We start from the raw sequence: 69452 nt of genomic DNA, 5'->3' as shown, positions 1-69452 counted from the left end.
TTGAGGGAGCTACAGTAGGGATCGCTGTGCCGTCCCCTAAGCTGGGCGAGGAAGCAGCGTCGGCGGGCAGGCACACGTTCAGCGTGGGGACTTCTGGGTCCTGGTATCCACTGGACACGGACGCGAAGAGGCCCCATGACAGACTGGTCTGTGAGTGTCGGGTCAGTGGGATCTGGACCCGAGACGGGTTCCGGGTCAGTGACCCAAGGATGGTGTTTGCAGCCCCAGGACAAAGAGAGGGCACCAGGGACGCCTCTGTGGCGGCTGGGATGGATGCAGCCGCTGAGGTGGCCGAACCTGAGAGGGTGGGAGGAGGGGTGCGGTCACACCACGCCAGAGACGAGCCCGTGGGCGGTGGCCACACAAGAACAGTCCCGGTTATGCAGTGGGGGTGGCTTCCCGGGAGGTTGGAGCAGAGCAGTGGGAGTGCAGAGCCCATAGCCAGGGCCTTGCCGCGGCGGGGAGAGGGGCAGGGGCAGGGAGCGGTGAGATGAGCGGCTGTGCTCCAGGGTGGGGGACACGGCGCGTCTGTCTGCCCTGGACGCGGTCTAGCGTCTCCGGCTCCTCTCCCCATGGCTGGGGATGGTTCCATGAGGATGTAAGCACGCGTGCCCTCGCGGTACTCAACACACACCCACAGGAACGGGGCCCAGCCAGGGCTCCCGGTACGCTCCGTGAACAGAACAGGCATCGTCAACAAGGCCACAGCGTGCTGTCCAGGGGTGACCTTGGCCTGCAAGGTGGCCCTCACCCGTCTACACCCGGGATCTGGGTGACCAGGAGAATGCAGCAGAAGCGTGGCAGGTCTCTTCCAAGGTTAGCCCACGGCACAGTACAGGTGCTGTGCCAGGATAACCCAACACTTCAGAGGGCCTCAGGTTCCCTCTGAAGTCACCCCCGACACGGCGCCTCCCAGCGCCACCACCAGGAAAGGCTTCCAAGAGTCGGGAGAGCCCCGCCGGCTGGGGCGAGGGGCAGCAGAGACCCAGTCCTGGGCAGGGCTCCAGGCCTGCTGGCGGCGCGTCCTGAGAAGAGGGGAGGGAGGAAGAGCAGTCGGCCCTTCCCACGCCCCGCTTGCCCCTCACATCCCGGCGTGACCCCTCTCCCCGGGCTCCTGCAGTGTGGAAGCTGCGTAAACGGATCACCCTGCCCCGGGTGGGTGGGCGGTGTCATCACGGCGCGGAATGCGCCAGCGTGCAGAGCGCCGGCCTCGCGCCCTCCGCTTGGATTTCATTCCTATTTTTTCAAGGAGAAAGTAAAGCCCTCACATGCTAAGCTCTCATACTGTAATTCCTGGAAATCATTCCGGAGTCAAAGCTTTTGTCTGTGAAGGAAATAAAACAAACATTCGGAGATTTCCTGCCGCTCCGGGAGCGGCGCCAGCCGACGGGGGTTTCAGCCTCCGGCTGCCAGCTCTTCTGAGCAACGTGGCAGCGCGGGAGCCCAGGCATCCACCGAGAGGCACGCAGGCGGCGGTGCCCCGTCACCCTCCCGGGGCCTCCGCAGAGCGGGGGAGCACAGGCAGCAGCCGCATGTGCGGAACCAAACACGCCCGACGCAGGGCAGGGGCAGCCAGCGGGGCAGTGCACAGGCAGGAGGCGGCTTTGCAATGCCCGGTGCCCCCCGCCCTCAGCGACGGCTCTGCCGCAGGGCGGCCCGGAGCTGCTGTGGCCACACCGGGGAAGGAGAGCGCCCCGCAGCGCGTGAGGTTACGGTGTGGTGAGGATTCTGGTCCACAGGCCAGAGCCCGCTGGGCTTCTTGATTTCTGTAGGCTGCACCTGAAAGGGCTTCCGAGGCCCCAGAAGCTGTTGGTGCCCCCCCATCCCTGCCAGGTGAGCGGTCAGGGCTTGCGGCGGCCCTGAGTCTGTTCAATCTGCAGGTGACACGGGCGCTGCCCAGCTCGGGCGGGGCAGGTCCCAGGAAATGCACAGGAGATGGCCCTCAGCCAGGAGCTTGGCAGCTCGGCCACGCAGCGAACTGCCCAGCCAGGTCACCCCCACCCCACCCCCCGGCCGCAGGCTCCCGGGGGCTGCGGGTCGCCAGCTCCAGACTCACAGTCGTCAGCATGGTTTTCACGGAACCCACGTCACCTTCACGGTGCCACGGAGTCGGGACTGAGCACCGTCTGGACAGGACAGGTACAGCGCCAAAGACGGGCGTCTCCGACCCCCGATGCTGGTCCTGGAGATAAGCGGATGGGCCCGTGACCGAGTCTGCAGGTTGTTTAGTTAGCATCTGCTTTCTCTTCAAACCATCCCAGCAGGTCAGCGTTACAGACGCCCACGGGTCTCCCGCGGTCCCCAGTGGAACAAAGCACTAGGAGCCAGATGTCAGAAACGCCTTTTCCTTCGGGGATTCTCCACCACTGCTTGATGCTAGGGGTCTCCCGGCAGCACTGTTGCCAAGGAGGTGTTTGTAAGATCACAACCAGGAGCCAGCGCCAGGGCACAGTGAGCTCAGCCTCCACCTGCGGCCCCAGTGTCCCCTGTGGGTGCTGGCTTGTGTCCTGGCTGCTCCAGCTCTCTGCTATGGCCTGGGAAAGCAGTAGAGGATGGCCCAAGTCCTTGGGCCCCTGCACCCACGTGGGAGACCCAGAAGAAGCTCCTGGCTCCTGGCTTTAGATTGGCCCTGCTCAGGCCATTGCAGCCACTTAGGGAGTAAGCAAGAGATGGAAGACTCTCTCTCTGTATCTCTCCCTCTCTCTGTAACTCTACCTCTCAAATAAATAAATAAAATCTTTAAAAAATACCAAGGTCTGAAGCAGTAGACAGCATCCAAGCACTGTCCGTGGGGGACGTGTCCTCTCCCAGCGAGCGTGTGCGAACCACGGATCTGTGCTTCTGGACGTCTCCCAGCTTGTCACTTTATATGATAATAACACACAGGCCTCTCTCTTCAGGCCCAGAAGAGAGGATCTGTGATGTTTTCACCACTCAGAAATGTTCGGCGTTTAAGGAAATAGACATAGTTGCCCTGGTTGGACATTCCCCAGTGTACACACGCATCAAAACACCACCCAGTGCCCCACAACTTTTATTGTCCACTTAAAAATAAGCAAGCAGTGTAAGAAACGCGCTGTGAACCACTCACCAAGTGTCCATGACAAGACGCGCACCCCCAGGCGGTCACGGCCCTGTCCTGTCCGCTCGTCTCCTGGTTTCCAGCAGGGCCGGAGCCCCCATCACAGCCCTGCACTCTCCTGAAAGAGGACGCCTTGAGCAGCCGGGATGAGGCAGCCACGTGGACGTCAGGGAAACGCGAGGCCACACCGCTGTAAGTCACAAATGAGCTGAGCAGAGGCACTGCGGCCACTCAGTCCTCCTGGGCTGCAGCTGGGACAGGGAGCTGGAAGACGCTGCGACCACCTGCGGGCTGCACCTGCCGGTATCGCCGACATCTTTGGGGCCAACGATATGCAAGAAAACAAGCCATCGCTTGGCAGTGCTGTTGGAACCTTTGTCACCCCGCTGGAGCCCAGGAGAAACTGGGGCCTGAAACGTTGCGGGCCCATTGCAACAAGAGTGCCCCTCCCACCCTGCCCCACAGACTAATGAAGCAAGCCAGGCTACGTTCCCAACTCCACGTGGAGAAAGGGAAGCCATGTTTGCCTAAGTCTCAGCAGAGAAATGGAAGGAGCTACAGCTCCAGCCCTGGGGCCTGCAGCGTGACCCCTGGGCAGCACTGGGGACCAAGCCCGCCTGAGTCGGCAGGGAGAGGCTGAGCGGGGGCCTGGTGGAGCCCACAGCACTTCCGAGTGAGGTCTGAGGTTTCCCTCTGTCCAGACCCAAGGCCATCTGGACAGTGTGGTCCGAATCTCAGGCGTGGGTGAGGGCTGTGAGTTACCCCGGAGGGCGTGGCAGAAGCCAGGTGTCTGTAAGAGCGGCGTGGGATGACAGAGCTTCTTTCCATGTCTGGAGGCTGGAGTCCGCCAGGTGGCAGCAGGACAGTCCCGGGCGAGCCCCTCCCCGACAAGGCCTTGACTCTGGTCAGGTTCCCTACTCTGTGTCTTCCTCTCCTATTGAATCGCCAGTCCTATCAGACTGCGACCTTGTCCGAGCTTAGCCAGCTCCAAGTGCACAGCCACCGTGGGGGTCAGGGCTCCAACACAGGACGTGGGAGAGGTCGCTCGGTCACTGCAGGGGTCAGTCCTGCCCATCTCCCCCGTGGGACCCCCAGGACTCGGTATGAGGAACAGGGAGTTCAGTTTCTGCTGCATCCACAGACTGTGCAGAGCAGCCCAGAACCCGCATGACCACCTACAAGGGACACGTGTGATTTGCGGCAGGTTCACCGCCCACAGGCCTCACCCTTGCAACGGTCTGGCTTTCGGCTCCTGGGACTCGCATGTGGTCCTCCGGCCGCCTCCGTGCTGTGCCGCGTGGGCCCGGCCTTGCCATCCTGCACCGCCCATCTCTAACCCTGCTTTCTTGCCGGTTCCATGACCAGTTCCGTCTGTCGCCCCGGGTCACTCCCTCTGGTATTTGGGCTCCAGTGATCCTTTGACCTGAGGGGGGCGGCTACACCCCACCGACCATCACCTTTCCAGAGTCATCCCCGGGGGCCCAATCTGTTTACGTTCAAAGCCTGCAAACCCCACTCTGCCGCCCTAGGCTCCTAGTGCAAGGTTTGGAGCTGACGGAAAGTCGCCCTTAGCGACAGAGACAACTGCTCTTGTTCCAGTCAACCCCTGCGGCTCACGTGGCTCTGAGCCGTGTGCCGGATGCATCGAGGTGCATGGTGTCGGGTTCTGCTTTTCCTTTGCTTACTGAACTTGCTCTCTGCCCACGGCTGTGGTGGGGGAGGTGTCGGCTATGCGCTTTCCACGCTGAGGTGCCCAAGTGGGGTACCACTGCCACCCAGAAGCCTCCTACCACTGCTCACGGTGCCGGGACCGGCAGGATCGCCGCGCAGGACGAGCGAGAGCACTGAAGGTGGGAGAACCTTGGTGGCATATTTCAGTCTAGAACTTGTCCCGGATGAGATGCTGGCGAACCGGACAGCACTAGTACAAGGCACGCGGGACAGAATGGACCCACGCCGGCTCTCCGGGAGGCCGGTCACAGGCTGCAGGGGAAGGAGCCCTGGTGTGGGTAAGTCAGCACAGAGCGGGGAGCACTCGGGCCCCATGCTTGTGCCTCTGCCTCCCAGGGACCCCCCCAGTCCCGCTACGGAAGTGGGAGGAAGCTGGGTTCCCGTTGCAAGTGATTTAAGAGCAGGCAAATCCCCAGCGATTGTCTGGCCAAAGTATACTTGCAGGCTCCTGCCTATACTTTATGCTTTAAAATCTCAGATGATTCTATAATCTCTTGAAAACGCCCCATCTTGCCATTTCTCACAGTATTTGAAACCATTCCCCTCTTCGGTAGATAAAGAAGTAAGGGCTACTTGGTTCTGACTGACTCCCGGGTCGTTCCCCGCGCCCTGTGCAGAAGGGTCTCTGGGTGACAGCACGTGTTTGCGCAGGGCCCGGTGCGGCCAACAGACCGCACAGGCCGCCTCCCGCCGCAGCCCGAGGCCACTTCCTGGGAGAGGAAAGCCAGCCTTGGGAGCTCAGCAAGCCGCTGGGGACCCCGTTCCCGAGCCTGCGGTCACCGCGAGGGGAGAGCGGGGCCCTGTCCCTGGCCGAGGCCCCGTGCTGAGGAAGAGCTGCCCCGGGCTGGGAGCCGGGAGCTTTCTCAGCAAGCCTGGCTGCAGTCCACCGGACTTCGTGCAGAAATGAAGACTCGCACATCGCGGAATCTTTAACAATCATGCTGTGGCCAAAAGACTTATCTCGCAGGAGATGACTTCCAACTGGGCCAAAGGCGGCGAATGCAGCAGATCCAGAGAGAACTTGCCGCGTGGAGCCAGGGCCCTCGCAGGACGCACCCCTCTTCAGCGTGGAGCGAGGCGCCCTGGGGTGGTCGGGAGGCACCCACACCTGCCGCAGCAGGATCACCTGTCCCCAGCGAGCCTCACGCCGGGCGAGTCCTGGGACTTCCTGTCCGCAGGTGGAGGCCCCCTGTGCTGCTGGACACGCACGCTTGCTGTTGACGTCACCAGTAAGGGGCGGACAGGGTGTCCACGGTGTGAACGCATCTGTAACCAGGACAAAGCAAACGCGCTGTGAACACGGAATTTCTAGAAGGCCTGTGCTGCCATGACACAGTAAAGGGACTCCAACTACAGAGCCACACTCCACCGTCCACGCACTCAGCATCGCACGAGCCCGTCTGTGGAGGAAGTAGTCAGAGCTCCTGCCTTCAAGCAAAGCAAGACGAAGGGAACACAGGGCGTGACTGGGACGTCAGCAGCGACAGCAGAGCGGTGGCTCCCAGCAGGACTAAGTCCCCGCGACCCTTCTCCATGCTGACCCTGAAGTGGGGACCGCGGAGGTGTGCAGTTCTTGCCTCACAAACAGGGAGCGCTGAGCGGGGTCCTCAGCCGTGGGAGAAGGCTCGCCACTGCACGGCCTCTGCTGATGACCAGACCGGGCAGAAGAGCCGGAAGCCCTAGGCTGCAGACGCTGGCTGCAGGGAGGCCTGTGCTGCGCGCTCGGCTGGCGGGGACGCGGCCGCTTCCCCAGTCCGTTCCCCGGGTCGCTAGCACCCACCCCCACCTGGCCGCCCCAGGAGCGTCCCTGAAGTGGGGGCCACGTTGCTCGCCACCCTTGCAGCTGCCTCAGCAGCCAAGGGGCCCGGCGGTGCCCACAGCAGCTCGGGGTGCAGCCAGCTCACAGGCGCCAGCTCCGGAGGGGAGCCTTGGGCAGGCTGCCGGTGAGAGAGCGCGGCCCCCTCCCCCGTGTCAGGCCCAGCAAGCAGGATGCCTCAGGGAGCCCTTCCCAGCCCAGAGAAAAGCAGCCCGTTCTTTCCCTACTGCCAGAGACTTTAAAGCTCTTCTGGGTCGGTGTGTGTAAGCGGCTGTGCATCAGCGAAGCAGTGCACTGACTACTTGGAAGAGACCGGCAGTGACTGCTAGTGCGTTCTGTTTTCTAGGATTTAGTTATTGATTTTAAAGGCAGAGTTACAGACAGAGAGAGAGAGAGAGAGAGAGAGAGAGAGAGAGACGAAGAGAAAGAGGGAGGTCTTCCATCCGCTGGTTCACTTCTCAAATGGCCACAACGGCCAGAGCTGAGCTGATCCAAAGCCGGGAGCCAGGAGCTTCTCCTGGGTCTCCCACATGGATGTAGAGACCATCTTCTACACGTGGGCCATCTTCTCCTGCTTTCCCAGGCCACAGCAGAGAGCTGGATCGGAAGTGGAGCAGCCAGAACTCGAACCTGTGCTGGCACCGTAGGCGACGGCTTCACTCACTACACCACAGCCGGCCCACTGGTGGTCTTGAACTTGTGCATGCAAAGCCAGGAAGTCCTCCTTTACAGCAGTGGGTGTGGAGGAGCAGGGGTACCCCGCTGTGCCCCCTCTACCTGGCCTCCATGGCTGGGGAGTCTGAATGTCCTGAGGCTGACCTATGTGTCCCCCAGGGCCGATGACAATGATCCACGCTGGTGTTTCTCATTAACCGAGCCTCAGAGTTTGCACATCTTGTGCTGAGCGGCCCAGGGAGCTGCTGGGAGCAGAGGCTGTGACGCAGAAGGAGGGTTCCGGCCTCACACCCAGCCGCCCCCTGTGCCGGGCACCTGGCGTGAGTGGGGCCGGTCCTGAGCCATCTGTGAGTGTCCGCCGCGGGTCCCAAGCAGACGTCACTGGGTGGTAGGACTGGGAGAACGGCACCGCTGCTCTGACCAGAGGCAGTGCTGTGTGTCAGAGTCCCAGGCTGCTCCCATGGGGTGGTCCTGACCTTGACCTAGAACACACTGTTCCTGCCCACGGCCCTGTGAGAACGTCTTCAACCCCACAACGCAGCCCAACCACGGAGGGCACGTGGGAAACAGCCACTCTCGTGGGGAGATCTGGTGCGATGGTGACAGCCATCTTTGCTGTGTGCAGACGAGGAGACAGCTTTGTGACACCTGACATGGCTGAATTATGTCACCTGCTGTCCCACGGAAGGGAAGTCACAGTGTGCACAGCAGGGGTCAGCCACCACAAGTCCCCGCAGCAGGACCACGCGGGCAGCTGGGAAGAACCCCTGTGAGAGCCCGGGGTGGCACTTGCTCTCCTTAAGCCCACCTTTAACCCCTTCTCAGGCGAAGCCTGCTGCACGCCGGCCCGTGGCGACCTGTTTGGAATCTGCGAGCTGTTCAGGTCTCTGCTCCACCTTCAGTGAAGCCCCGGGCAGCTGTGAAGCCTGGAAGATCCGCTCAGGCCACCACGCCGCCCCCCCGCCCCCGTGCACCCTCCGCGGCGTTCCCAGGACATGCCGGGCAGCGAGCGGCTCTCCTGCCTCGCCAGTGTTGGTTTCTGCAGCCGTCCTATGTGGGCATTTTCTGCATCATGTTATGTCCCAGGAAAGTTTCAGGGGGCATTGAGGAGGAGGTGAAATGCCCCTGGGTTGCACCTGCTCCCCGTCCCCTCCCCCAAGCTGAGCCAGGGCGGCCGGAAAGCAAGGCCCCTGTGGAGTGGGTGTGAGTGCCATGCCCCCTGTTCTCCTAAGTGGTTTCCAAGTCCCGGAGGTCAGGGTTCAGGGACATCACTCTCTGGAGACGGTTCCTAAAGGAGGGTGTGCACAGGGTGCTCTGGCCAGTGCCTGGCGCCCACGAGCGAAGCCCGTCCTGCTGTGTCGGGGGACACGGGGGTGGGAGATCCAGCTGGAACACCTGTTCCGACCATCGCTGAACAGCGAGGCGCTGTTGTTTTTCCCTTCCTCCCGTTGTCAAGTCCTAGGGCCCAGCATTCTTCTAGCATGCCAACATCTCCTCCCGTAGTGCCTTCTGCTCGCTCGGCCTCGCTCTGCAGCCAGAAGGCACAGCCCCGCCCTGGCAGACGGGCCTCCCACCTGTCACTCCGCCCCCCAGAGCTGCCATCCAGAGCAGAGAAACTCCTCCTCCTACAGTCGTTTTCCAAAACGCTGACCTCGGGCCCTGTCTGGTTGGCTGTCCCCGTGGGGTGGCGCTGAGGGGCTCCTGCATGTGCTGTGGCCAAGGCCCACGTTCAGGGAGACCTCAGCAGTACAAGGGCCCCCAGTCCGGCAGCTTCTGCTCCCCGCTGTGGGTGCTGCCTGGGAGGTTGGGAGGGTCCCTCTGAGACGAGTGAGGTCTGGAGGGCCAGCTGCTGTGGCTCCCTGGACACACGACCACTCCCAGCTGTGTGGCGTGGCCACATCTGGACTGGCTTCTCGGGCCCCCACAGCAGGGCCAGTGCAGTGACTGTGAGAGCCCCACTCCTAGCCCCCACCTCACCCAGAACGGTTCTTACTGTGCGAGTTCTGTGTCACTGGAGCCAGCCGGAGCCCTCGGAGGCCAGCCGTAAGCAGCTCTGGAGGGAGAGGTGGGGCGGAGGGTAGGAAGAGGCGGGGCATCCATTCCTGTGTGCAGGTGCACCCCGACAGCTGCAGCCTTGGTGCCCCAGCAGCCCCAGGGTGGGTGTGGGTGGTGGGACCAGCCCAACAAAGCCATCTGAGCTCAGCGGGCTCCCTCCTGAGTGAGCATTCCTGGTGCTGGGCATTCCTGGTGGCCCAGAGAGGAGAAGCCCGAGGGCGGCCCCTCTGCAGTGATGAGGTCGGACAGGCGGTGCTGGGAAGCTGGGAGAGGAGGGGCAGCTGGGGACCCTGCTGAGCTGCCATCCCCCTTCCTATTGCCAGCACCAACAAGTGCCAGAACCATGTAAAGCAGTCTGGCTCAGACACAGCCCTCTGCCACATGACTTGACTTCTGTGGTTACCACCGTGCCATGTCCACCCTGCACCCACCCCGCCTGCCTCCCCCGGGGAGCTGACACCACCCAGAGCCCAGCACACAGGGGTCGTCTGTCTCGTTGGCATCGCAGGTGTGTGGACTGCCAGGTGGATTCCAAGGCGTCAGCGTCCTCCGTGTGCCTGCCAGGTCTGGTGAGAACTGAAAACAGCGGTGCCTGCTCCATGAACAGTCGCATTCGTAACGGTGCAGTCAGTCAGTTCCGTGCTGTTTTTCTTGGTGCCCATCTATACACTGATGCATGATCAGAACAAGAGATGTGATACCACTGCCAGATGGCTTCTTAGTGAGAAATCTGAATTTAGGAAAACAATTCTAAAAGCAAGTCAAAGAGGCCGGTGACCACAGGGTGAGAACCTAGGAGGACAAGGGCAGGAGAGCGACAGCTGAACGGTGCGGCGAGGTGGGCAAAAGCTAGGCCACGCCCAGAGGGGGTGGAGCCAGTGGCCGCGGCCCCGCCCGAGTCCCTGCAGCTTGTGTCCCTTTGTGGTCTGCTGCCTGTGTGCTGTTCCTGCTCGCTCGTGTGTTTTGCCAGGGGTTGGCAGCTGGACTGGGGTGGGTGTGGATTTAGGGGGGAGGCTGAATTCCTTATCTGAGCAGGAACAGGGCAGGAGAAGGGGAGAGCACCCTGACACAAACACTGGACCAATTCAGCCAAAGACGCGCGTCAGGAGGGCTCAGGAGACTGAGTGTCCCGCGTACATGGTGTGTGGCGTGGAACCGACAGTCTGCAACAGACACACAGAACAGTCTGCCATCTGCCTGTCCATCGCTCTCCGCACGATCCGTGTCTGTCATCCGTCTGTCCGTCTTTCTGCCTCTGAGTCTGCTTCTCACTGCTTGAGCTGGAAGTCCTGGGAGGAGCTGCTCTGGGAAGGAAATGTTGGTTTCAGCTCGCAGTTTGGAGACTACAAGACAGCGTGGCTGCTGGCGGCAGTGCCGAGACGCCGTCACATGACAGGGCAGGAAGCAGAGAGCACACGCAGGCAGAACTTGAACTCAGATAATCAACTCTCTCGTGAGAGTCACCCTCTGAGGACACGCCCCATGGCCCCACCATGAGCCTCGTGAGACCACCGTGGACAGTACCACAGAGTTAAAGCGGCCGCATGTGCTCTAGGGAGCCAAAGCTGGTTCCACCAATAGCCAGCTCCCACCCGTCCGTCCCTCCACCCGCCCACTTCCTGTCTGTACATCATCCCTCCCCCTCCCACCTGTCAGCTGTCAATCACACATGCCACCGCTTTCTGAAAGTAATGTCACTGAGAGCAAGGACATCAGAGGCGGAGCCCCTCCAGGGGAGGTGGAGCCCCTCCAGGAGGAGGGCGGCCCCTCGGGTCGGGCCCAGCCCGGCAGGGCCGGTGCCGACTGGGCACGAAGCGGACAGACGTCACTAAGGGCTTGACAGCACGCTAGGTGCTGCGAGTTCACTAAGGAGCACGCAAGTGCTTTGCTAAGTGGTTACTGAGTTAAACCTCAACCACAGAAGATGAAGGAAAACCGCACAGATAGGAGCCCTGCAGCAGGGCCAACCTGGAGGTGCGGAGACCTGGGCTGACGGCGGTGCCGGTGCCACAGCTCCGAGGCCTCGGGAGTCCAGCTCCCTCCCGGTCCCGTCACAGGCGGGGTAGGCCATCTGCAGCCACGGGGGTTTCTTCTTCCTCTCCCGGTGTGGATCCAGAGCCAGTGCTCTGTGCGGCCAGTGTGGACGAGAAGCAGACGGGAGTTCTTCCAAGGGAGGATGCGTGGGCCTGTGCCCCTCCCAGCCCCCACGTGCACATCCTGTGGACTTGGCCCCAGCACAGCCCTCACCGCACGTCCAGGAAGACCCTGGCCCACCCCACAGCCTCCTTATGGCTGCCTACCCAGAACTGGACTGGTGAAGGAGTGGAGAGCCCAGGGACTCAGAGCAGAAAGAAGCCTGTGTGGCCAGGCTGCGGTGAGCAAGAGCCAGGGAGGCCCACGTGGCCAGCGCTAGTCGGGGGCCACCGGTGCTCTCTGTCACTGGCGGGCGTAGAGGGAGTAAGAAGTGTCCTGAGGTTTGTCCCAGAGCCTCACTCTGGCCAGCAGGGAGACTGCGGGGACAGACAGCAGGGCAGCAGTGGGTCCTGGGAAGAGAAGATGCCAGTGCTGGGGGTGGAGAGAGACTCGGACCCCAGGCGCCCCAGGAGGCCAGAAGGCACAGACCTGCCCACTGGGGAAGCTGGGCAGGTTCTGTCCTGGGGGCTCCGTGGATATTGGACCTGTGGGCAGAAAGCACTGGGTGATGAGCAGGTTTGTGGGTGGCCCCTCAGTGCTGCCTGCAAGGGTCCTCGATGACGTCACAGCGTGTCACTGGCTGTGGTGTGGTTCCCAGGAGCGTGGCCGGGTGTCGCGGGGGGTCTCAGAGGAAGCCAGCACTTGGTCCCGAGCGCCGGCCCGCAGGCCCTGTCGCTGGAGCTCGGCCCACAGGGAGCCGCCATGAATCACACATGGTCGAGGGCGGAGTGTTTGCCGTTCCCTGTGATTTTTTTGCCATCAGAAATGTGACACCAGACACACATCACCACAATTAGGCCAGAAATAGCTCTGCAGGCTCCTGGAGCCCTGAGCCTGTTTCCACCCCAGATGAGCAGAAATAGACGTTTATGGGTTTTGTGGGTTTGCCTTTTCCAGGTCTCACATTTGTGTCTTAGCATGGCTCGTACGTAAAGGCAGACGCTGTTTTTATCATCAAGGATGGAGCCTGATGGCACGTGGTGAACCAGGCTGGACGTGCCGAGCGGAGGCCGTGGGCTCCAGCTGAGCGGCGTGGCGTGTCTGTGGCTTGTCAGCACGCCCACTGCTTTATTGCTCTGGTTCTGGATTCTCGCAGTCAGCGGAGTGTGTGCTACGTGGCCCTCTGCAGTGGGCTTGGGCTTGTGGCCGTGCCAGGGGCCGAAAGTGGCCGGGGGTCTGGGCTGCGCCGTGCCGATTAGGTGGCGCCCGGTGCCCTGTGTGCCGTGCTCCTCTGGGCTCCACCGGCTTGCATGGCTCCCAGACGTGGAAGAGGAGCCCAGACAGGCTCTCGGCTCCCACTGGAAACAGATCCACGGAGCTCTCGCTTCACCCGCCGTGTGGCTGCGGTGGAGTCTCCCGCCACTGTCATGGGTGCAGTGGACAACCACGTGGTTTCTCTCTGGGGCAGCGATTCCGTCACAGCTGGGTCGTCGTGTCCTGTTTGGGTGTCCGCGTGGCACAGGCTGAGCACACCTGCCCGGGCCACGCTGACACTGGAGAGGCCACACCCTCGCCTGCCCTTGTAGCCTCCTGGGGGAGCTCCCTGACCCCCAGTCCTGTGCCCCCTCATGCTGCCTGCCAGTGGCAGCAGAGCTGGCGGGTGGAGCACCCCTCCTCCACGCTCAGGTCCACCTGTGGATCTCACAACCCAGAACGCGCCGTGGCACACAGAGCCGGCACCTCCCGCAGCCCACCATCTGAGTCCAGCACCCCGCTCTAGGAAACGCTGGTGCACGCGGTGCCGTGGCCGCCTCCAGAGCCTCTGTGGGAGCCCCCTCGGCTCCAGGAACCTGGAGTGCATGCACAGTGGGGGCGGGAGTCAGAGCCCCTGGGCCCCTTCAGGACCTCGCACCCAGCGGCCAATGCATCCTCACTCCCACCCCGTCCCTGAAGCAGCTGGGGTGGTGTCCGCTCCTGACGACTGGGCACCAGGACGGGAGACACCGGCCCCCGCGGCCCTGGACACGGCCCGCGCAGGTAGGAGATGGGGAGTTTGTGAGAGAGGCCAAGGAGCCTGACATTCGAGACAAGTTCTTCTTGCAGAAAAGGAAGCTGGAAGACGTGCGCCGGCTCAGCGGGCCAGGGCTGACGGGACCTGCTGAGTGCATCGCAGACGTACGGCCGTAATGCTACGAGCGGAGGCCTGGGATAGTGGTGCTTCCGCTTTCTACAAATGGAAGCCGTCGCACACCCGTGCAGTAGGCGGCCATAGGCACGTCTGCATTGCGTGGTTACCGCCTTGGTGCAATCCCCAGCTCTGTCCCACATTCCTTGACCTGTGTCTGGCATTTTGTGCAATTTCCTATGTGAAAAAGAGGAAATGGGAAGAGATTTTTGAATATTCCCAAATCTGCATCTGAGCGGCCACGGATATGAAGCACAAGCAGCCGGGGATCACAGAGTGCGGCCAGTGCTCGGAGCGGCAGCCGCCACGGGGTCCCGCAGAAAGCCCACGCCCAGCGGCGCCCACGCCAGCCCCCCTGAGGTGCAGGGACGTGTTGCAGGGCCTTGCTCGGGTTTGCAAAAGCTCCCGCAGACAGGCTGTGGCGTTCGCTGGCTTTTACCTGGCAGCCAGTTAGTAGAGCCCAGTGCCACGTGTTGGCCACATCTCTGCACCACTGGGAGGACATGTTAGTGTGGCCGGCACGCTCGGCCCTCTTAGAAACCTGCATGAATCATTCCACAGCTTTCCCCTAACGGGTGTGTGTGTGTGTGCATGTGTGTGCGTGTGTGTGTGGTGTGAGAACACAATCTGTGTAAACACACATTGTTCCCTAACCCGGAAAATACGCGGGTCTATAAATACATGAAAATCGCACTGTGTTTCAGAGTATAGCATTTCTGAGGGAAGAGAGAATTTAAGGGGCGGCGTTGAGCTTAGTGGTTAAGTTGCCTACAGCAAGGTACTGGGTTCGAGTCCCGTCTCAGGCTCCGGACTCCAGCATCCTGCCAGCTCAGACCCTCGAAGGCAGCAGGGTCGGGTTCCTGCCGTCCATGGGGGAGGCCTGGATTGAGCTTCTAACTCCCAGCTCTGGTCCAGAAGGTGTTGGAATTTGGGGAGTGAACCAGCACATTGGGAGCGTTCTCTCTCTCCCTCTCTCTCTCTCCCTCTCTCTCTCTCGCTTGTGTGTCTCTCTCCACCTCTCAAATGAACAAAATGTTTCAAAAGAAGGAAAATTTAAGTCTCAAAGGACTCGTAAAACATCTGTAAAGACACGGATATAGTTACGTATAGAAAGCAGAGTGTTCTGAATCCAGAAGACTTTATTTTCAGGAACGTCGTTATGAGGACATTCTAACGTAAGGAAGGAAATGTGCGCCTGCCTGGATGAGGCCCCACGTGGACACAAAGGCGTGGTGGTTCCGACGCGGAGAAAGGGGTTCCGAGTCCAGCTGCACACTGCTCTGCGCGCTCGGCACCGGAGCCTGGGCCTCTGGCGGGGGGCAGCTGCAGGTGTGACGGAGGGGAGCACGCGGTTCCAGCGCCCCTGGGAGAACCCTGGTCCTGGGACGGAGGAGCCCCTGGCACAGGAGGCGCCGAGGCCCCACCCTCCCTACAGCCAGAGGGTGAGAAGAGGTGGCCGGGACCTCCCTGAGGGCAGCTCGCCCTGGAGCCGCCGCACCCCTCTTCCCGTGTGAGCTTCCACTCTGCACGCAAACAAACCTCGTGCTCTTCTGATTTTGCCTTCGTCTCCTCGGATTCTCTCTCGCTTTGGAGATGAGAGCTTGGACCCAGCCACCGTACAACACCCCCCAGGGTGACATCAAGCCGACAGACCCAGCCGTGTGCCGCGGCTGTGCTGCCTGCCGGTGCACGGGGCTCCGGGCAGCAGGTGTTGGCGTCCCACTGGGGCAGCCTGGAGGAGGCGGAAGGACCTGGGCCCAGGAACGAGGCCACCCACGCCCATGCAGAGCACCAGCCCCTCGTGGGAAGGCTGTGGGTCCAGTCCTGTTCTCAGTAGAGACTGACGTGTTGGCCAGCAGGAAACCCCACTGGTTATGGCACCTGTGGGCAGAGGGGGACTTTGCCTCTGGACCCTGGAGTGCCCACCAGACACAGGTGTGGGCTCCCCTCAGAGGGCCTGGATCTGCCTAAGGGTCAACCCACGGGAGCCCTGTCTCTGCAGGGCCAGGCTGGGCCCAGCGGGAGGTGAGAGCCGCAGGTGCATTTTATAAGGTAGAATCCATTCCTGTGCGTTCAGATCCACATTACACCCAGGAGGACGAAGGCGTGTGTGTGTGTGTGTGTGTGTGTGTGCCACGTCAGGCACACAGATGTGACAGCCAGCACGTCAGGCACACAGATGTGACAGCCAGACGTCAGGCACACAGATGTGACAGCCATGTCAGGCACACAGATGCCCGGATGAGTTCACTGGGGAAAGCACAACCTCCCAGAACGCAGGCAAAGGCCGACAGCCATCCCAGGTCACCGCGGGCTTTCTTGTAGTCAGCAAACAGCATACGGACACTGGGATGTATGTGTGTGGGAAATACCAGGTCCTGGCCTCTGCTCTCCCCCTCCTCCCACACCTGGGGCTGTCAGGTGCACAGGGCAGGGACTTTGCCGGGGGCCAGTGCAGTGCCCCACCGCCCAGAGGTTTCCTGATGCCAGGAGGCACTGGCTTCCCTCACTGCTGACACGGCTGAACGAAGGTTTGCATCTCGGCCACATGCATTCTGGGACAGCGTGGCGGCTCCTCCACTGTGGCTCAGGGCCTTCCTGCTGCTTCTGCCCCCTGCTCTCACACATGAGGCTTCCTCAGGGCAGGTCGGCTCCAACCCCTGGCTTCTCACCCCAGTGTCACAAGCCGCGAGCCCAGAAGAAGGCATTTTTGGGGAGCTCGGCCATGCCTGGCCCTGGCCGTCTCCTCAGCCCCTGGCTGACCCCATCCCTGACCGCAGCCCCTGGCCGGCCCCTTGCACAGCCCGAGCATTGGCCAGGCTGCATCGGCAGATGCTAGCAGAAGCTCCGCGGTGGCCAGCGGCAGCCCAGCCCTCGGGGCCGGTTCCCCGTGTGGCCACCTCTAGTGCCTGTCTGGGAAACTTGGGATCGCGGCATCTGGTGAGATTCGTGGCACTTGTTTGAGGAAGATGTTGCAACTTTCCACGTCGTAGTCAAGCAGAACTTAGATGTTTTCTCTCTAGCCATGTGGAGAACCAAGAGTGATCTGATGACTGGTTTTTCAAGAATGTACTTGAAAGTCCTCCTCTGGGGAGAAATGCCGCAGCCCTTTCTGTGTCTGGAGCTCTGCTGGACCACGAATTCTGGGTTTGAAATGATGAACGGCTTCCGCTTTGAAGACAGAAAATTCTCAGAGCATCATGCAAGGATCCACAGCGTGGAACTCAGGTGATGGGACTGTGGCGTGGGGTCTCATCGGGAGAGGGTCCACAGCGTGGAACTCAGGTGATGGGAAGGTGGCGTGGGGTCTCATCGGGAGAGGGTCCACAGCGTGGAACTCAGGTGATGGGACTGTGGCGTGGGGTCTCATCGGGAGAGGGTCCACAGCGTGGAACTCAGGTGATGGGAAGGTGGCGTGGGGTCTCATCGGGAGAGGGTACACAGCCGTGGAACTCAGGTGATGGGAAGGTGGTGTGGGGTCTCATCGGGAGAGGGTCCACAGCGTGGAACTCAGGTGATGGGACTGTGGCGTGGGGTCTCATCGGGAGAGGGTCCACAGCGTGGAACTCAGGTGATGGGACTGTGGCGTGGGGTCTCATCGGGAGAGGGTCCACAGCATGGAACTCAGGTGATAGGAAGGTGGCGTGGGGTCTCATCGGGAGAGGGTCCACAGCGTGGAACTCAGGTGATGCAGCCCAGGAGCGAGACTGCTGAGCAGGTGCCCAGGACCCTGGGCAGAGGAGGCTCCCACGGCCCAGGCTGAGGCCACCTCCGTCACGGACCCCCGCCTCTCGCACTCTGTCCCAGCTCCTCAGTCCACCCGCCTTCGAGCTTCAAATCAGAGAGCCACGCCCACACCCAGGCCCTACCTCAGGGACACCAGACTGAAGCAAAGTTGCTCACACAGCCCCACGATGACAGAATCCACACAAAAGGCTGAAGCCACCTCTCTCCAGCCAACACAGGGCCAGGGCTTCAGTCCCCAGCCAGCCCTGACTCTCCTGGCTCTGAGCAAGGCCCGCTGCCACCTCCCTCCCGGACTCGCTCATGCTCCATGGAGGAACCCACCTCCACACCACACTCCTCTGTGCTCCCTGGAAGACCCCACCCACATCCACACTTGGACTCTCCCTGCTCCATGGATGAGCCCCTCCCATATCTCCACACTTGGACTCTCCTGTGCTTCATGGAGGAGCCCCCCATACCTCCACACTTGGACTCTCCCATGATCCACGGAGGAGCCCCCCCATACCTCCACACTTGGACTCTCCCCAGCTCCATGGAGGAGCCCCCAGTACCTCCACACTTGGACTCTCCCTGGCTCTAAGGAGGAGCCCCCCATACCTCCACACTTGGACTCTCCCTGGCTCCACAGAGGACCCCGCCCACCTCCACACTTGGACTCTCCCTGGATCTATGGAGGAGCCCCCCACCCCACACTTGGACTCTCCCTGGATCTATGGAGGAGCCCCTCCCATACCTCCACACTTGGACTCTCCCTGCTCTATGGAGGAGCCCCCACCCCACACTTGGACTCTCCCTGCTCCCCCCACCCCCGACCTCCACACTTGGACTCTCCCGTGCTCCCCCCACCCCCGACCTCCACACTTGGACTCTCCTGTGCTCCCCCAGCCCCGACCTCCACACTTGGACTCTCCCGTGCTCCATGGAGGAGCCCCCCCAAACCTCCACACTTGGACTCTCCCGTGCTCCATGGAGGAGCCCCTCCCATACCTCCACACTTGGACTCTCCCTGCTCCATGGAGGAGCCCCCCACCCCACACTCTCCCCAGCTCTATGGAGGAGCCCCCCACCTCACACTTGGACTCTCCTTGCTCTATGGAGGAGCCCCCCACCCCACACTTGGACTCTCCCTGGCTTCATGGAGGAGCCCCCCACCCCACACCTGGACTCTCCCATGTTCCCCCCACCCCCGACCTCCACACTTGGACTCTCCGTGCTCCCCCACCCCCGACATCCACACTTGGACTCTCCCATGCTCCATGGAGGAGCCCCCCTAACTCCACACTTGGACTCCCCTTTGAGGGCTCCGTCTCAGCGCCTCTTCTGCGTGCAGGCCAGTGCAAGCCGGCACACCTTCGGTTCCAGGGAAGCCTCAGGTGGAACCCGCCTAGCACTTCCGACAGAGGCCTCGTGCTGGGAATGCCGAAGCCCACGTGCAAGCTCATCAGGTCATTGCAGAACAAGGTGAGCAGTCAGCCCCTGGCCACCCCAGCCTGCTTCACCCACTCTAGATGCCCCGTGATGGGGACCCTCACGGTGACTGATGCGTCCAGCTTCTCTCACTGAGCACAGCCACACTGGGACGCATCCCTCAGCGGGTCCTCAGTGACATCTCGCTTTGCCAGCCTGTGGTAGAATGAGAAGGCCATGCCAAGATGGCCGCTGGCAACAGAAACTGCCTGGCAACAGGCTGTGATTGGATGGTTTCGGAAAACCACATGACAACGGAGCCTGCCTGGCAACAGGCTGTGATTGGTTAGGGCATAGACCGCCCCTTGACCAGATTGGCTGGTCTTGGCTATATAGGCTGCTGTAGCAACTGAAATAAACGAGTCTGTGGGCTGCTAGCCTCAGGCCCACTTTCACCCACCTCCCGGGGTCTGTGTGGTGACTCCACGCCTCTTGCCCCCCAGCATGCTCCTCCTCTCAGAACAAATCAACTTCAACATCTGGTGCCCAACGTGACTGAGAGAGAGACAGCGTGTCAGACTCGGCGAGGTCCCCCCTGGATTTCGGCAAGAAGGCCCCTCGGTGTTTTGTGTGCTGTTCAGTTCTGTGAGGGTGAGCACAGAACCCCCTCCTACGCCCCTTTCCTTGTCCTTGTCCTCGGTCTAAGTGACCCCAGGTTAGGCACACACCGCCCTGAGGCGTACGCCGCTTCTCGGCTCCTCCTTTTACTTTCGGTTCGCCTGGCGAATTCACATAAGGGACTGATCATCCCAGAATTCAGAACCAAGTCATCTTCCTTCACTGAGAGAGGGGACGCTCCGGAGACACAGTGTGGGCATACGGCCTTGATCTAACAAGTCAAGGAAGTCCCCCACTAAGCACAGGACATACGTACAACCTGACACACCACTGTCTGTTCTTCTAACGGAGGGAACTCCTGCAGAATGCCATCAGCCGCTCAGGTGCTAGGGATTTGCTTTGTTATGGCAGCAGTGCTGTGCGTGTCTTTCCTTTGGCTAGAATTGGTGTGGTGCGCCGTTCTTAAATGCTCAGACTTGGGAAAGATACCCCCCAATCCTGCACAGATCACCAAACATAGTGAATCTGTGAGTGATCAGAGACTGACACTCCGGGTCCCTGTCTCACAGACAACAGTTGATGATGACTTAGGGAGAGAGAACACTAAAGGTGAAAATGACAATGTAGCAAACAATGTAGCAAACAAGGTAGCAAAGAAGGTAGCAAACAAAGTAGCAATGCCTAGTCAGCCACATACCCATGGGATGAACTTAGAGGACCTGGAGACAATAACCCACGCGAGGTCATCCCATCCGCACCCAGTGAGGATCCCCACATTTGTGGCCGTCCCCAGGCACCCCAGGCTCTCAGGGCAGCTGCTAGACCCCATTCTGCCCGCGTGTTTGCCATAAATGTAGGAGCGGACGCAGAATTCAGGCCCTGGATTCCAACGCCTGTAACAAGGTGTCTGCTAACCAAGGGCCGAGGATACGCTTGTGTCTTTCCAGAGAATGTGGGACAGCCCATTTGGGTACCAGCCAGAAGCATCAAGCCTGTGACTGACAGCCAACCAGAACCAGCTGAACAAGACTGAGAGTCCATCTTGTTAGCGGATGCACCTGCCCTATCATCCTACCCTGAGAATTCGCCCATAGCCACATCTGCTACTGCTTTATACCCCACTAGCTCTGGTCAGCCACTCAGATGGCCCACAGCCTGTGTGTGCTCACGCCATTCCTGATAACCATTGTTCCTCATTCCTACCCCCATCTGAGCAAGCACTCCTGTGGTCTCCCATTTGGAGCGCTGGTTAGTCAAAGACGGGTAAGATCCCCGGGGGGACAACCTAAGACAGGCACAGCGTGTATGGAGACCACACGGAAATGAGGTCAACAATGGTATGGCCAAGAATCATGCCTCCCATTGCTCAAAAATAAACGAAAAGGGGGAAATGTGGTGGAATGAGAAGGCCATGCCAAGATGGCCACTGGCAACAGAAACTGCCTGGCAACAGGCTGTGATTGGATGGTTTCGGAAAACCACACGACAACAGAGCCGGACTGACAACAGGCTGTGATTGGATGACTTCAGAACTGCCTGGCAACAAGCTGTGATTGGATGGTTTCAGAAACCACATGACAATGGAGCCTGCCTGGCAACAGGCTGTGATTGGATGGCTTCAGATACTGCCTGGCAACAGGCTGTGATTGGTTAGGGCATAGACTGCCCCTTGACTGGATGGGCTGTCTTGGCTATATAAGCTGCTGTAGCAACTGAAATAAACGAGTCTGCTGGCTGCTCGCCTCTGGCCTGCTTTCACCCGACTCCCGGTGTCTGTGTGGTGACTCCGCGCCTCTTGCCCCCACCACGCTCCTCCTCTCGGAACAAATCCACAGCAACACCCGCCTTCCGTCCCCTTACAGGTGTTTGGGCTGCCCACGTCTCGGCTATCATGAGCAGTGCTGGTGTGGGCATTCAGGGCAGAACCACACCCGTGCCTACATTTGCAATTCCTGCAGCCGCGTGCCCAGCGCAGACATTTCTGGCTGGACAGGAAGTCTCTGTTGCACCGTGGGGAGCTGTCACCTGTCACCCCCGGGGTCATCAATCCTCGTGACCTTACTCCGAGGACACAGCACATTCGCCATGACCGTGGTTTGTGTTCCCTGAAGACCCATGCTGCGTCTCCTCTCACCTGCCCATCATTCCTCCCTCTTCATTGTCTTCTTAATGTCTTCTTAATGTTGGCTGTTTTTAATTCCCCATCTTTCTGTTGTTGAATCACAGGAGTTCTTTATATAGTCCAGAAAAATCCTTACCAGATCCACGATCCGCAAACAGCTGCCCCATCGCATCTCTTGACTTTCTGTTTTCCTAGTCACAGCCTGCAGCACTCCAAAGCTTGTCACGTGGCCAGGGGCCACTCCTGGGACGTTGCTGCTGCTGACACTATGGTGCCAGATTGAAGGACTCGTCACCAAAGCCACGGCCTCCCACATCCCAACTCGCTGGTCCAACAGCTCTGCGGTCAGGGTCGCTACATCAGGCCGCCGGCAGGCTGTCAGTGGATGTCTGTGTGCGAGCTGCGGGCTGTGCCCACCCCTCCCTCAGGGAGGCCTCACCAGAGCCCTGTGCAGGGAGGGGCAGCAAGGGCAGACCGCCCCCCCCCCCACTCCAGGCTGGGCCAGCGAAGGTTCAGACACACGAGGCGGCTCTCGGCCGACTTCCCGCAGGGCCCCAAGGCTCTCAGCCTGCTGGACTCGGCCGGCAGCTCCACCCCACCGTGGGCTGCACCTGACCGCGGTCGGTTCCGCTCCTCCATCGGCACCTGTGGCAGCTCAGGATGGGTCTACGTAAGAGGGCGGGGGAAGGGACCAGTCCCGGATGCCTTCACAGACTTCAGCATCTCTAGCCCCCATGGCCTCCGTGGCCCCCGTGGCTCTCAGACCCCGGGGCTGGATCTGGTGGGTGCCGGGCCTGGACCCTCCACCCGCCTCCCTCACCGAGTCTCGGAGCAGCTGCCGAAGCCGCCCGAGGTATCAGACCTGCAGGTGCCCGGGAGATGCCACCGGTTCCCATGGGTTCTGGAACCTTCTCGCTCCAGTAGCTCGTAACGGGGTCCTGTGCTGTGGTCACCGCAAGGCCAAGCTCCACGGGCACCAGGATGGGGTGAACGGCCTGCAACCGTGCAGCCCCCACCTCCGTCCCCTGGAGCTGTGCGGCTGCTCCGTGGGCGGCAGCTGGGGGAGGAGCGGGCGAGGTGGGACTGCTCCTTCACCTCACTCCCGGTCAGGCCCTGAGTGCGTCCTCAGAGACGCGGCTTCCAATCCGACCGTGGTGTCAGCAGCCTCCAGTCTTCAGTAGCGGAGACCACCGGGGCCTGTGCGGAGTGCGCTGGCTTCCGGGGTGGGCCCGTGTGCACCCGTGTCGGGAGTAGGACACGTCCAGCTCCCCACAGAGGCTGTCCCGGCCCAGCAAGGCCACGCCCCCGGGGCTTCAGATGCCTCCTCTGCACAGGCACGGGTGCCTCTCCTCCGCTGCCGCGAGACAAAGTCAAGGCCACGGCCTCGGTTCACCCCCGGCCCCAGACGGCCGTGTGCCTCCATCGCTTCACTGCCTGCCTCACTCCAGCTTCTCAGCTGCAGACACTGGTGTTCCCTCTCCTCTCTCGCCTCCGTCTCCGGTCTTTCTCATCTCCCCTGTCTGAGCCCAGCGCTGCGGGGAAATCGGAGCAGCTGGGAGCTGCGCGAGCCACCCTGGGGCCGCCTCCCTCCACCGCGGGTGGGGCCTGGGCGCTCCTTCCGCTCACTCCCCTCTGCCAGGACAAGTCCAGGGCCCCGCAGGCCTCGCCCTGGCCTTGCATCCTTCCCTGGGGCTGTGCCAAAGCTCCCTGCAGCACAGGAGTGGCGGCGGGGAGGGGCGCCGGAGCACCTGCCTCCCTGCCTGGGAGTGGCCCGGGAGGCGGCCAGGCCACGGGAGCGCAAGGCCACACAGTGGGAACTCTGCTAACTTTTTATTTTTTTAAAAAAAGGGAGAGCAATTCATTTATAGAAAACCTTTTTACAATTTATTTCCGGTTATTAATCTTTAAAGTATAAAAATGAGGCTCTAGCTAAATGCAGGGTTTCAGTGGTGAAATTCTGACCATGTGAACAAATAAATAAATATTTACAGTCTTTGGCAAAACAAAGTTTCATCAACCTATATGAGAAGTTTGTTTTAAAAAACACAAATAATTTACAAGCAATATGGTACATTCTAAATATTCACATCATCATCCCAGGCCAGGGCACTTTGGAGCAAACAACACCGAAAGAGAAACCCGCACACTCTTCACAATTCTCACATTTAATGAAGTCTCCCAACCTCGTTGTCTTGGGAATACATTTTCTACCAAAAAGTAAAAAGTGCAGCGAAACAAAGCAAAAAAGAGTAATCAACCTCAAAGTAAACGACAAAGATTATTTTATCAAAACGAAATGTGTAAATTGAGGCAAAAGATCGGTCCTTTCACTTGGATCTGGAGGCGGGACCGTGACAGAGAGCCCTGGGCCTGTCACAGGAGACCTGCTTCCTCACGGGGATGAGCTCACGCGTGTCACCTGCAGGCCCATCACGGGTGACCTCAGCACTCACATCTCTAAAAACCCTATGTACAGCAGAAAGCTAACAGCAAAACAGTCTTGGATTACCATCAACAGCAACAATATATATATTAAGGTTCCACTGTCAATTCTTCCTATTTGTCCTATGCGTTCTACACCATGCTGTATCCTGACAACGCAACAGTATTTGCCTTGCGTTCCGACAGGCAGCTAACACTTGCAGTATCATGCCTCTGTGTGCTACGTGGCATATTGAAAATAAGTTATGGGTAAATGGAGCTGTGTCTATGTTCATTTAATAAATATTGAGAGAACATTTATAACCGGAACCTTAATGAAATGCATCATTAAGTTAGGTAAAAGCGACTTTTCCATTATTCCGGGATCTAGCACGGGGGTGGGGCCCAGGTGGCTTTGCTGATTTGCTTTCTGCTTCTCCCGTCTCAGTGGCAGAGCCCAGAGTCGGAGCCAAAACCAGTAGGCAGCTGGCCCAGTGCGCTCTCGGTGCTGCGCAGCACGGGGGCTCGAACGGGGCCCTCGGCTCTGTGAGCCCAGCACGGACTCGAGGCTTCGCAGGAGCAAGCCAGACCCCTGTGCGAGGACATTCCTTCCACGACAAAACGACAGCTCTGCGGAGCGTCAGGGCTCCGCTGGACAGGAGTGGGGAGACGGGTGCCCATCACGTTCCATGTTCCAGCTGGTCAGCCGACCCCGGCTGCCGCCTGAGATGCGCCCACGGTCTCAGAGGACCGTGGGCCTCAGCCTCTGTATCCCGCGTCACTGCTGTGAGACTGACACTTCCGCCCTGCGTGACTGACCCAGCGGGACCTGAGTGTCACTGGAGCAACCCTCACCCAGGAGCACTGAGAGGAGCTGAGCGATATTTTTCATGCTTAATTTATGATAATGTCATCTGCACAGAATTCCCTCAACTCCATATACACATAAATAGAAGTAATTACATTGTATATGTAAACGTCATTCTTTCCAAACAAACGAGAAAAAGCAGTGTGCTGTGAGGCCAGTCATACGCCACGTAAAGTCTCGTGTACTTCGGATGGTTTCCGTGCGGCTGGGCCTCCTCTTTGGGCTCCATCGGTATTTCCCAGGAGGCACTGGGGTTCAAGGCTGATGATGCAGGCGAAGAACTCGGAGTCAGGTCAAGGGCAGAAGGTACCGCTGGAGAGACAGAAGCTGTGAGCGCCACGAGGGCCCGAGCAGCTCAGGCAACACGGCAGGCACAGCACCACGCCAGCACCACGCACGTCCCGCTTAGACGTCTATTGAAAAACAGCAGCAAACAGAATTAGGACCACTGGACCTTCAGCTTTGTATTACTGTTTCACCTGTAGCTTAAACAGCATTATTGTACTAAAGCAATTCATGTAGACTGCGGGGGAGGGGAGGGGGGAGGGAGGGAGGGAGGAGGGAGGGAGGGAGGACAGGTGGATAAAGGGATGGATGAATAGATAAGGAAACGAGTGTATGAGTTTGTGGATGGGATGGATGGATGAGACACGTGTAAGGATGCAATGGGTGGATGGGTGGACGGATGGGTGGGTGGATGACAGTCGGGTAAGTGAGTGGACGAATGGGAAGACAGATGAATGGAGGAACAGATGGGTGAATATGTAAATGGGTGGTGGAAAGGATGGCTGGATGAGAAACATGGGAGGGTGGCACAGATGAACAGATGGACGGTGTGAACTAGGATGGATGGAGGATGGGTGGATGATGGATGGATGATGGATGGATGATGGACGGTGGGTGGATGGACATGTGGCCCAGTGGATGAATGGATGGGTCAATGAGTGGTTGATGGATGAAAGGAATGAATGATATGGATGGAACATGAAACAAAAGGCAAGCGGATCTACAGAAGAGAGAACTTCACAAAGCAAGTAGAGGACTTATGTTTTCTCTTCCCTTCCTTTCTTCATTTCACACGTAAATTTCAAAGTGAGACTTGCGAGGCAGCCCCGACCCTGGCGCCCTGGCGGCCTCGACTGTATGGGAGCTGCGGCCTTAGATCTGCCGAGGCAGCTCTGCTCCTGATCTGACCCGTCCATGCACGCCTGGAGAGACAGCCGAAGGAGGCCCTCCCCTCCTCCTCCCTTCACCCCGCTTCCTCTCTCACTCCTCCCTCCCTCCATCCGTAATGAGGGCGGCCACCTGAATACTTCAGGGTTCCCAAAATGCAGAAGATGCAGGGGCTGCAGCATAAAGGACAGCGAGATGAGGGGGCTGTGCCTAGCCAGGGGTATCTGTCCCACAGGCATTCAAATTCAATTTGACCAAAAGGATGAAAGTAAAACACGGTCTGGATTCTCCAAACAGAGCACCTGCTGGGCCCACGCAGGGGCGCTCACGTATACCCCTGTGCACTGCTGTACTGCCCTACCCTGTCTTTACTCTGTAAAAGGAGCGGTGGGCTGCATGACCCAGCCTATGCCACCAGCCCCCGCCCACAGCACACCCACACTCACCTCTGCACTCGTACTTGAGGTCCGAGAAGTAGACCATTTCTTGAGAGAAGACAAACAGACCGAGCCGCCCACCAGAGTAGGTGTGGTCGTAGATGGGGCCTGAGTCAGCCATGACCTGCTTTCCCTCGTGCACGAGGACTCTGGGAACAGGTGCAGGGGGAGAAGGAGAACGTGAGCTCCAAGGAACGCACTCCGCAGGGCCCAGGGTGGCTCCGACACCAGCTGCGGGCAGAGCGGGATCTGACCCCGTGCTCGGGTTTCCGCACAGTCTCCGACGGGATTCGCTTTGTTCATATCAGCACTGGCCTCTGGGGACTTGGCACTGACCAGACACACACCTTCTTTCCCGCATCTCCTGCCACTGCACGGCTAAGGGCAGCACCACAAACACCCAGCCAGGTGTTTGTGAGGCAGCGCTGGCCCGCAGAGGCTGAGCACCATGTGGCAAATACAGAGAATTTCCTGGAGGCCTCTGGGGAAGTCCACGGCCCTTCCGCTTCTGAGTGCCTGCGCCAGCCTCCTCAGGCTGTTGTCACTAGGGTGGCCTGCTCAGCTCCCCACAGGGCTGAGCCGGCACCCAGGCCCTGAGCCGCTGACCTGCAGAGCTCGCTGAAGGGGGGTGCACAGCCTGAGCGAGCAGGCACACCCAGCTGTGGCCAGCCGGCATTCACCTGCACACATCTGCTTCCTGTCACCGGGGACTTCCTGTCATCAACTGGCTCCTGGGTCTTACTTACCTTGCAAAGAAAAACAAACAGAAACCCCAAAGCCTCCATGCTGACTGCCCATATGGTTAACACTCCTGGACTAGCTGTGACAGTTTGGCCCTACTGTGTGCCACAGTCAGCTGTCCACACATCGTTTGGTCCTACTGTGTGCCACAGTCAGCTGTCCACACATCGTTTGGTCCTACTATGTGCCACAGTCAGCTCTCCACACGTGGGAAACAGAGGCCACCGCATTCACCAATGAAACACGCTTGCTTAGCACAGAGGCGGTGACGTCACTGTCCTCCACCGTCAGGGAGACGCTCGCCGCCCTTGGGTGCACTTGCTTATCCCACCCTTTAACCAATGCATTTATTTCATTGAGACGTCCCGCCTGTTGGTTCATTCCCCCAGTGCTGTAGCGGCCAGAGCTGGGCTGGGGCTGGCACTGCACCCAGGCCTCCCAGGGTGCACGTGAGCAGGAAGCAGACCCGGAGCGGAGCAGGAAGTGCAGCACAGGAGCCCTGACACGGGAGGCTGGCGTGGACCTGGGGTCTGCACTTCTGGGCTGAACACCGGGCCCTCCCTCCAGGGCAGTTTAGGAACAAAACCGTCACTTCCTCCTCTTGTTTCCCCCCTCGTTTTCAAAGTGAGAAAGGCTGCGGCTCAGATGCAGCAGGAGGGGCGGGCGCCTGCAGCCCAGTGGAGCCGCGTGCAGCAGGAGGGGCGGGCGCCTGCAGCCCAGCAGAGCAGGTGGCTCCGCAGCGCGCCGTCTGGCTGCTTGGAAAACCCACTCACGCCCGAGGCACTGAGCTCGCTCACCTGATGTAGCCCGTCTTGGGCCTGTGGGTCAGGTGCCACCTGTAGGCCGTGTAGTCCTTCCAGCCGATGTTCTTGGGGTCATGCCACAGCGTGCGCACCTGGGGAGACGCACAGCCCGTGAGCAGTGGGCTTCAGGGTCCTCCCCAGCTGCGTCCCATCACGCGGGGACCCCACCAACGACCCCTAGGGCCCTCGCCCACTGTGAGGACACACCCTGCACACCTGTGTGCGACACCCACAGGTGAGCCACGCCCTGGTGCGGACCGTGCCTGAGCCCGACCGTCAGGCCTCCGCTTCCGGGCTTTCTGCTTGCTCGAGGGGTCTCGGGCAGGAAACCGAAACCCTGCGCACCCCCACTCCGCAGCCCCAGATGGACGTTCACGCCGCGCAGGAGCGCTCAGGCCGCAGCGGGTCTCACCTGCCCCTGGGTGTTCCCCGTGTGCCACAGCGCATTCCTCAGGTGCTCGCCCGCACCTGTGGTGGAGTTCACCACCTTGAGCGACACCCCGGAGTAGCCGTAGGCCCGGCTGGGCTGGTCCTCCCAGTAGGTCTGGGTGACCTGCTTCCACATCACCACGTAGAAGCGGCTGCTCGACTGGTAGCCAAAGACGAAGCCAGCGTAGTCGTCGTCCCGGTCAGTGTTGACGTAAAACGTGCCGCTGAAGTCCACGGACCCAAACTCGTCGAACCCTGGGAGCAGAGGGAGACGCGGCTGCCCTGAGTCGCAGCTCCTTCGAGGCCTGGGGGCCCCATCACAGAAAGGCCCATGGAGGAGGCTGGGTGGGGTCTCGTTCCCCCCAACCCAGGCCCTCTGCCCCGAGATTAATGGAAGGGAAGCGACTCTCCAGGCTCAAACCACACAGCTACGACGTAGACTTCACGTCCTGATGCAACGTTTTGGACAGAGCCCATGGAACAGAGCCCGAGTGGGGATTCCAGAGACCGGACAGGCAAATGCGTGCCTCCCAGAGCCTCCCGCCCAGTCAGCGCCACACAGGAGGACCCGACCCCCGCACGCCAGCCGCCGGCGCTCCGTGGCGCTGGGACGGTGTCTTCCAGGAATCCCAGGCTCACCTACAGCGATGCCGGGGTCCGAGTTTGCCGTCTGAACCAGCTCCTTGCCCTGGTGACGAATGACCCAGTTGGGATCAATCTGGGTGGTTCCCTTGGGGTCCAGCGGTACCATCTGGAAGTTCCTGAAGTCCGTCTCGCTGATGGCGTTGTTCTCGGGACACACGTCGTCAATGTCTGGGACGCTGTCGTTGTCAAAGTCGTCTTTGCATATGTCGCCCCGCCCATCACCTGTGCACAGCACAGAGACAAGGAAGCAGAGTGGGCGTGCGGCCAGTGCCGCGCCTGCGCCCTGGGCCTGAGCACGCCCAGCTCAGGTGCTGTGAGGGGCCCAAGATTCTTCCTTGGCCCTTGTCTTCACTGCCCATGTGGCCTCCCATGCAGCGTCTCTTCCCAGGGACACACGGACCACGTCCCTTTGGAGACCTCTGGTCCAGACCAGCGAGTGACCCGTGGCTCCTTCGCAGCCCCAGTCTTCGGTGGTGCCCAGGGTTCCACGGCAGAGCAAGAAGCGGGCCCTTGTGGGACCTCCCCGTCTCCCAGGCTCAGCAGCCCCTCCTCCAGCCCAGCCCTGCCCGGGGGACCCCGTGGGGCAGCAACGGCAGAGACCAGACTCCCCTGCCTCCTGCCTGGATGGCACTTTGGGTTCCCCGCACCGCTCAGGGCAGAGCTGGGGGCCCTCAGATCCCCTCGTCCCCTCTCTGAGGCCCTCGTCCCCAGCTGCAGAGGCCCTGCCCCCAGCCACTTCCTCCCAAGCCACGGGGTGCACAGCTGTCCATGGGCTCTGGTGGGAAAGACCTCAGGATCACTGCATTGAAGGACCATGTCCCACGGTGGCTACTGAGCCACGGTGCCCCACATGCAGTGGCTGCTGGGTACTGTGCTCCACATGTGTGGCTGCTGGGCCATGGTCCCCCCACATGTGTGGCTGCTGGGCCATCACCCCCCACATGAGGTGGCTGCTGGGCCACTGTCCCCCCACATGTGTGGCTGCTGGGCACTGTGCCCCACAGGAGGCGCTGAGCCCTGCTTCATCAGGGCTGAGGCTGGCCCTCTGGCTAGGAGGCTGTGGGCAGTTCTAAAGACCACACGGCTGCAGGGAGCCCCCCCACGCCAGCATCACAGACACACGTGAACACCTGTCACTCAGACGCACGCAGCAAGAAGCCAGACAGGCAGAAGAGAGCGCACCCGAGCTGCGGGGTTGCAGGAGCGACTGCATCTCCCCACGGGGGCCTGGGGGCTCCTGGCGTGGGGTCTGCCCTTGTGGGACCCACGCAGACCGCGGCAGCGCCTACCGTCCGAGTCCTCTTGGTCCGGGTTGAACAGCAGCCTACAGTTGTCCCTGTCGTCGGGGATCCCGTCGTTGTCGTCATCGGGGTCGCAGGCGTCACCCTTGCCGTCGTTGTCGTGGTCGGCCTGGTTGGCGTTGGCGACGTAGGGGCAGTTGTCCTGGTTGTTCTGGTGCCCGTCATCGTCTATGTCCTCGTTGTTGTCACACTGGTCTCCCACGAGGTCGTTGTCCACATCGGTCTGGGGGACAGAGCCGAGGGAAGCAGCGCCTGAGCACCGCCCTGGAGCCCGAGAGGCTCAGGGGACGCCTGGTCGCGGTCGTCCCCCATCTACACTGAGGAGCCGGGTGCACGGGGGCAGGGGCTCGCCGGGCCACTCCGCTCTCCACGCCAGCACTGGGAACCTGCGTGCAGAACCTGCGTCCCAGGCTGCCTGTGGGCGGCCTGACTGTGCTGAAGAAGCCGTGGGACAGTTGGCTGCCACGCACCACGGCTGTGCCACGCCGTGGGCTGCAACACAGGCGACTGCTCCCTTACTGGCGATGAAGCCAGTCCCTGGGGCTGTGTCAGATGGCGAGAACGACAGAGACAGTCTCACTGCAGCGGGAAGACGGCCCCCGCAGTTGGCCCTGCGGCACCAGGAGTCAAGAACTGTGCCCAGACTGGGTTCCGTGGCCTCTGCCAGTGAGGTCCCTGCACGCTCCGGTCGTCGTGGTCTGGAAGAGCACGTGGAACACTCCAGAAGCCATCGCTGTGCCTTGCCCAGGGCCTGGCGTCCCCTCCCCCTGGAGACACAGCGGGTACCTGGTCGGGGTTGTGCATCAGAGGGCAGTTGTCACAGTGGTCACCCACACCGTCGCCATCGGTGTCTCGCTGGTCGGTGTTGTAGACATAGGGACAGTTGTCACGCTCGTTGAAGACGTCTGAGGGTGCGCAAAGAAAGAAGCCAGATGAACGCTGGTTGCAGAGAGGCTCACTGCTTTTTCTGTCCTGACCAGTGACACAGCCAAACTCCCCCACAGTAACCAAAACCCAAGGAGCCAGTCAGATGGAAAAGTCATCAGACCACAGACAAGCACGACGCGTTCCCCATTAAAACTCAAATCCCGGGGCGGGCCTGCGGCACAGTCGGCGAAGCTGCCGCACGCAGCGCTGCCAGCCCGTGCAGCAGAGCTGGTTCAGGTCCCTGCTGCTCTGCTTCCGGTCTGACTCCCCAGCAATGCACACGGGAAGGCATCAGAGGGGGTCCCAGTGCTTGGGCCCCCGCCACCCATGTGGGAGACCCAGATGGAATTCTGGGCTCTTGGCTTCAGGCTGGACCAGCCCTGGCCATTGTGGCCATCTGGAGTGTGAACCAGAGGATGAAAAATCTCTCTCCCACCCTGCCCCCTCTGCGGTGGTCTGCCTTGTAAAACAAATTGTTAGAAAGTTTGACTCCCTTACGCTAAAGCGGAAACAAGCCTGGGGGCTCTCTGGGTTACGCTGCAGAGTGAGAACAGGGGCTGCTCTCAAGGGTGTGCGACTCTACACGCTGCTCGGATGGATGCCTGGACATCCACTGTACCCTGAGCTCCTGGGAGCTGTGTTAGACACCATGGACGTCGGAGGGAGACAGTAATGGTGGAGACAGATGGGGTTTCAGATCCAGTAACTCAAGAAATTTGAAAAGCAGGAATCCCACTAACACTGGGGTCTCAACACAAAGTCCCAGTGAGCAGTGCACTCGCGCTGTCAGGGACAAGGAGGAGGCAAACACGAGAGCGGAGGGCTGAGGGCAGGGGGGCGGGCCCCAGGCTGGGACGCTCGTCCCACCCCAGGCAGGCCGCACAGGAGGGGCAGGGTGGGGAGGGCAAGGACCCTTAACACCTAAGGGCACCCAGACTTGAGAGCAGGCTCCGCCATCAGCAATGCCAGCCCCAGTCAGGACGGAGCTGCCTCCCGGATGCTGGAGGCCCTAAGAGGTGCCTGGTCCACAGCCGGACAGAGACCGCTACAGTGAGACAGTGCGCACTGAGACAAAGCAGCCCCACGGAGAGGGCTCGCCCGGCCCCCGACAGCCTGTGGGAGGGGCTCTCAGTGAGGATGAGTGAGAGAGGCAGGAGGAGCGACAAAGACCCTCGCCAGCCCCTTCTCAGACACAGGGTGGGATGAGTAGCAGGGCGGGGTTCTCGGAGCGTGCACGTCACTGAAGGCAGCATGAGGGCACACAGGCACTCAGACCACGAGGCTGGGGCCGGAGGAAGACGGCAGGGAGCTGGACAGCTCTCCCAGGGCAGTCCAAGGCTCCCGGGACAGCGCAGGGGCAGACAGCACATTCTGGGGGGCAGCTCACTCTCCCATTCGCAGACGGGCACTGCTGAGCCCATCCCACACACCTGCAGGCACTTCCAGCTGCGCCCCCCCACTCCCCCCCCCCTGGCACCGGCACAGCGACCGACCGTCTCCGTCGATGTCCACGGAGCAGGCGTCGCCCTCGCCGTTGTTGTCCGTGTCGATCTGCGCAGGGTTGTGCACGTACGGGCAGTTGTCACAGCGGTCCCCGACCTCGTCCTTGTCATAGTCAAACTGGCGGGGGTTGAACAAGAGCTGGCAGTTGTCCTAGAGAAACCGTGGGGACGAATTTCAGATCAAGACTTACAGGTTTGCCGGGCCGCTCAGAACGAGGCCTGGCGCTCACCACGAATGCTCCGAGCATGCAGAATAACCAAGGCAGACCTCGGGAGGGCAGCGGCCTGCAGCCCTGGCCACAGGCACTCTAAGCACCAAGCGCTCTGTCCTCACAGCCCCGAGGCTCCAGCAGCACCGCAGACAGGCGCACCGGGCAGGCCGCGGGGAGGGCAGAGCCGTGGGTGAGTGGGCGACCGAGCGCCTCCATCCAAGTCCCGCAAAGTGCACGCTGGGCCTCTCGTGCGCTCTTGTGGAATCTGGGCTTGCGCAGCGTTCAAGGGCGAGGGGGTCACCACGGAGGTGGGAGAGGAGGGACAGTGAATTCCCAGTGACGAGACACTGAACACACGTGTGGCAGAGCACCCTGGGGCCCACGCTCGATCAGCCCGCCTCTCTGGGTGACGTGTGCAGGCCCTGTCCCAGGGCCCCCAGCACAGAGCGCGGCTGCCCCTTGGCCCTGGCCCGGGCATCGCGAGCTCACAGGACACTGGCCTCGCCCACCTTCTCGTCGCTCACTCCGTCATTGTCATCGTCGTCGTCACAGGCATCGCCCACTCCGTCCTTGTCAAAGTCCTCCTGCCCAGAATTGGGCAGGTGTGGGCAGTTGTCCTGCGAGAGAGGGAGAGGGTCACTGTGACGGCAGAAGGAACCCACTCTGAAGAGCACCTGCCCCAAGGAGCACAGGCAGAGCCACTCTGGCCCAGGGCTGGGCACACACGTCAGACACGTGTCCCCAAGGGGAGGCAGACCCTGAGAGGCTGAGCACACACACGTCAGACACGTGTCCCCAAGGGGAGGCAGACCTGAGAGGCTGAGCACACGCACATCAGACACGTGTCCCCAAGGGGAGGCAGACCCTGAGAGGCTGAGCACACACATGTCAGACACGTGTCCCCAAGGGGAGGCAGAACCATGAGAGGCTGAGCACACACGTCAGACATGTGTCCCCAAGGGGAGGCAGACCTGAGAGACTGAGCACACACACGTCAGACACGTGTCCCTGACGGAGGGCAGACCCTGAGAGGCTGAGCACCGCATGTCAGACACGTGTCCCTGATGGAGGGCAGAAGCACGAGAGGCCATGACTGCTCAGCCAGAGGCGTGCACTTTCCCCTCAGTCCTGGCCCAGATTAGGTCCTGCTGCTCTTGAGCCAGGAGCAAGGAAGCTGCTGGACCCGGATCCTGGGAAGCTGGCGCAGTGGGGCCGTGCGGGACAGTGAGAGCAGACCGGGAGCCTCCGGGCGCTGCCTCTCCCAGGCCTCAGCAGAGGCAGCCAGAGGCCCAGAGGGCAGCCTGAACCTGGCCCCAGGAGGGTTGTGAGGCCTGTCAAGGCAGGGGGCCTGCCATCTGCCAGGAACCTAAGGGCTGGAATCTCTGGGTCTCGCTGGAAGGAAGTCCCGCCCAGGACTGGGAAAGTCCCGCCCAGGACTGGGGAAGTCGCCGTGCTGCCATCCAGACACGCCGACTCTCCTGGGCAGAGCCGACCCAACAGCCCCAGGGAGCTGGGCACAGAGCACACGCGTTACGGAGTCCCCAGCGCGGCTCCTCCTGAGCCCCCCCGCCCCGAATCAGAATCACAGTGCCAGGGGGTGGACAAGCTGGTGCAGAAGGCTGCAGAGAGAGCAGAGGCAGGGGAGAGGGGGACAGGAGGGCAGGGGGACAGGGGGACAGGGGGAGAGGGGGACGGGGGACAGGAGGACAGGGCACAGGGGGAGAGAGGGACAGGAGGGTGGGGGACAGGGGACGGAAGGACAAGCAACAGGACAGGGGACAGGGGGAGAGGGGGACAGGAGGGCAGGAGGACAGGGGGACAGGGGGATGGGGGACAGGGGGAGGGGGGACAGGAGGACAGGAGGACAGGGCACAGGGGGAGAGGGGGACAGGAGGGCAGGAGGACGGGGACAGGGGGACACGGGGAGAGGGGGAGAGAAGGAGAGAGGGAAAGGGGACACGGGGAGAGGGGGACGGGGGACAGGAGGACAGGGGACATGGGACAAGAGGACAGGAAGATGGGGGAGGGGATGGGGGACAGGGGGACGGGGGACAGGAGGATGGGGGAGGGGACAGGGAGACAGGGGACGGGGGACAGGGGACAGGGGATGGGGGATAGGGGACAGGGGGACAGGAGGGCATGGGCTGCCTGGGACTTGCCTGCACCCAGGGGGGACAGGAGTGAGTGGGGGAGGGGCCCCTGTCCATCTCACTTCTAACCCTTTAAATCCTCTGTGTGCACAGGGACTGCAAAAGCATCATGGAAACAGGTGTTATGAGAAAACCATGCATGCGCTTCAAACGTTTTTTGCACCAAAACATTTTTTTATTCAATTTTTCCATGAGTGCTTTGAAGTCGCCTTGTGTACAGAGATGAAATCAGGGGATGACGATGTGGCATTTTTGAAGTTATTAAGTTCCTATCTGAAATCCCATGAAAATGAAAACGGAAATTGGGACACAGCAGCGCTGACTCACCCGCGAGCGGGGCGGGCCGGTGGCCGGGGAGGCCGTGGGCTGGAACCTCCGCCTCGCTTACTTGAATGCATGCTAATTTTCCTCACAGACAACATGTGCTGTCTTCAGTCAAGAGGCATTGAAAGCAGAAATTAACATTAACCCCGGGGGCCGGCGCTGCGGCGACCCCGCATCCGACAGGAGCAGCAGCTCCGGGCCTGGCTGCTCCACTTCCGATCCAGCTCCCTGCCAGCGCCCCCAGGAACGCCGCAGAAGCACACAGGAGACTCGGCTGGAACGCCAGGCCCCTGGCCCACCCCTGGCCCAGCCATTGCAGCCGTTCAGGGAGTGAACCAGCAGGTGGAAACTCGCTCGCTTGCTCACTCTCCCTCTCTCTCTCTCTCTCTCTGTCACTTTGCCTTTCAAATACCTCAGTCCTTTTTAAAACTAAACCTTTGGTAGTCAGAATTCGCAAGGATGAGTAAGAATGAAACAGGTGAAGTTACTAAGACACAGACCCGCACTGAACCTTCAGGTGGCTCCCGTGCAGCGGCTGAGTGACGGTGCCCAGATCATGTTCACACCCTGGCCAGACTGGCCGAGTGCAGGGTGTTCAAGGGAGGCCTCTCCCACAACCACAGGGGCCGTGTGCGAGGGCAGAGGGTGTGTGGAGACAGAACCCCACTGGGGGGATGGGGCGGAGGGAGGCAGATTGGAGGGACGCAGCCCGGGGGCAGGAGCCCAGCACCCCTGGAGCCCTGAGGAGGGGAAGAGGCTCCGGGGCATTCAGCCCTGCGGGTGCCCTGACCGTGCGCATCTGTCCCCGGGGACTCCGGGGGGACACGGCCCTGTTGTCCCCGTCCCTGGGCCACTGTTCACAGCTGCACAGCTGCAGGAAGCAGTTCCAAGGCCACTGTGGCAGACGCAGGCGCCGCCTAGGGCTTCCACACCCCGTAGGGACGGCCTGGGTGAGCGCCCCAGCCCCTGTGGCACACACGCTCCGGGGCAGGGGGCCGTGGCTCCAGCACGTGGGAGACCCGATGGAGTTCGTTATGGCCACGTAGGGAGTGACCTACCAGATACAGGGTCTCTCTGTCTACTCTCTCTCTTTCGAATAACGTGTTGAAGTCCATAGGAAAGTGGAACTAGAAGGTAAGCTTCTATTCGTGCGAGAAGCGATCACCGCGTAGCCTTCTCAGAACACACGTCTCTAGCACATTTTGAAGACCCTTCGTCTGTGTGAGTCAAGAAAGCTTTGCACCGGAAGTGACTTATTTTCACCTCCGTTTCTCGGGAGCCTTTGGAGGTCTCCGTGGACCCTGTGGCTCGCTGGATGCCTGACCCTGCCACACGGCTGGGCCCAGGGAGAAGGAATCAGCTAGGTGTTCGGAAGCCACCACGGACCGACCCAAGCCGCCTGTGACATCCCAGCCCCTGCACACCTGGGAGCCAAGGGTACAGCTGCCTCGAGCCACCGCCCGGCCTCCCCCCACCCATGCCAGGCCTCTCTGTGCCCCGTCAGTCACGGTGTATGGCTGCCTCCCAGCTCCCAGGAGCGAGCACACGGGAGGGCAGCTACTCTCTGACGAGGATCCCTGGGACTGAAGGAAGACCAGGGAGCAGTGCTCAGGCTGTGCGCAGCCCTGAGCCGCCTCACGCTCCTCCAGCCCCACGCATGCAGGCCAACCGTGTGGCTGCAGCATGTGACTCTCTCAAAACAGAAAACCCACGTGGCGCGCGGGAGGAGCGGCACTACCAGTCTTTTCTCACTACGTAGAGCAGCACGCCACGCCCCAGCTAGGCTGGCCACCCGTGGGCAAAGCCCCCAGCCACACCCCGCAGCCAGCGGGACCCCTCACCTTGAGGCAGTGGTAGGTGGCATTGGTGGCACAGACCAGGTTGCTGTTGGGCCAGCCGTCCAGGTCCGAGTCCTCGCCGCAGATGAGCCCGTCGCCGGCGTAGCCCGTCTGGCACTCACACTTGTACATGGGGTCACTGAAGTGGCCCAGGTAGATGCACTCCGCCTGCTTGTGGCAGCTGTGGGTCTTGTCCTTGCACGGGTTTTCTGGCTCGCATACCTAGGGGCCGAAGGGCCGTGCGGTCACCAACACAGGGAGCCCAGGAAGGAGGCGCTGACAGCAGGCACCCCAGCGGCCCGGGGCTGCACACATCCTGCCCTGAGAGAGGCAGGGGTGACGGCAGCCACAGGCAAGAGCCAGGAAACGGGGCCGGCGCTGGGGCCTGATGGGTAAAGCAGCCGCCCACGGTGCCAGCTCCTGGCTGCTCCACTTCCCACCCAGCTCCTTGCCAACGGCCTCGGAAAGCCCTGGAAGATGGCCAAGTGCTTGGGTCCTGCACCCACCCCTCCAGCAGTGCTCAGGGGAGGGCGGCCCTGGCTACCTGCTTCTCGGCCCTGGCTGCCTCCAGGCCCACCCCGGAGGGCTGGCTCCCCTTGTAGCGCGGCGGGCAGGGCAGGCAGTGGAAGCCGGGCTGTGTGTTGATGCAGCGGGCCGTCTTGCTGGTCGAGAAGCAGACGTCTGTGACCACGGCACACTGCAGGGCAAGCAGAGGACACGGACGCGTGAACCCCGCTCCACTGGCTCCGGGGCGGCCCTGGCCGGGGGCTGGGGGAAACGCACCTCGTCCAGGTCCTCGCAGTAGGTGCCGTTGCCCAGGTAGCCCACGGGGCAGGCGCCGCAGGACCAGGACCCGTCAGGGAAGCTGCTACACTCGGCTCCGGGGAAGCAGGGGTTGGACAGACAGCCGTCTGCGGAGCAGAGCAAGCCCGGTGAGGCCGGCCTGAGCGACGCCCTGCCGCTCGCCGTCACTGGGGCACCTCGGGGACACCGCAGGGCACGCTCCGCTCACGGCACCCACACTGTGCCGTGTCTTTTCTGGAGGTCACGCACAGGTCCTCTGCCTTGCACACAGACCTGCTTTTCCCTGTCTTAGCTGTCCGTGCAGCGTCGCCCCTGCGCACCCCACGCCCCCGCGGACCCACCTACGGGGCAGCTCCTCTTGTTGCACATCTGGCGCTCCTTCACGTCCCCCACGCACGCCTTCCCGCCGTGCTGGGGCTCTGGGCTGTTGCAGACCCGTGTGCGCTCCCGGATTCCCCCGGCACAGGTGACGGTGCAGGCCGACCACGGGGACCAGGGACTCCAGCGGCCGTCGACTGCAGGCAGAGCCAGAGAGTGGGGCTCAGGGGTGGGTCTGGGCTCGAACCCCTCTGCACCGATGCTCACAGGGACGTGCAAGGTGAGGGAGACTCGGTTCCCCCACTCTGACGCAGCCAAGGAGACGAGGGTGCGGCCGGGCTGCTGAGCTCCTAGGAGCACAGAGTGGCGCCGACGTGCCCTGAGCATTCCTGAGCGCTCGTGTGTCCCGGTGACCTTGGACCCCAGAGGCCCAGAGCTGTACACGGGGCTGCCTGCGGGGACAGCCTCTCTCTGAATTGTATGGGAAAGTGACCTTCGCAGTGTGGGGTCAGTGCACTCGGGGCCAGGGAAGGCAGCTCAGCAGCGATGTCTGTGCCCCTGGGGAGCCAGAATCATGGCCGAGGGAGGTCCTAGCCCTCGGCTCCCCGCTGTGCTGCACAGACCCTGCGTTGAGGGGCCCGGAGCCAGCCCAGCTGCCACCCCCATGCTGTCTGTGCCCCAGGACCCGGTGTCACCCACTCACTCGGGCATGGGGCGCCCTCGCAGGCCTTGGTCTCGCGGCCGCTCCCTTTGCAGCTCTTGCCCCCCATCTGGGGCACCGGGGAGTTACAGAGACGGATGCGTGTGATGTTGCCGACTCCACAGGTCACGGAGCAAGAAGACCAGGGCGACCAGTGGCTCCAGCCGCCGTCCTGCCGGACTACAGCAGAAGCACAGAGATCAGAGTCCGCAGCTGTGCGGCCGGGGGACACACATCCTCGCACAGGGCCGCGGCCGCCGTCCCACACCCAGCGGCCCCAGCAATGCCTGGCCACCCCCCCACACGCATGCACACAAATGCACACACACACGAACACACATGCACGCATGAACACACATGCACACATGAACACACGCAATATGAACTGTGAACACACATGTACACACATGACCACAAGCACACACATGCACAAACACATGCGCATACACACACACATGCAGGCACCGCGCGGCCGGCACTCACCGCGGGCGTCACACTTGCTCAGGCTGCAGGCCCGCGTCTGGATGGACGGCCCCAAGCAGGTGTTGCTGGTGACGTCGCACGAGCGGCCCCTCTGCTGGGTCCCGGAGCCACAAGTGACCGAGCACTCCGTCCACTCTGCCCACGGGGACCAGCCCTCCTCGCCGTCTGCTGCTGGCAAAGGAGGCACACGTGATGGCATCAGGCACCCCCACCCACGGGTGCTTCAGAACACACCCGGGCCGCGTGGCAGGACCGCAACCACTCAGGAGCCTGGGCCGCCCCGGCGAGGAGCGGGACAACATGGCGGTCCCGGGTCCCGCAGGCCCGGCTCAGCGCTCTTCTGCTCTCAACATGGCCACACAACCCCCTTAGGTTACCACACGAGGGGCTCCCAAACCACACCCAATACATCGCATGAGAAAACCCATGTGGATTTCAAAACTTCCTTGCACCAAATAAACTTTGATTCCACTTTTCCCTGTGTGGCGTCTGTGCTGGGTGCTGGCATGCCCTGCGCACACCTGTGAGGCCCAGCCACACAGAGGGCACCGTGTCCCCCCATCAGGACTGACTCCGTGTGGGAGGGGCGCTCTTTCTGCATCTCACAGACACTGAACCTGAAACTCCGAACACTCACGTCTCGCTCAGAACCATGGAGGGGGCCGGGCCAGGGCTCCTGCCCAGCCCATTCTCTGTCCACACCCAGGGGCCAGGGCACAAGGAAGGCGCCCCCGGCCCAGGCCACCCTGCCAGGCCCAGCAAAGTCCGGGCCAGGCTGGAAATGGGAGGAGGAGGCTGAGAACACAGCTGACAGCGGCACAGGAGTGGCGGCCAGCCGTGGCACCAGCAGCTGCAAGGCTCCTACACCGGGGTGAGAGACGGGCAGTGTGGGAGCGAAGCCGGGCACCCAGCCCTGCTGGGACTGCGGGGTGGGGGGGAGCGGATGGCGCAGGGGTGGCCAGACTGCGTGGCTAGACGACGGTGACTTTGGAAGCTCCCAGCACAGAGGCCACATCAGCCCCATGTCACTGGCATGAGGGGAACCGCTGCAGCGGGGTCGGATGGGCTGGGCCAAGGCAGCAGAACGGAGGCCCACAAGGAAGCAGAGACCCCGAGGAAGGCCTGGGTGCCCGCTGCGCCATCTGCAGGACCCTAGGGATGCACCCTGTGACCCTGTGGGTCACAGCCCCCGAGACGTGCTTCCTGCCACCCCTGTGCACCCCTGTTTCCCAGAGTGGCCACTGGCCAGCTGCTGTGCTGTCCACTTTCTTGTCCAGGGGTACAAGTGACGCTCCCACAGGGACCCTGCTTGTCTGCCCACGGACTCAGGCCCAAGGTCTGCCCTGACTCAGGCCCGGGCTCACCCAGGGCCTCGCTCTGGGCTGGAGACGCGGGCTCTCCCCTCCCGAGGTGACCACTGGCCCAGCTTCCGCATCTGAGCCCAGACAGGGAAGGACCTGCAGCTCCCTCCCGCTCGCGGGTCTGCGGGCGATGACCAGGGTCCCGAGGCCCTGTCTCCTGTCTTCCTCCCAGCCTCAGCCTCATCCTTCTCTGCTGCAAGTGCACTAGTGAGTCCACCAACAGGTGAAGTCCGCGCGACCCAGGGCCGGCGGGCGGCACTCACCGTGGGAGCAGGAAGGGCAGCACTCGCCTTCCACAATGGACGGGTTGGCGCACGTGGCAGGTGAACAGGTGATCTGGTGGCAAACGGTTTTAAATTTCTGCAGGGGAAGAAAAGCACCCATGTAGCACCCAGTCATGCAGCAGGGACAGGCGCTGGCGCAATGACTCCGCACTGAGGGAACAGGGACAGCAGAAAGGCTACAGCCAGACCCAGACGCCTGAGCGTAGTCACTGCTCGCTCTCCCTGGTCTCAGAGCTGAGCACGAACAGGGCTCCAGGGTGCAGCTGGAATCCTGAGGTTGGACAGGAGAAACGACCGGAGGTGGACATCCGACACCGTCCCAGACACTGAGTCCCAGCCAGCAAGAGGGAGCTAGAGGTGCCACGTGTTTCCCTGTGTCCCTGCCAGGTCTCAAGGCTCCGTCTAAATGGAGCTCAGCCACACCTGAGCAAAACCTCCAGCTCCACCCAGCTGCCTCTGCCCACCCGGCCACGGCGGCCCCATCACTGACCACCTCCAGCCACACCTGTGGCTGCTGCGCTGCCGTGGCCCTGGCTCTCACACCTCCCATTGCCCACAAACACTGCCATGCTGGGCACCTGCGTGCTGCCACCTGGGCCTCACCTTGCAGGTGCAGGTGGTGCAGCTGTCCACCACCCAGGTTTCGTTCTCGGCAAACATCCGGTCCTCCTGCCAGCAACCGGACACATTCCTCGTCTTCGGGGGAACCCCGATGAGCTCCAGCAGAAACTGGTTATCGCTGGACTGGAAAATCAAGCAGCCCCGTAAGTACGGGAGAGGGTTCAGCACTTGCAGTGCTCACTCCCCCGACCAACGAGGGGCCGAATCGGACAGCAGAGACCCCTGTGTGCCCTTCCTCTCTGCTTCGGGATGGTGGAGAACCGCTGGGTGTGTGTGCAGCTCGATCCACGGCCACAGTCCACACACTGACCACGAGTCTCTGCTCGCTCGCCAGCTGCTGGTGACGCAGACCCTAAGCGCCTGTGCCACAGCCCAACCCTGAGGCCACTGGGCCCCCAGGACGAAGTCGAGGCCGCTTGTGCTGGACAGTGGTGGGAAGGCGGGTGTGGGTGGCAGGCCACCGTCTACGGCAGCCAAGAACAAAGGGCAACGCGTGAACTCATCACCCACTCACTGCCTGTGACAGGCACTGGTCCGAGCATCCAACGGCCACGACAAAGGCAGGCACAATTATTGCTGTCTGGGGGTTGTACGTTGGAGGAAAAAGACACAAAGGTTTAACAAAAAGACATAAATAAAAAGTGCACCCAATGTCCTGCGTGTGTGCGTGTGTGCGTGTGTGTGTGTGTTGCCTGCCCTGTTCTATGATCTTCCCGGAGTGGCCTTCTCCCCAGGGGCTACTGCTAACTAGGACCTCTTAGGCACCTGCCAGACAAGGCTGACCCCCTGGTGCACAGAGCGAAGCACACAGCCCGATGCTTGCGCGCCAGCCCATGTCCTGCGCTTGGACTCCACGCTGCCTGGCCCCGTCTGAGAGCTGCGCTCAGGGTAGGAACCGTCCAGTTGTACCTGAGCTCCTCCCGAGCCGCCCAGGCCGAGGCTCCGCATCTCCTGACAGGTGGGACCAGCCCTGGCCTGCCCGGGGGAGACAGCTCACAGGGGAGAGTCTGTCCCAAAAGTGGCTCACCCAGGAGTGCGGCGACAGACCCCAGTGTGGGTGGCTCCTCCCCAAGGTGCCCTACAGGAAGTCAGAGGACAGCAGCCTGGCTTCCATCCATGCCATCGAGGGGGAGCAGCCCACTACCCCATCCGTGAGTGTCTGGAGACAGCGCCATGGGGTAGCGGGCACCTGGGGGCCTGCCCCCTCTACCTCCAAAGGGAAGGAGACTGTATCACCCCCCTCACATCTGGACCAGGATCAGATGAGGCTGAGGGCCCCCTTCAACGTGGCCACGGAAGCAGGGGCCCCCACCCTCCCAGCACCCCTCTCTCTCTAACAACGGCTCTCTCTGCAGCAGCCTGCAGGAAGCGGACCACGGAGTCTGAACCTTCGCCCCGCCCTCCCCCGCCTGGCACCCTCCAGGCACGAGGTCCACTCACTTCTCACCGTGCCTCAGCTCAGCCAGTGGACGCGGCGGGCAGCCCGGGAGAGACCCTCCTCCCTCGCGGTTCCCTTCGCTAAGCTTTAAGGGCGGCTCCAAGGCGCCTTAGCACCTCTGAGCCTGCTGAGAAGACGTGAACCCCCGATCCCTCGTCTTCGAAGACCGGCTGTTCTCCACCTGTGCGGCACTCGGCCCCAGAAGCACCTCCCTCTGGGGTCTGTCGCCGGCACTCCTGGGTGAGCCACTTTTGGGACAGACTCTCCCCTGTGAGCTGTCTCTCCCTCTGCAGGTACTGCAGTTCCCTGGGGAGACAACGCGCCCAAAACTAGGGGTGCATTTGGCAGAACGCAAACCCCATGACTGTCTTTACGCAAAATACGCCCCGATGTCCATCCAGCCTCCCTCCAACAAAACTACACATCAGTCAAACGTCCGGGGGGAGCCTGCCACCGACTCCGCCTGCTACCGCTGGATTTAAGTGGAGTTCACGTATTCCCACCAGTGTCCGGGCGTCCAAAGGCCCAGCCCCCGGCGGGGAGGAGGCCACCTCCACCCCCGGCACCCACCACTCTCCTCAGGTTCTCGCTGAGCTGGTCCACGAGGAGGTGCAGCCCGGAGAGCTCGCTGATCATGTTGCCCAGCTCGGCGCAGGAGTGCTCGCACACCTCCGGCTGCGGCTGCAGGCTCTGGCCCGTGTGCTCCGCGCTGAGGTGAGGGCTCAGGTGCAGCGTCTCCGTGTACTCGCTGATGGCATTGATTTCAGCTGAAGGGAGGCACAGTGGGCACGGTGAGGGCGAGGCTGCCGTGCCATCGGGACCACGCCCCAGTGAGCCGTGAGCCGGGCCTGGGCGTGAGGCTGGAGCCCCGGGGGGCCGCAGGGGCTTGGTGTAGTTACAGCGGGGACGGCAGAGCTGGCGACAGCCGCCGCCAACTAGCAGCCCCCCTGAAATGCAGATGCCACTTCGCTCCACAGCTAAGTCTTCAGCATCCGCAAACAGCCCACGGGCAGGCCAGGGGGTTACCTTGGCGACAAAACCAAAGCCAAGTGCGCGGAGACCTGGGCCCTCGCGGCGCTGCAGCCGGGCCTCTCCTCTTGCCTCGGACTCGGACTGCACGGCGGCAAGAACCCCCGCAGTCCTGGCCCTGCCCGACCTCAGCCTCCCCCCGAGCCCACCCTGCAACCACGCAGCCCTATCTATGCTGCTGGCTCTTCACGTATCCCTTTCTTGGACTCATAAGCACCGTCTTTTGTGGCTTCTTGTTCTGGATTACAGCAGCTGGCCTTGTGCCTAAAGTAACAAATAATTCCCGAGAGAGGCCACAGCCCTGCCTGGTGTTGGCCTCTGAGGGCCTCAGCCTTCTACTGGCCTGCAAATGCTGGAGACTGCCGAAGCCCGGGCTCACAGGCCGTGGTGCACAACGCAGTGGGTGTGGCAAGGACCCGCACATGGATCTGGGGCAGAGGTCGGTCTCAGAGCCCGGCCTCCCCGACACAGTGCGTGCCAAGAGCTGCAGACCACACATCCAGGTCCCAGGTTCCCTGAGGGAAATCGTGGTCCACAGAGACCCCGCAGTCCCCTGTGCTCCAAACGGCCAACCCCTAGCTGACCCTCTGTGTAGAGAAACGCATGTAAATCCACCCCACCCATGCAGGGAGAACAGACTTCCACACCTGCTGGTGAGCCCCCGTGCGTACACACCTGTATGTAAATCCACCACTACTTGCTATCTTGACAGAACACACTCAGATTTCTATGGAAGTCGGTTTCTTAAGTGATTTTTTCTAAGAAGGACTAAGAGCTTCCAAGAATTTTTCAATGTTTGGGTCTAATGGCTCCAGAGTTTATTACCTGCACCATTTCCTGGGAGAAGCCGCACTTGCTGGGACGGTTGCGCCTTGGGTTTGCCCCGCCCACCTGTGTGGCACACAGCAGGCAGGAGGGGCTCTGATCTGAGCCGTAGCCACTGTGGCCCAGAGGAGTTGAGAACTGAGGGTGTGCGTGATATGAGACATGAAAATGTCTCTCCGTGCTCCACGGCCCACCCCAAACCATGGTTCTCATTCCCTGTCCTGCTCTGTGCTTCAGTGGGCCCACAGCAGGATGGTGGGCCCCGCAGTCCAGAGCCTCCTGCCAGAGTCAGGGTCAGGGCGGCAAGAACACTACTCAGCTTCCCGCTCACAGGGTGCTGGGACTGGGGGCTGCGGGCCAGGCAGCTGGGTGCCAGGACCGGGGGCCGCGGGCCAGGCCGCTGGGTGCTGGACTGGGGGCTGCGGGCCAGGCCGCTGGGTGCTGGGACCGGGGGCTGCGGGCCAGGCCGCTGGGTGCCGAGACTGGGAGCTGCGGGCCAGGCCGCTGGGCGCTGGGACTGGTGGCTGCAGGCCAGGCCACTGGGTGCTGGACTGGGGGCTGCGGGCCAGGCTGCTGGGCGCTGGACTGGGGGCTGCGGGCCAGGTTACAGAGCCCAGGTCAGGGGCAGAGCAGCTGGCCTCCCTGCAGCAGACAGCAAGTCTTGCACGTTCCCAGCACGTTGATACATAAAGAGCTTGTTTGTCATGATTTAGAACTGAAGTGAGGACTTGGCCTTAGTGGAAGAAAAACCAGTCACATGTGAGCCACGCGGCAGGTCAAGACCGTGCCTTAGAGACACTCAGACCAGGCTGCGTGGCCTGCGTGTGCTCCCCGGGGGACGAACGTCCGCCCCTCAGCCTCAGACGCCTGATAGAGGGCGGTGCCCATCGAACCTTCAGTGAAATCTGCATCCGAGGGCCTGGCAGGGTGACCTTCACAAATCAGTGTTTGAGATAACGCTGGCAAACTTGGGTGAAAGTAGCAGCAGTTCAACTTCTAACCAACAGTGTCAACTGTACAGTGGTGGGTTTTATATCACGACTTTGTCAACAACTGGGCATAGTGTAAACACCTGCGGTGACCTCCCATGAACACCCAGGATATTACCACCCACGGACAGTCTTCACGCACCCCTGTACTAAAATAATAGTAAAATGCCAGCCACTTAAGCTGGTGGTTTGGGAAATGGATTTTGTGATTATTAAAATCTATTCAAGATCAATCCTTCCTTCAATAATTATTCATTTTTAGGTGTTAACATGGCTACGTTGACCAGTTAACTCTCCAAGACAATACTGAGACTTCATTCAAATATTTTACTTAAATCCCCACTAGCACACACACACACAGATACACACACCCACACACACAGGCTTGCCGCCATGAGTGCGCACTCCCCCAGCACACACCCCCAGTGCACGCACATGGCAGTGGGCACCCATCCAGCCAGAGGACGGAAGGCTCGGCCAGGCACCTACCTCCGCGGCCGTGCTGGCAGCCCTTCTTGCTCAGAACATCTTCCACAGAATTCTCAAAAACCAAGTGCATGTTCTGAAGCAGGCCCTGTGAACACAGACAACGAGAGAAATGAGGCAGCAGGCAGACGGCACACGCTTGCGGTAAGCTGAGCGACAGCTGGACAACAGGACATAGACTCTTCAAGTGGCCACCGCTTTCCTCCGATGCGCAGCTGGCAGGGTCTTCATGAGGAGTTTTCCAGGCCACACGGCTGCTAAGGCCTTGCTTTCGGGCCTGTCTTGAGAACGGGGTTTAACACGAGAAGTCCACCAGTAGGAGCAGACAGTGCTACGTGGAGAGGGTGAGCGTGGCCCCAGGAGCCAGGTGGTGCGTTCTGTCTTCTGAGGCACTCCTGCTCAGGGGCTCTCGGTGGCTGGCGGTCCTGCATCCGGCTAAAGGACCCATCAGAGACACGGGCTCCCGTCTCTCCGAGCACCTGCCGTTCCACAGTGCTCGGCACTCTACGGTGGAGTCCTGACAACAGGGGTGTGTGTGTGTGCGTGTGTGTGTGTGTAACAAGGATGTAACAAGGTGTGTGTGTGAATGTGTGTGTGTAACAAGTGTGTGTGCTAGTGACCACCTCTGTGCAGACACTGAACATGCAGATTTCCTTGAGAGCTTACTAAAATATTCCAGAATAAATATGACTTATTTCCTGTGATTTCCTAACATAAAAATATAAATTAATTCAAGAAGCCATCGTACATCTTGAGGCCTTTTATGCAGATAACTGAATTTACGCGCACATTACTTTCCACGAATACCCGCACATTTGAAAGAGCAGCGTTGAGCTCCCTGCCTCCTCGTGAGGTGGACCCAGGTTGAGAACGCGCTCAGTTGAAAATGCGTTCAGTCCACCTGCCCCCCAGACGTCGCTGCTCGGCCACAGCCGCCTCCGAGCGCCCGTTGCCCTTGGGACCCCAGGGCTGACGGAGCTGTGCTCACTGCTGCTGGCCAGCAGCACGAGAGGATCAGAGCCCGCAGCACCAGCCTGGGAAAGATCCAAATCTGCAATGGTTTTTACTGAATGCGTCCGCACCATCAGGAAATGGGAAAATGGCGCACTGGGCCATTGGGTCAGGGGGAGTCCGGGCCACAAGCCAGACTCGGACGCTCCTTCTCTAAACACTGCCACTCCGACGGACAGGAACCTGCTCTCCCCTGGGCCTGGCAGTGTGGCGCGGTGGGTTGGGCTGCCACTTGCAACACTGGCATCCCCTATCCAAGAGCCGGCTCCGGTCCCAGCTGCTCTGATCCCAACCCCGCTCCCAGCCAACGTGCCTGGGAAGCACTGGGGCCCCTGCCACCTCTGTGGGAGAGCTGGAGGGAATTCCTGGCTCCTGGTTCCTGGCTCCAGCCCGGCCCAGCCCCAACAGTCGCTGCCAGTTGGGTGGTGAACCCGCAGACGGAAGCTATCTCCCTCGCCCCCCTCCCTCTGCCTTTCACGAAAATAAATAAATCTTTTTGAAAAAGTTCTTTCCTTAGAAAAGGTCATTTGCTCTCCTGTCATCACACTGGTAACGCAAGATTCAGGAAAAGTTTCGTCTATAATACAGAAAGAGGGCCAGCGCTTTGGCACATCCTCTCGGGTAAACCATCTGCGATGCCGGCATCCCACGTGAGTGCCAGTTAACATCCAGGCTGCTCCAGTCCAGTCCAGCTCCCTGCTGTGGCCTGAGAAAGCAGCTGAAGATGGCCCGAGTGCTTGGCCCCCTGCCACGTACGTGGGAAACCCAGAGGAAGCTCTTGGCTCCTGGCCCAGCCCTGACCAGTGGCCGGTTGGGGAGCAAACCATCAGATGGAAGATCTCTCTCTCTCTCTCTCTCTAACTTTCAAATAAATAAATCTTTAAAAAATTATGTAATTAAAAAAATGAGTCTGCATGGCCAGAAACATTTGAATGGTCCAGGCCTGTGATCAGACACGGGCCCCAGTCCCCCTCAGCGGCCGTTAGCTGGGAGGCGAGCAGACCCGTGGCAGCTCATGCCGCTAATCATGGATGTGAAAGGGGTGAGTGTCATGTGTGCACATGCGTGGTGTCTGCATGTGCATGTGGGGGTTTGACTGTATCGTGTGTATCTTTGTGTGCACGGGTGCCCATGAGTACATGTGTAGTGTTTGTGTGTGTGCATGTGTGAGGGTGTGACTGTGCATGCGTAGTTCTGTGTGTGTGTGTATAATGTTTGCGGAGGTGTGTGAGTGTGTATGTGTGGTGTTCATGTGAGTGCATCTGGTGGTGTTTTGTGCACATCTGGATGTCACTGTGTGACTATACTTGTGTGGTATGCTGTGTGTGCAAGCGTGTGTTCATGTGGTGTGTGTCATGTGCCATGTGCATGTACACACGTGTGACTATTCCTGTGGTGTGTGCACATGCATGTGTGAAGGTATGGTGAACACACGTGTGCAGTTTGTGCACGTGTGTGGCTGTTCACATGGTAGTGTGCACACGCGTGTGAGTACTGGCCAGGCCCCTGCTCCAATGCAGCGAGCACGTTCAGAGATCCACTGGTCTGTCGGTCTGCACTGTTCTCGGGTCACTGCGGAGGCCAGCCCGCATGCATCCCGGAACCGGCTCCCCCAGGCCCACGTACGCACCCTGAGGTGGCCCCCTGACCCACAGACCCACGTACACACCCTGAGGTGGCCCCTGCGAGACCCACTCACCCTCCCTGTGGCGACTCTCTGCACCCTGAAGTGATTCCCCGCACCCATTCCCGCACCCTGAGGCAACCCCCCACCCACGCCCCAGCCTGAGGTGACCCCCCTAACCACACCCCACCCTGAGGCAACCCCCCCACCCACGCCCCACCCTGAGGCGACCCCCCTACCCACGCCTGCACCTGCACCCTGAGGCGACCCCCCCACGCCCACACCCTGAGGCAACCCCCCCACCCACGCCCCACCCTGAGGCGACCCCCCACTCATGAACCCCCCCTGAAATGACTCCCCCACCCACGCCCCGCCCTGGGCGAGCCCCCACTCATGAACCCCCCCTGAAATGACCCCCCTACCTACGCCTGCACCCTGAGGTGACCCCCCCACCCATGAACCCACCCTGAGGCGACCACCCCACCCATGCCTGCACCCTGAGGCAACCCCCCACCCACGCCCCAGCCTGAGGTGACCCCCCTACCCACGCCTGCACCCTGAGGCGACCCCCCTAACCATACCCCACCCTGAGGCGACCCCCCCACCCACGCCCCACCCTGAGGCAACCCCCCCACCCACGCCCCACCCTGAGGCGACCCCCCACTCATGAACCCCCCCTGAAGTGACCCCCCACCCACGCCCCGCCCTGGGCGAGCCCGCACGCACCCGGAAGTGGCTCTCGCGGGCGGCGCCCTTGGCCACGTACATCCTGCTCCGGTCGGCCGTCAGCTGCTCGTAGAAGGGCTCGTCCAGCGCGAAGCTGTCGATGAGGTCGCAGCCCACGTAGAGGCCGAAGGTCTCGCCGGCCACCTGCACCGTGATGTTCTTCCACTGCGAGTCGGCCAGGCCCACGTCCTCCAGGGACAGCACGTGCTGGCCGCCGTCCGTCCAGTAGGTGAGGTCCAGCGTGTCGGCCGGGCCGTTGGAGACGACCTCGAACTGCCGGGCGGCGCCGGGGCCCTCGAGGGCCAGCAGCGTGCCGCGGGACTTGCGGTCCTGCTTGAGCTGCGCCGTCAGGAAGAAGCCGTCGCGGCGCCGCATGCTGCGCGTGATGCGGAGCAGGTCCGCCGCGTTCACGGGCGGGATGTAGTCAAAGCGCACGAAGCGGTAGGCGGGCGCGCCCGGCTCGGGCCCCCGGAACTGCTTGGCGCCGATGGTCTTCCGGTTTATGTTGCTGATGCTGAAGAGGTCGAAGGAGGTGTCCTCGTCCGGGTCCGCGGCTGCAGAGGGACCCCAGGCGGGGCAGGGTCACCGAGGAGCGCGGGCGGGGCCGGGCCTCCCAGGACGGTGCACAGTGGCCCGGAGGCTGTGGCCACCCCGGGTGCACTGCCCGCCCCCAGGGCCGCGACCCCGTGTGGGCCCCGGACAGCTGTGGTCCAGCAGGGTCAGTGTCCTCTGTGGGTGCTGGGACCCAGCCCACTGCCTGTGCCCAGGGCCGACTTCCTGCGTGAAGTCAGACCGAGCCATGCCCTTCCACCCTCGGTCTGCGTCGTGCCCGACCCCAGAGCCAGGAGCCGCCCGGCCTCCCTGGACTCAGCCCTGCCCCTGACGAGCTGGGCCTTGTGGAGACTTTCCACGTCACACACCGTGTTAGCCCTTGTCCTTAGTGACATGCCCCCCCTCCGCCCTGCACAGCAGGGGCAGGGGGGGTCTCAGGCAGGGTCGGTCCCAAGCCTGTCCACGTCACACACCATGTTAGGCCTTGTTAGTGACATGCCCCCCCCAGCCCTGCACAGCGGGGAGAGGGGGGTCTCAGGCAGGGTCGTCCCAAGCCTGTTCACGTCACACACCGTGTTAGCCCTTGTCCTTAGTGACATGCCCCCCCCCGCCCTGCACAGCGGGAGGGGTCTCAGGCAGGGTCGTCCCGAGCCTGTCCACGTCACACACCGTGTTAGCCCTTGTCCTTAGTGGCATGCCCCCACCCCGCCCTGCACAGCGGGGAGAGGGGGGTCTCAGGCAGGGTCGGTCCTGAGCCTGAGAGGGTCGCCGTCGCCGTCTGAATCACTGGCAGAAGAACTACCAGACCTCGGCGAGCACAAAACCTTAACAATTAAAACGGTGCACTGGGCAGAACACGTGAGCAGAATACGAGTCTTCCTCCAGCACTCGGCAAGTGGAAACATTAGAGTGCGCGCGGTGCGGACCGATGACGTGTGACTTGTACCTCGACTGAGATTATTTGTCAGAAATTAAAATAATTGGTTAAAAACTTTGACTCACAAACTCTATTTTTGTAACTCATCCAAGGTTGTAGTCACAAATGTTGGAAAGATTTATTTACGGTGTTAGTCCTTCTGCTATCATTTATAAATGCAATGAAAATAAACAACCAACGGCGATTTTACTAAACACAGAGGGTGTGTCTGTGACGGAATACTACACAGGCATGAAAAATCAAGTGGGAAGGAAATAAGCGCATGGAGAATATTCAAGCTGAGTATGAAGTAGGAAGAAGGCAGGGCAGGCAGGCGGCGCAGAACCCGAACGGCGCAGAACCCCGAACAGCGCAGTGCTGCGGCGTGCCCGCGGGGAGAAGGCAGGGCAGGCAGACGGCGCAGAACCCGAACAGCGCAGAACCCCGAACAGCGCAGTGCTGCAGTGTGGCCACGGGGAGAAGGCAGGGCAGGCAGACGGCGCAGAACCCCGAACAGCGCAGAACCCGAACAGCGCAGTGCTGCAGTGTGGCCACGGGGAGAAGGCAGGGCAGGCAGAGGGCGTGGAACCCGAACGGCGCAGAACCCCAAACGGCGCAGTGCTGCGGTGTGGCCGTGGGGAGAAGGCAGAGCAGGCAGACGGCGCAGAACCCCGAACGGCGCAGTGCTGCGGCGTGCCCGCGGGGAGAAGGCCGAAGTGCCTCTGCAGGCAGCCGGGCCCTTTTCCTAATGCCTGGCTTTCCCTGAATTGAATCATTCCTGAGTATCTGCAGCCTGTGTGCAGATTTTACTCGGAGTTCGGCAGATTCCAACACAGAGCTGGCTCCGTGGTCTGCCCTGGGCTCAGCCACCTCCCTTTGCACGTGAGCCCGGGCCCTGCGCACTCACCTCGGACGTCCTGGGCACCCTGCCATGCCCACAGAGCCAGCAGGGCCAGCCCCCAGAGCATGCTGCGTCCGCGGCGCGGCTCCTAGGAATGAACAGACACGGCGGTTACGGATCCTCGCCGCTCTGAGCATCCATTCGGGCGCTCACGCACGTGGACGCTTGGAGACAGCTGCACGTGGAGATCGGAGACGGATCTGCGAGAGGCTAAAAGCTAGGTGAGCATGTTGCTTTTCAGACAGGCTTCTTGCCCCTGCAGCTGGTACGCACTGGGCAAACGCTGCACTGACCACGTTACAGGTGTCCATACCATCTCGTCCTCAGAAGGTCCTAGGTGGTAGTGCCCACCGTCACTGTGCCCATCTGACAGACGCGAGGCGGGCGGAGCAGAGTGCTTGTCCAGAGGCACTCTGCTCACAGGCAGGCAGCCAGCACTTAGACCAGGAAGCCATCCAGCCCGAGACAGCGACGCAGGCAGGCAGATTGTGCGAGGACCTGGGGAGAAGCGGTGCTGCCCGAACCGTCCTACAGAAGGGCTCTCCTGCGCACAGACGGGCCGGCGCCGCCCTCCCACAGGCAGATGCCCGCACAGCAGCCCTGCCCGCTCTGTCCCGGCCGCAGGCCTGTTTCCCTTCGAGGGGCTCATGCTGGCTCAGCAGCCCTGGACAGAAGCCCGGCCGCGATGAACTGTCCTGGACACAGGCAGCCCCCACCTCCTGAGCCAGCGCGGGGCTGACGGCTCCCGCCGGCGCCTCAGCCGCTCTGGGTGGGAGCTGGCCCTGAGACCCGCCCTCCCTCCTCCTCTGCTCCACAGCTTCTTGTTGTCAAAGGACTCCTAGGAGTCTCCCGCCAAGTGAAACCGCCACCTTCCAGGACGGGGAGACGCTCCCAGAGGAGGGGTGTGGGGCAGACCCTGGGCTCCCTCTGGAAGCCGGAGCCCTGCCCACCGTGCCCCCCACCGGCTCCTGTACGGGTGTGTTCCCGGATGACCCGGCGGGAGGCAGCGTGGTGGGCCTCCGCCTTGGCACACAGCCCTACCCCTGCCAACGTAACCGCCCTGCCTCGGCGTTCGCATCTGTAGAGTGGGAAGCATGTCCACTGGTCGGCTGCTCTGAGAAACAAGCGGAGCCCGCGCCTGCCCGTGAAGTGCAGCAGGAAGCACTGTGTGCACGCCTCGGTCACTCGGAGGCGACCGGGGCGATGACACGGACGCTGGCACGCAGCCTTCGAGGTGTTTTTCAGAGGGTTACATGGCAGGAGCCGGCCCCAGGCGTGCATGAGAGCAGCACCCACAGTGGCTCCCGGATCGCAGCCCGTGTGCACAGCATCCGCAAGGCCCCACCCCCCCACCCCGCCCCGTGACTTCGCCACGCTCCAGAGGGAGCCTCCTAAGCCGTGTCCTATCACAAGCGAGTTCACGGCCCCGGACGCCGGCTGCTCACTGTCGCCAGGATCCAGCGCGCCTCTGATAATGGCAGGACGGCCGCAAGGACCAGCGCCAGCCATCAGCCGGCTAGTGCAGGGCCCTGCCCTCCGCCAGGGCTGCGCCTCCGGAATGGAGACCACGGACGGGGAAGAGCCAGCCCCACCAGGACGCCTCGTGGCAGCCATGGCCACCAGACAATGGAATCAGCCCAGTTCCGTGGCTGCACGGGCTTCCACACGCTCGTGGTCTGTGTTTAGGATTACACTGTTCCCACAGATCCCCGGGCGCAGGGCGATCCAGGGCTTCCGTCACGGGGGCCATCACAGTGGCAAGTGGCTATGCCCAGACCTCTCCATCCGCCTCTGTGCCGCTGGGGCACTCAGTGTCCCGTGAACGGGGCCGTTTCTGGGGACTGGGCACTGCCCCTCAGTGGCATCCAGACCAATGCCAGCTCCCTTTTCATATGCAGATCACCCCCAACACTTCAAGAACAACGGGATTCCCTGGCAGTCGGAGCCCTTCTCTCAGCACCAGTCAGCCCGACACCTTCAGAGGCGCGTCCCGGGCTGTTCCTGTTGTGGAGACTTGGGCTCCCGGTCACCTGACTGCCGCCTGCCCTCCAGCCCTGTCCCGGGGCCTCCTCAACAGCAGAAGTCAGCCAGGAGACTTTCTGGTGGGAGCTGGAAGCACAGCAGTTGTCAGGTTCCTGGCAGGCACGCGCACCACCGCCACAGAGCGGTCCGAGCGGGCAAGCGCCAACGGTGGGGGCGGCAGGACCCTGCGGACGGTGCCGAGATGGGCGCTTGGCCGGCTGCTCCGGTTAGGAGGGAAAACACCACGTGAGGAAGCATTGGCAGCCCAGGTTAGCAGAATCCCGCCCCGCCACAGCGTGGGTGGAGGGTGCAGGTCCCCTTCTCTCTCAGGGGTCCCGAGCCTGTTCTGGAAAGCACGGGGCAATGAAATGACCGGGCGAAGTCTAGGAAGTCCTACCTGGTGCGTTGGAAGATGGGAGGACTGGCGTCTGCTGCAAGGCGAGCTGGGCAGCGTGCGGCTGAGCTGGGGAGGAGGCGGTCCCGGTGCACTGCGGACGGTGCCTCCCTCTGCCTTCCCGGCAGCAGCGGCCCCTTATATACTCCTCTCCCCCGGCAGCGCTGTCAGTCACAGGGCGAGGAAGGCGGCTAATTCATTCCTTCGAAGGCATGACCTAATTCCTCCTGCTGGTCTCACCATTCGCTCAGAGTACCTGGTGCCGGAGTCCAAGCCCAGCCCCTCGGGCGCTGGCCCCGCCCCCTGCTCTGCCAGACTGGCGGGAGGAGCCAGACGAGGGAGGGGAGGCAGAGGCGCACTTTTCCTGTCAGGAAATAAAGCGCTATAAATAAAACGAGTGAGATTGGCTGGAATTCCCATTGTGCTTAAGAGAAAAATGCAAGTTCTGCGCTTCCAATGTGTTTCGAATCACCCGAGGGACACTGGTCCTTCCAAACCACGTGCGCGAGACTCAGTAAGACACGGAGGGCATCGGTGGGTCTGAGTGCTGCGCTGTTAGCTACGCATTGACGGAGTTCTTATGCTGCAGGAACTAACTGTATCGCGTGCAAAAAAAGAAAGAAAAACTTTCATCCCAGAGGAAGCTGACAGAGTTTATTTCAGGCAGCAGAAGATGGACAAACAGGATGGCCGCTTTGGGGGACTTGATTTTAACCCAAAACTTACTTCATCCCGAGCCGAATCCCACAGGCTGACGCCTCCCTGTGGGTTTCCCTCACTTGGCCAAGTCCTCTTGGCGCAGGGAACCCCGTAATCAGATTCTGGACGTCTCGCTCAATGGGTGGGTCGTGCAGAACACTGGCACGAGGAGGAGACAGTGGCAGGGAGGGCCAGCCTCCCTGTCACTCCCCACAGCTCACAGCAGCCAGGCCAGGTAGCCCAGCAGGGAGCAGGGCGCCCCCGGGGCACAGTGGGCAGAAGGGGGCGGCCTGGGCCCTGACCCCACAAGCCAGTATCAAGCTGTGGCCTGGGCACTTCTGCATCTCCGTCACTCACGTGACACGTGTTCGCTGAGCACAGCCGTGACCACCAAGCCTTCCGTGGGCACGCGGGCTGACGGAGGCCGTGAATCGGGAACCTGTGAGCTCAGAGGGCCCTGGCCAGGGGTCACAGGCAGGGTCATGGGGCGCGGGGAGGAGACTTCTTCCATGAGGTCCTCCAGTCGGCAGTCAGGACGGCTTCTGGGAGGAGACAGGCGAGCGCCTGGCACACGGACCTGGCGCGTCCTGGCTGGAGGAGACAGGCGAGCACCTGGCACACGGACCTGGTGCGTCCTGGCTGGAGGACGTGTCCCCGGCAGACCCCAGGAAGGAGAGCTGTGCAGGAGCCGGGGCGTGCCCAGAGCAGAGGTGCGGGTCTCGAGTTCTGCGGGGCCGGCCCAGCCTGCTGAGGACCAATTCCTCAGGGCTGCAGAGTCCCAGAGGAGCTCCCGGCAGGTGAGCAGGCAGTGGGGGCCGCTGGCCAGCTTACCCCAGGCGCTAGGACAAAGGCTGCGGACAGGACAAGGCAGGGCAGCAGGATCCCCCCCGGGGGGTGGGGGCAGCAGCACAGCCACGGGAGGAGAGGGAAGGGGGCGCCTCCCCGGCCGACTGCGCTCCCTGGACACGGGGTTTCTGTGGGCCAGGGTCTCGCGGGAGTAGGGTGGGCCCCAGATCCAAGGGCAGCGGGAACTCCGGGCAGAGTCCAGGCGACGGCGAAGGGGTCAGAGCCAGGCGCCCAGGTGAGTCAGGACCACCCTGGGCGCTCTGCAGAGGGGCGCTGGGCCTGCTGACCCGGGAGCTCGGACTCCAGGCCCCAGAACCGGCGGAAATAAAGCGGAGCTGTTCTAGGCCACGCGGCTTGAGGCCCTTCACTGCAGCCACCGCCATGCCCGGCCCCGCCAAGGTGCACACAGACGCGGTGGCAGGCACACCGTACAGAGCACGATGGAGCGACGGAGCCCACATCCACATGGGGCACAGGGCAGGGCTGGCAGCCAGGCCACACCTGCAAACCCAGCAGGACACGGGACCAACCCGGGAGAAGCCGTGGTCAGGCGGTGAGTGCCTGCCTGGTCCCCAGGGCACGCGGGAGAGAAGGCCCCGGCCTCAAAGCAAAGACACTGCGGACACCTGCAGAACCCAGCAGTCACTCAGCTCAGCCCAGGACCTTGCCCACAGGGGCCTCACCGACAGCGGAAGGCACTGAGTCAATTTGTGCAGGCCCAACACCCAGTTAGGCTCCGTCTGTATACAGAAGGCCAAGAGGCAAGCAGCAGGGCAGCGAGTGGCACAGGAAGGGGAGAGCGCAGGGGTGCAGGGACAAGGGCTAAGCTTCCACAGCCACCCTGCTCCGGCCCCAGGGAGCTGCCCCCAGGGCCAGGGCCCCAGCCCGGGCGGCCCCCTGCTGCAGGGCCAGCAGTGACCTCCAGCGAGTGGGCGGAGCTGAGAGGAGGGGGAAGGGCTGAGTCAGGTCAGGTGTGGTGGGGGTCAGGGACAGGGCGGGACATGAACTCCAGCGGGTGGGCGGAGCTGAGAAGAGGGAGGGAGGTGGGGTGGGGGTCAGGTGGCGGGGCTGGATGTGGACTCTGGTACATGCTGGGAGCACGAAGTCCTCCATGAATGTTTTCTGAGTGAAGGAACCGACGGCTCACCCGTGAACGGCCAGCCCAGCCTCGCTGCTTGTCCACACCTGTGCACCTAGTGCCGGCTAAGGATGGGAGCACAGGTGGGGCCCGGCCCGCACCGCCCAGCGCATCCCTCCGGGCAGGGCCTGGTCCCAGGGTCCCGAGGCCTGCCCGTCTGGTCCCAGGGTCCCGAGGCCTGCCCGTCTGGTCCCAGGGTCCCGAGGCTCTCCCGTCTGGTCCCAGGGTCCCTAGGCCCACCCGTCTGGTTCCAGGGTCCCGAGGCCCGCCTGTCTGGAGGGGGCTCAGTGGGCATCCAGGAGCCCTCGTGCGCTGGGGACAGCCCCCACGCGTGACCCGTCCTGGCGCTTAGGGGCTGGGCCACGAGCTCAGGAGCTGCTGGCGCGCTGCCTCTGTTTCTTCTCAGCTTGTCCTGGAGCGCGGTGAGTAACACGGAGCCCTCCCGGCGGGTGGGTTCCAGGAACCGGCTCTGTGACAAACACGGAAGACCAGGGTCGCGGGGCAGAGGGCCGGAGCAGGGCTCGCAGGCGGGGGCCCACATACAGGAGCCCACACAGAAAGCACTAAGAAAATGGCAGCTGCTGGTGGACAGCGGGCAGGTGCACATGGCCAGCACAGAGCATCCTGGGCCCTGGCCCGCGAGCCATCCCCTCCCGGCACCCGCCACGGCACCACGGCTGGTGTCCCGGAAAGGCCCAGGGCCACCACGGTCTGCTTCTGCCCAAAGCACCCCCTGGGTGCTCATGGAGTCAGGCAGCCGCCACGCGTGCTCCCTCCTGCGTCCTCCCGGAGGGTGCTGCCAGCAGAGTGCATCCAGGGAGTCCAGCACGTCCCCAGAAACGTCGCGTGGACTCGGCACAAGCACCGGCGCTGGCTACGAGTGCCACACGGTCCTCCAGGAGCCTCGGCTCCACGCCCCAGGGGTGCAAGTCCGTCTCCCAACCCCACCCCGCCCCGCCTTCCCGGCTCAGAGGAGCTCTGGGAACACAGTGCACTGGGAGACGGGAGGGGCGTGGGAGGCCTGTGGAGGATCCAGAGGGAGGGAAAGGCCCCGGGAGTGGGGTAAGGGGTCAGAACTCGAGCCCCAGCCTGCGTTCCTGGCTCGGGGCTGGCGCTGAGGCCAGCCTGTAGAAGCTCAGGGCAAGTCGGGCACCCACCAGGGGCAGCGTACGGAGCTGAACAGTGCAGCGGCACGGCAGGGCGCTCCCCGGGAGGAGGGCCAGCACTGAGCTCTTCCCGCTGCTGGTCCGTGTCTCCCGGCTCCTGCCACCCGGCGCTGGGCCCTGGGTCGCAGCAGCAGGGGCACAGGAGGCTGCACGCTGGAGGAGGAGGAGGAGGAGGGAGAGGAAGAAGGCAGCAGCTGGAGCCCAGAGAGAGAGGCGGGAGACCGGGCCTGGCTGCGGGCCACGCCTGCCAAAGGCAGCTCTGACCTGGGCAGCTCCCTGGGAGCCAGGGGTGAGGAGGACGGCCAGCTCCAGTGTTCGGTGGCGGCTGGTGCCCTTGTCTGATGGCCGCTGTCGGGTCTTGAATCAGAGCAGCACACGGTGGGACATCAGGGCGGCAGGCGGGCAGCAACACCAAGGGAGACGAGGACCTGGCTCCTGCCCCTGTGGGAAGGTGAGAGCCGCGGGGGCGAGGGCCTGAGGGAGGCCAGCGCAGGGGCAGAAGGGGCTCGGGCCTAATGATGGTGACGAAATCGAGCCAGGAATCAAGTGAGCTCAAGCGTGGAGCCTGGATGGGGGTGGAGGGCAGCTGGGCCACCCAGGACCTGGAGGCCGGAGGCCACGGCTCTGCGGCTGCAGACCTGTGTCCCGCCGGTCAGGGTGGACCGCAGCACGCTGTGGACAGCTCGTCTCTGACGTTCTCGGAGTGGGGAGCAGGCAAGGGACGGAGCCCTCGCCGTGCTGGGGCCACGCACCACCCCCAGTGCGCACGGGCATCGGCGGAGGGGTCCACTGAGCAGTGGCGCAGCCGTCTCCCGTCTGTGCGATGGCGAAGGGACTCGGTCTCTGATGACTGCACTTGCCCTTGTGGGTGCTGGGATCCTCGGGGAGCTGTCAGAACACGGCGTGCCCACCCCACCTTCAGGTTGTTGGAGGGAAGAGATGCCTGGTGCCTCTGAGAAAGAAGGCAAACCCACAGTGTCCCGCAGTGGCCGGCACTGGGAACCAGGAAGGCCGAGAGCGGTGTGGTGGGGCCTCCCCGTGTCCTCGCGGCTGGTGAGGGAGCCTCGGTGCCCGTGCCGGTCGGCAGGGCTCCGCCCCCATCTGCACACCAGGGGCAGGAGTTGCGCTCCTTTCTGTCCTGAGCTGGGAGGCTTCCGGGTGCTGTCACTCTGCTCCGTGGCCCAGGGGAGTGCACACGGGCCCGCGGGGTCTCTACAAACAGCTCCACGTGATGGGCATTGCGCAGTGTCTTTGTGATTCGGCAGGAATCTGAGCCTGGAGACAGTGCGAGGCCTGGGCGGGCCGGCTTGCTGGGTGCCTGCGCCTCAGTATTGCAGAACCCCCTTTCTGGTGAGAAAGGGCAGAGGGCAGCCGTGATGGTGAAGTGGCCGGCTGACACAGCAGGTGCCGACGTGGTTCCCCGAAGGGAGCAGGCTTAGCCTCCTGCAAAGCACAGTCACAGAAAAGGGAGACGGAAACAGCTCCCTTTGCAGCGTCGTTCCTAGTTAGGGACCAGGCCCCACCTTGCAGATGTCCTAGTTAGGTAGGGACCAGGCCCTACCGTGCAGGTGTCCTAGTTAGGGACCAGGCCCCACCGTGCAGATGTCCTAGTTAGAGACCAGGCCCCACCATGCAGGTGTCCTAGTTAGGGACCAGGCCCCACTGTGCAGGTGTCCTAGTTAGGGACCAGGCCCCACCGGGCAGATGGCCCAGGCTCTGTGGTCCCATGTGGAGGCCTCAGGCCCTTGCTGTTCTAATAGCTGTGGACTGCTTGAGAGTTCTTGCCTCAGGATCTGCAGCGAAACTTAACAGGCTGTGTGCATGTGTGCGTGAGTGAGTGAGTGTGTGTGTGAGAGAGAGATTTGTTTTAAAGAACTGGACCGTGGGGTGGAGGAGGATGACCAATCCCAGGTGTGCAATGGTGGCTGGTGACCTCCGCCAGCCTGGAGCGTGGCCCTTGTCTGATGGCCAGCAGGCTCCAGCCCCAAGAGGAACCAGCGTTTCCTCTCCAGTGAGAAAGAAGGGAAAGAGGAGGGAGGAGGAGCCCCCTGTGCCTGGGTGAGGCCCACCCTCTGGGGAGAGCGGTGTCCCCTCCTCGGCCTGCTGATTGAATCCGGGCTCCCCCAGAACCCTCGCAGGACACCCAGGTGGATGCAGTTAACCACCACCCCTTTTCTAGGCAAAAGTGGGGGAAAAAAGGGAGAAAGCAAAGGAGCTTCGAGTGGAATTTTTTCTCACTGGTTACAGGTCAATCAGCCCATCAAAGATGCTGGCCCTCGGCATTAGGGCCCAGTGGGCGGAACTGCCCCTTGTGATGTTGGCATCCCATATCAGTGCTGGTTCCAGACCCAGCTGCTCTGCGTCCCATCCAGCTCCCTGCTAATGTGCCAGGGAAGGCAGTGGAGGATGGCTCAAGTGCTTGGGCCCTGTACCCGCATGGGAGACCCAGTTGGAGTTCCTGGTTCCTGGCTTTGGCCTGGGCCAGACCTGGTTGTTATGGCCATTTGGTGAGTGAATCAGCAGACAGAAGATTCCCTCTCTCTCTCTGCCTTTCAAATAAATCAATCTTAAAAAAAAATTCTCACCAGCAGAATGAATGTATTTCTCAAGTGACTATGTTGAAACTTCAGTGAATGGGAGAGACTAAAAATTAGCTCATGTCATTCAGAGAGTTCAAAAGGAGCCTTTAAATTACATCTGTGATACAGGAAGCATTGTTGTACCTGAGTGAATGCAAACCACACACTGATACAATTTGATGGTCCTTTATTGCCAGTGGTGGAGAGGCGGCTCGTGCCCTAAAGAACGCTCAACCCGAAGCTCAAAGCAACAGGGTTTATAAAGGCAAAAACCACAAGGAGGAGAGGGGGAATACGTGGTTGGCAGGATTGGGGGAAGGCATGGTTACTAGGGTCAAGCTGACCTAAGGTGTATGTGAAATTAATATCAATTACAACAGACAAATTACAATCGTAACAGTAGTCCAGGCGCAGCCTGTCTGTTTTAAGCTTGAGCGATCAGGCTGGGCGGTTTCTATGCTCTGCTGAGTGGGACACAGTGGACTGCTACTGTCTGAGTACTGTTACTGTCTGAGAACTATTACTGTTACTGTCTGAGTACTGTTACTGCCTGAGTACTGTTATTGTCTGAGTACTGTTATTCTGTGAGCACTGTTACTGTCTGAGTGCTGTTATTGTCTGAGCACTGTTACTGTCTGAGTACTGTTATTCTGTGAGCACTGTTACTGTCTGAGTGCTGTTATTGTCTGAGTACTGTTACTGTCTGAGTACTGTTATTGTGTGAGCACTGTTACTGTCTGAGTACTGTTACTGTCTGAGTTTTAGATCCTAGTTTCAGACCGGAGCCTCACAGTGGGGATGCTTTTTCAAGATGGAGTCTCGGGTGCTCTAAAATTCCGTCCCTACTGTCAGGGTGTTGCTTCAGTACTTCTCATCCTATTTAGTTCTTGATTTTCCAGCTATGGAGACTTGGGGAGAATAGAAGTTTCTCTAACTGCAGGTTTACCAAGAGTTTCCTCATTCAGAGGAACAGTGGAAAGACTGCAGCAGGTTGATGTGGGATCCACAGGGAAATGAGAGCCTGGTGGGCCTGCAGAACACAGGTGAGTGCTTGGCCATTTCTGGGCGAAGACCTGTGCTTGCTGTCCAGGTGGCACGGGGTCCTGGGCCCTCACTGGATCGGATGCCACTGGCTTGTGACTGCCAGAGTCTTGGAGTGAGCACAGAACTTTTGCCCTGGAAAGCAAGCTCCGTGAGGACAAGTCTCGTTCCTGGATCAGCAGCAGTGACTCTCCACAGGGCAGCCTCACTCCAGGCATCCATCTGTCCTTCAGGGCCAGGCCAGAGGCCACAGACGCTGGGGAGCGACCACAGCTGGCCCAGCGCCAAGCCCAAGGGCCAGCTTGTGCCGCCTGTCTCCCTGAAAGCCCAGGCTGGATCCCTCTGTCGGTGCAGAGTTGAGGGTGGTGGGGGCCGGTGCAGGGATGTGGCGGGGGAGTGCCTCACTGCGTTGTCTGCCATGAAAGTCAAGGTAAAGGCCCCGAATCACCACATGTGCTCTGGTCCTGCTGTACTTTGCAAAGGCAGGCAGTAGCCCAGCCCACCCACATCTGCTGTGTGAGAGGCAGACTGGACAGAGGGGCATGAGCCAGTGGGCAGGCTGTGTCTCTCTCTCTGTCTCTGAATTTCCAGTAAATAAATAATTCCATGTCTGAAATCTTGCTGACTTAAATTTTTTTAAAGATTTATTTATTTCAAAGGCAGACTTAAAAAGAGAGAGAGAGAGACACCAAGATCTTCCATCCACTGATTCACTCCCCAGATAGCTGCAACAGCCAGAGCTGGGCCAGTCAGGAGCCAGGAGCTTCTTCCGGGTCTCCACGTGGGTGCAGGGGCCCGAGCACCTGGGCCATCCTCCACTGCTATCCCAGGCCACTAGCGGGGAGCTGGATCGGAAGTGGAGCAGCCAGGACTCAAAGCAGGTGCCCATATGGGATGCCTGCACCACAGGTGGTGGCTTAGCCTGCTGCATCACAGCGCCGGCCCCGCTGACTTAACTTTTCAGTAGATTCACTGAACACAGAATAAATTCTCAGAATGACATCTGCAGTGTGTGCGGAAGCTACGCACGTGCGGCTGGATCTGCACTAGAAACGGGGGTGGAGCTGAAGACCCAGTGCTGCCTGCTGCCCTAAAAACACAGAACACAGGGTCCCTAGGAAAATAAACAGCCCAGTGACAGAGCCAAGGACGACTCCCGCAGACACGCAGACCTGTGACTGAAGGAGGGGGAAAGCACTGGTCAGTGAGCAACCTCCAAAGCCACATGCTGTGGGACTGCACTCACAGAGTGGGGGGACTGCTGCGGCAGAGTCGCCCTGAACGGGGAGACGAGCTCACTGAGGGGCCAGAGCGGGGCGCGTTACCGACAGAGGACCAAGCCGAGGGAGGGCAGCTCTAAGCATCGATGCAATGAGAAGACGGGGCCCATCGTGAAGGACCGAAACAAAAACTCTCAGGCCAAAACCCTGTGCCCAGAACTATTTCTCCCAGAAGCAACAGCAGAACACAGAGTTCCCAGACGCGTGGAAGTGGAAGGGAGATGACCAGCAGAGCTGCTCCAAGACCACGACAGGACGGCGGTGCCTACGAGGCAGAAAGAAAACCCACGGGAGGGAGACTCAGGCCCCAGGGGCCTCCGCTGACCGCGGACATCGCAAAACCCGGCACCAGCACCACGCTTCATGACCATTCCCGAGTCCCGAGGGGCAGAGCGAGACGGCTGCTGCACCCCACGCCGTGGCCGGCCTGCTGTTTGGCTGCTGCACCCCACGCCGTGGCCGGCCTGCTGTTTGGCTCCTGCACCCCACGCCGTGGCCGGCCTGCTGTTCGGCTGCTGCACCCCTACTTCGTGGCTGGCCTGCTGTTCCCTAGAGCTTGGGAACTCTGTGAAAAGAAGAGACTTGCATGGCAAATATGTGAATGTGTCTTTCTACACAGAAAGACCTACAAAGACTTAATATTTACCTACCAAAATGACTTTCTCATTTAACGTTAATATCTTCCATAGCATTGTAAGTTGTTACTCTACTATATTAAGTTAAGTAAGAGATCAGTAAATAAATCACTATTTCTGTATAAAGTGTTTGAGATGGATTTGGGGAGTATTTTTGTTCTTAATGTTTAAATTTGTTTTTGTTAGAATCTGAGGAGCATGGTACACTTGGTATCGCCTGGAGTCCTAGTCGATCACTATTGGAAGGACAAGCAGCACTTATTTGCAAAGGAAGCAGATTTTCCACGTCTAAAATGGATCATTTCAGCGTAAGCCAGAGAGGCATGCAGGTCGGCGTGTGGCGCTGAGCCCACAGGACGCGTGCCTCCGCGGTGCCTGCGCTTCAGGACGCAGCTCCGCCTGACACCCGTTCTTCACGCTGTGGCTCATGTTGTTTCTGATTACCGACCATCCTGGTGCTGTAGTCGGGCACATTCCCAGCTAAAACTGCTGTGGCGCATTGCAGGGTTTGCAGGCGCACCGCTGTGGGCCGGGCCTGCAGGCACAGGGGACGCTGTGTGCCCAGGGCAATGGCGACTTTCACTGCCCACAGAGCCCTCCTCCGTTTTTTATCTGAAAGTCAGAGTTACACAGACAGGGAAGGAGAGAGAGAGAGAGGTCTTCCACCCACTGGTTCACTCCCCAGATGGCCGCAACGGCTGGAGCTGCGCCAATCCAAAGCCAGGAGCCAGGAGCTTCTTCCGGGTCTCCCATGCCACCTCCTTAGTTTATAAACAGCACAAAGGGCCCTCAACTTGTGAAAACCCAGTCTGCAAGAAATGAGGCCCACTGAAGCCCAGCACTGAGGCCGTCTGCTGCCTACAGTCAGCACCCAGCGTCTTCCCCACTGCCGGGGTGGGGGAGGGGTCCACTGGACACGAGGGCAGGAGGCAGACGCGTGCCCGCCAGGATGTGCTTCTGCGCGGAGAATCCAGCCTCCCAGCATTTCCTCTCCCCTCTGCCTGCCAGGAACCACAGCATCCCCTCTAGACCTGAGGATCGGGCCGGTGCACGGAGCGAAGCCGCCCGATGACCTCCGCACATCGGAGGTCACAATGCCCAGTGTCACCTGACCCAGGGCCAGAGACACCTGCTCCTTCTGAATGATCACACGTGTCAAAGATTTTACACAACCTCGTTCCCCAGAAAAACTAAAGCCATGTGGTGACCAAAACAAAAAGAAAAAAGAAAGAAAAAAAAAAAGAGAAAGAAAGAAAGAGCCTTTGATCCTCTGTGCTACAAGTGACAGCCCAGCACCTACAGCGGGAGCTTCAGGCCAGAGTTCCACGAGGGGCTGACTGTCATTCGATGGGTCAAGGAAGCGTCCCAGTAAGGGCTCTGTCTCCCTGGACTCTGCAAGCTCGCCCCACCCACTGCCATGGGCAGTTATGTCCCGTCATGCCCCTGGACACCTCTTCAGCCACTGCCACAGACAGCTGTGCCCCACCATCCTCTGGACATGAGCTCAGCCACTCCCATGGGCTGCTCCGTCCCCCAGGCAGCTGCACCCGTGCCTCCCGCCTCCTGGCAGCTCCTCGGACAGCTGCTCACCCAGCCTCGGAGGACCCGCCACTCTGCTGATTCCGGCCTCTTAGACGTCGCATGCAGCGCCTGTATGGGCGGACGCACTCTGGACGCGGCGTCCCTGCACAGCACTGCACAGGCCGTCACGCCAGTGTCTCAAGCTTGTCATCCCGAAGCAAAACCACGGAGAGGCGATTTCCGACTGCCCTTGGTGCCAAACGCCAGCGAGGCGTAGAGATGCAGCGTTTTATTTCAGGGCATGTATGCCCAAGTCTGGGTCTTTACCCAGAATTTTACAACAAATAAACTGTGGATTCATGGAAAGAAAGAGCCCCGCTGTTCTGAGCCTTACCTGGCACCGTCCCTGACTCCCTACTCAGAGCAGCCCGAAGTCAGAGGCAGCTGCTGCTCCACAGTGGGCTGTGTCCTGCCGTCTGGATTCCTGTGCTGACCAGGAGACCGTCTAGATGCTATCAGTCAGACGTAACAGTGTTGACCAGTAGACCATCTAGACGCTGTCGGTCAGGTGAACTCAGACGGTGCTGACCAGGAGACCGTCTAGATGCTGTCGGTCAGGTGAACTCAGACAGTGTTGACCAATAGGCCATCTAGATGCTGTCGGTCAGATGAACTCAGACTGTGGGAAGTGGTTAACAGCAGCAAAATTCTTGAAACTAATGTCATCCATGATCTCTGTGTCTTAACTAGAACCACTCACAACTGAATCGTGTTACCTTGGTGGTCATTGCTGGTCATTGAACCAACACTGACAGTCAGCTGTCCTCGTCGGCCTGACCCCTCATGGTTCAGGTGTCGGTGTGCTGGCTACGGACCCTGGGCTCCAAGTGTGGGCGCTCAGCAGAGCTGTGGACACCCACAGCCCAGTTCGGAGTGCCTGGGTCTGATGCCCACCGCTCCGCACTCCGGCTTCCTGTGGTGCACACTCCAGGGGGCCACAGAAGTGATCCACGTGACTGGGTGTCCAGATGGGACATGGAGCCACACGGGAGGCCAGCTCGTGTTCCCAGTCCTGGCTCCGGCCGGGCTCTCCCTAGCCGTGGCAGGCATGTGGGAGTCAGTCTGTGGAGGGGAGTTCTCCCCCCTCCCTCTCCCTCATCTCTCAAATAAACAAATATTAATTGTTTTAAAACAAAAGAAAACCGGACTCTGGTATAGTGTGATTGCTGTGGGAAAATGTGCATTTTGTTAAGTCCTGCAGATGTTCTGTGGGGAGAAACGGTGCTGGCCCTTCTGTTCCTTGCAAACATGGCGGCCGCATCTGTCGGTACTCACCACTGCAGGGCACTCTGCCATTGAGAAAGCACAGTGGGCAAGCTACAGCTTGGGACACGGCATCCCACCCCGGAGAGCTGGCTCCCGACCTGGGACTCTGTGGTCCAGCTTCCTGCCAGCGCGCGCCCCGAGAGGCGCAGATCCTGCCTCAGGAGTGAGTCCCGCAGGTCAGACCCGATGGAGCTCCTGGCTCCTGGCGTGGCCTCGCCCAGCCCTGGCTGTTGTGGGCTTTGGGGAGTGAACCAGCAGGTGGAAGACCTCTCTCTGTCTCTCTCTCTCTCTGTCTCTGTCTCCCCGTCTCTGCCTTCTGAGTAAATAGATTTTTTTTTTTTACGGAAGAGGAGACAGCGCTGTCCGAGCACACCTACTGCAGAAACATCACCCGAGCAAGACCCACAAACCCGCGTTCTGCAGAGATGAGCACAGACGGGCCATCTGAGCACTCGGGGATCCCAGTGACAGGAACCTGACCATCCCTGGGAATATAAAGCAATGCGGGAAATCAATGCTGCGCATTTTAAACACTCCTATCGTGAACCGTGAGTCCTCAACAGAACTCCCTGAGTGACGCTTCTGGAGGACTTCTTAGGCACAGGCTTGGTTTAGTGGCTGCTGGTGTTGGTCGGGCCGGGGGTATCCGGATGGGATGGGGCTCAGTCTCCGAACGCTAGGGGCTGCAGCCACAAACCCGGGTCTGCTCCCTTGCTTTCTCCCTCCTTGGACGTCTGCGTACCAGGAATGAGCAGGAACAGGCCTGAGGCCTGGGCCCAGCCTCGCCACTGCCACTTATACTCACTTCTGTGGCCAAGCAAGTGCCGTGGCCAAGCCCGCCTCAGCAGCACGGGGAAGCACACGGCCCTGTCTTTATGAGTGGAGTTGAAAAGGCATGTGGCGCTCGAGAGACTAGGAAGACCTGGAGGTGGTGAGCTCCATGGCCACGGTGGCACACAACTGGCAGCGACCCCTCTGCCATGCGCCACGCTGCTCCGGCCACTCCATGTAGACCCGGGGCAGAAGCACAAGGGTCCATCTGCGTTGTGAATAGAACGGCGGAGGCAGCCACGCGTTCCAGGCACCGCCTCCTCAGAAGCATCTCTGCATAACTGACTCAACACTGGAGGCCCCGCGAGGCTCACAGCCTGCCCCGCTACCCAGCACCCCCTGCCCCGCTACCCAGCATCCCCTGCTTCATGACCCAGCATTCCCTGCTCCATGACCCAGCATCCTCTGCTCTGTAACCCAGCATCCCCTGCATCCCCTGCTCCGTAACCCGTAACTCCGTAATGAAGGAAAGATTACTAAGTGATGGGCTGCTGACGGCCCTGCCTCAGTGGCCTGCTGGTCACTTGCAGTGAACTTGTCCTCTGCTTGGGCATTGCAACACGCGGTCAGGCACCAGCTCAGGACCCTCCTGGGCGACCACACCTTCTCGTGTTGCAAGCAGGCCAGTGACTCCCTACCCTGACGGGCATTCCTGGGAGTGGCACATGCTGGACACGAGGACAGGGGCGTGCCCGGGCTGCCCAGGGCCACAGACGAGGAGGAAGGCTGCGGAGCCTGGGGACCAGCTCTGTGCGCAGACGCGTGTCCGGGAGGCCTGCCTACAGCTGCGTGGGCGTCTGCTCCTCACGGGAGGGGCCCGATGGCTCCTCTGTGTACACAGCGTCCCTGCTGCTGGGGTGTTAGGAGGCATCCAGGCCTCCGCTGTCACTCACGAGACTGCGGCGATCGCCCTTTCTCATGGACCGTTTCAAACACATCAGCATCGTCACAGGACACCAGGCCCTAGCGCAGGTGATGGTTTAATTTTGAGAAGTTTGGCTAAATTCTCCCCAGGATTTGAACCAGTTTATCCTGCTCCTGGCAATGCGTAGAGCGGTCTACAGCTTCAACTAGACAGATCCGTGCGTGAACACGAGCACAAACACACAGAAACCTTCAGGCACTGGTTCAAGTCCTGGATGCTGCACTTCCGATCCCGCTCGCTGCCTGGGAAAGCAGCAGGGGTGGCCCGAGTGCTTGGGCCCCGGTACCCATGTGGGAGATGCAGACGAAGCTCCTGGCTCTTGGCTTTGGTCTGGCTCAGCCCTGGATGGTGCAGCCATCTGGGGAGTGACCCAGTGGATGGAATCTCTCTCTCTCTCTCCCTCTCTCTCTTTCAAATAAATAAACATTTAAAAAGTACCCAGTCTCAGGTATTTCTCATAGAAATAAAAGCAGAGCCCACTCAGAGAGAAAGGGCCGAGGTGGTGTGTTGGTCCACACTGGAGACGAGGCCTACAGGGGAACGTGGTGTGGACACGCGGGCACAGACCTGGCGCAGGCCGTGACTCGTGGCTGGGCGCCGGATGTGACTGAAAGGCGGGGCCGAGATGTGTACACTGGA

General features: G+C 61.1%; 1 protein-coding gene across 2 annotated transcripts; it reads right to left on the bottom strand.

The window, feature by feature from the left end:
* Positions 1-23432: 23432 nt before the first annotated feature.
* Positions 23433-55106, bottom strand: THBS2 (thrombospondin 2). 2 transcript variants are annotated; one of them, XM_051839289.2, is made up of 22 exons: positions 54830-55106; positions 52417-52498; positions 50042-50595; positions 46684-46768; positions 43922-44118; positions 41896-42036; positions 41272-41368; positions 39648-39815; positions 39168-39344; positions 38488-38661; positions 38126-38253; positions 37887-38039; positions 37346-37564; positions 33540-33647; positions 32810-32969; positions 31176-31294; positions 30378-30612; positions 29083-29310; positions 28427-28698; positions 28009-28106; positions 26480-26619; positions 23433-25273 (listed from the first exon to the last, which is right to left on the bottom strand). In XM_051839289.2, exons 2-22 carry the CDS (start codon positions 52475-52477, stop codon positions 25266-25268), a joined length of 3522 nt encoding a protein of 1173 aa, XP_051695249.1. In that variant the 5' UTR covers positions 52478-52498; positions 54830-55106; the 3' UTR covers positions 23433-25265. The 2 variants fall into 2 exon arrangements, with proteins under 2 accessions (XP_051695249.1, XP_051695248.1); XM_051839288.2 differs by having other exon boundaries at positions 39648-39818; positions 54830-55071.
* Between the last annotated feature and the right edge of the window lie 14346 nt (positions 55107-69452).

The sequence above is a fragment of the Oryctolagus cuniculus genome, chromosome 5 (genome assembly GCF_964237555.1).
Source record: "Oryctolagus cuniculus chromosome 5, mOryCun1.1, whole genome shotgun sequence".
In the NCBI taxonomy this organism is placed as follows: Eukaryota; Metazoa; Chordata; class Mammalia; order Lagomorpha; family Leporidae; genus Oryctolagus; species Oryctolagus cuniculus.
This window is presented reverse-complemented; position numbering and strand designations above follow the sequence as displayed.

Coding starts and splice junctions, on each gene's coding strand:
- THBS2 (XM_051839288.2), bottom strand. CDS start 52,477: ATGCTCTGGGGGCTGGCCCTGCTGGCTCTGTGGGCATGGCAGGGTGCC. Junction 38,254..38,487: donor CAAGAGGAGCTGCCCCGTAG/GTGGGTCCGCGG, acceptor TCTGCTCCGCAG/ACGGCTGTCTGTCCAACCCC. Junction 30,613..31,175: donor TGATGCACAACCCCGACCAG/GTACCCGCTGTG, acceptor TCTGTCCCCCAG/ACCGATGTGGACAACGACCT.